At 42.4% G+C, this 71,589-nt stretch overlaps 4 protein-coding genes across 6 annotated transcripts; 2 read left to right on the top strand and 2 right to left on the bottom strand.

The window, feature by feature from the left end:
* Positions 1-15,024: 15,024 nt before the first annotated feature.
* LOC123083060 (uncharacterized) lies at positions 15,025-16,544 on the top strand. Its single transcript, XM_044505204.1, has 3 exons — positions 15,025-15,330; positions 15,787-15,866; positions 16,104-16,544. The coding sequence occupies exons 1-3, from the start codon at positions 15,235-15,237 to the stop codon at positions 16,354-16,356; spliced, it is 429 nt and encodes a 142-aa protein (XP_044361139.1). The 5' UTR covers positions 15,025-15,234; the 3' UTR covers positions 16,357-16,544.
* A 1,778-nt stretch (positions 16,545-18,322) lies between these two features.
* On the bottom strand, positions 18,323-19,558 carry LOC123084254 (uncharacterized protein At3g49055). The gene is made up of 3 exons (XM_044505955.1): positions 18,884-19,558; positions 18,553-18,629; positions 18,323-18,440 (listed from the first exon to the last, which is right to left on the bottom strand). The coding sequence occupies exons 1-3, from the start codon at positions 19,556-19,558 to the stop codon at positions 18,323-18,325; spliced, it is 870 nt and encodes a 289-aa protein (XP_044361890.1).
* A 7,956-nt stretch (positions 19,559-27,514) lies between these two features.
* LOC123083062 (GDSL esterase/lipase APG) lies at positions 27,515-29,298 on the top strand. Its single transcript, XM_044505205.1, has 4 exons — positions 27,515-27,798; positions 27,919-28,049; positions 28,179-28,412; positions 28,495-29,298. Exons 1-4 carry the CDS (start codon positions 27,537-27,539, stop codon positions 28,954-28,956), a joined length of 1,089 nt encoding a protein of 362 aa, XP_044361140.1. The 5' UTR covers positions 27,515-27,536; the 3' UTR covers positions 28,957-29,298.
* A 2,616-nt stretch (positions 29,299-31,914) lies between these two features.
* On the bottom strand, positions 31,915-37,762 carry LOC123088047 (uncharacterized). 3 transcript variants are annotated; one of them, XR_006441651.1, is made up of 7 exons: positions 37,430-37,751; positions 37,158-37,350; positions 36,723-36,918; positions 36,145-36,348; positions 35,272-35,622; positions 34,107-35,180; positions 31,915-33,392 (listed from the first exon to the last, which is right to left on the bottom strand). XR_006441651.1 is itself a non-coding variant. In XM_044510199.1 (6 exons), exons 1-6 carry the CDS (start codon positions 37,655-37,657, stop codon positions 34,223-34,225), a joined length of 2,130 nt encoding a protein of 709 aa, XP_044366134.1. In that variant the 5' UTR covers positions 37,658-37,751; the 3' UTR covers positions 33,884-34,222. The 3 variants fall into 3 exon arrangements, 2 of the variants coding, with proteins under 2 accessions (XP_044366134.1, XP_044366135.1); XM_044510199.1 differs by lacking the exon at positions 31,915-33,392 and having other exon boundaries at positions 33,884-35,180; XM_044510200.1 differs by lacking the exons at positions 31,915-33,392; positions 34,107-35,180 and having other exon boundaries at positions 35,491-35,622; positions 36,121-36,348; positions 37,430-37,762.
* Between the last annotated feature and the right edge of the window lie 33,827 nt (positions 37,763-71,589).

Consider the following 71,589-nt stretch of genomic DNA (forward strand, 5'->3'; position numbering starts at 1 on the left):
TGGCTTTGGGCCATAAATGGGCCCAAATATTGGGCGAAAAATTAATGGCCAGATCTGGCTTCGGGCCGTAAATGGGCCTCTATTAAGCAAGCCGTTATTGGGCTGGCCCACTAGTACCTGATTAAGTACTACGGGCCTTTGACTGGGCTGGCCTTTTTAACCTATATGGGCCTCTGTTGGGCCCAGCCACGTGTCGACGTATCATAGGCATGTCCCCTCCAGTGGATGGGCGACATCTGGCCCACTGACGAGCTAAAAGGTGTTCCCTTTGGCCAATCAGAATTTTACACGTGGAAATTTCCCATTGGTCAGGGCTGTTAACGGGTTATCAGATCCAAAACCCGACCCGATAGCTTAACGGCGGATGCCACGTGTCGGTCACCCTTGACGCAAGCACTTCTATGACGCGTGATTTATCGTCATGGAAGTGGAAACTTCCGTGATGATAATTTTGGTAATGTCATGGAACACTTCTACGACAGCACGGGTATGACTATCTTGATTCTGTCATAAAATCGTCATGGATGTACATGCATGACAGAAAACGTGACCTATTGTGACAAACATGTATCATCACGGAAGTGTATTTTTTTGTAGTGATATCTCGCAAAATTATTTTCATCTCTATTTCAAAATCGAGCAAGCTCTGGCACCTCTGCAAATCCCTGCTTCCCTCTGCGAAGGTGATGACCCACGAGTATAGAGGATATATCGTAGTCCTTTCGATAAGTAAGAGCGTCGAACCAACGAGGAGCATAATGAAATGACAAGCGGTTTTCAGTAAGTTTTTCTCTGCAAGCACTGAAATTGTAGGTAACAGATAGTTTTGTGATAAGATAAATTGTAACAAGTAACAAGCAATGAAAGTAAATAAAGTGCAGCAAGGTGGCCCAATCCTTTTTGTAGCAAAGGACAAGCCTGGACAATTTCTTATAATGAGAAAAGAGCTCCCGAGGACACATGGGAATTATCGTCTAGCTAGTTTTCATCACACTCATATGATTCGCGTTCGGTACTTTGATAATTTGATATGTGGGTGGACCGGTGCTTGGGTACTGCCCTTACTTGGACAAGCATTGGACTTATGATTAACCCCTATTGCAAGCATCCGCAACTACAAAAGAAGTATTAAGGTAAACCTAACCATAGCATGAAACTAATGGATCCAAATCAGCCCCTTACGAAGCAACGCATAAACTAGGGTTTAAGATTTTGTCACTCTAGCAACCCATCATCTACTTATTACTTCCCAATGCCTTCCTCTAGGCCCAAATAATGGTGAAGTGTCATGTAGTCTACGTTCACATAACACCACTAGAGGAAAGACAACATAAATCTCATCAAAATATCGAACGAATACCAAATTCACATGACTACTAATAGCAAGACTTCACCCATGTCCTCAGGAACAAATGTAACTACTCACAAAGCATATTCATGTTCATAATCAGAGGAGTAATAATATGCATTAAGGATATGAACATATGATCTTCCATCAAGTAAACCAATTAGCATCAACTACAAGGAGTAATCCACACTACTAGCAACCCACAGGTACCGATTTGTGGTTTTGATACAAGATTGGATACAAGAGATGAACTAGGGTTTTGAGAGGAGATGGTGTTGGTGAAGATGTTGATGGAGATTGACCCCCTCCCGATGAGAGGATCATTGGTGATGATGATGGTGATGATTTCCCCCTCCCAGAGGGAAGTTTCCCCGGCAGAACAGCTCTGTCGGAGCCCTAGATTGGTTCTGCCAAGGTTCCGCCTCGTGGCAGCGGAGTTTCATCTCGTAAGCTTGCCTACAATTTTTTTTCCCGGGTAAAAGCCTTCATATAGCAGAAGATGGGCACCGGAGGGCCACTAGGGGGCCTAGGAGACAGGGGCCGCACCCAGTAGGGGTGGGCGCGCCCCCCACCCTCCTGGCCAGGGTGTGGGCCCCCTCTGGGGTTTTCTTCGCTCAATAATTCTTATTAATTCCAAAACTGACTTTGGTGGAGTTTCAGGATTTTTGGAGCTGTGCAGAATAGGTTTCCAATATTTGCTCCTTTTCCAGCCAGAATTCCAGCTGCCGGCATTCCCCCTCTTCATAGTAAACCTTGTAAAATAAGAGAGAATAGCCATAAGTACTGAGATATAATGTGTAATAACAGCCCATAATGCAATAAATATTGATATAAAAGCATGATGCAAAATGGACGTATCAGAAGGGCCTATCTTTTACTTTTATGCAAGAGTCAGTAGTATTCCTTCTCATTCCTACCTACTCTTTAGTTGGCAAGCATCGTGTGTTGGGGAAAGATCTAAGCATATATGGCCATGCAAATATATTTGATCATGAATTATTATTGTTGACAATTATCTATATGATAAGTGAGTTCGGAGGCGAAACACTAAGCCCCTATCTTTCTCTGTGTTCGATGGATGCTATTTGTTCAAAGAATATGCTTTGAGTGGTAGCAATCATGGAAGACAATATGATAGTTGAGTATGTGGAGTTTGCTAAATCAAAGCTCTGGCATAGACCCTTCCTGAAAATAAGATGAATTGTAATTGTTTGATGACTGAGAATGAAGTTTGCTAGTTTTCAAGAAAGTTTATGGTCTATGCTTTAACATGTGAATAGCTTGTTACTTGATCTTGAGAAGTTTTATGAGATGAACTTCGGTTATGACATATAATCATGCTAGAAAAGGTGATTGAAATTATCATTGATCAAACTTGTGCACCTGCTAGCATTCACACTTCATAAATTCTTTCTTTTTCTCATTTACCTACTCGAGGACGAGCAGGAATTAAGCTTGGGGATGCTGATACGTCTCCAACGTATCTATAATTTATGAAGCATTCATGCTATTATATTATCTGTTTTGGATGTTTATGGGCTTTACTAAGCACTTTTATATTATTTTTGGGACTAACCTGTTAATCGGAAGCCCAGCCCATATTGTTGTTTTCTTGCCTATTTCAGTGTTTCGAAGAAAAGGAATATCAAACGGAGTCCAAACGGAATGAAACCTTCGGGAAAGTTATTTTTGGAACGGAAGCAATCCAGGGGACTTGAAGTGCACGTAAGGGAAGCTTTGAGGTGTCCACGAGGTAGGGAGGCGCACCCACCTCCCCTGGGCGCGCCCCCCACCCTTGTGGGCTCCTCGTGGCTCCACTGACCAACTTCTTTTGCCTATATATCTCCATATACTCTAAAAACATCGAGGAGCACAATAGATCGGGAGTTCTGCCGACACAAGCCTCTGTAGCCACCAAAAACCTCTCAGAAGCCTGTTCAGACACCCTGCCGGAGGGGGAATCCCTCACCGGTGGCCATCTTCATCATCCCGGCGCTCTCCATGACAAGGAGGAAGTAGTTCACCCTCGGGGCTGAGGGTATGTACCAGTAGCTATGTGTTTGATCTCTCTCTCTCTCGTGTTCTTGACTTTACACGATCTTGATGTATCGCGAGCTTTGCTATTATAGTTGGATCTTATGATGTTTCTCCCCCTCTACTCTCTTGTAATGGATTGAGTTTTCCCTTTGAAGTTATCCTATTGGATTGAGTCTTTAAGGATTTGAGAACACTTGATGTATGTCTTGTCATGCTTATTTGTAGTGACAATGGGATATTCACATGATCTACTTGATGTATGTTTTGGTGATCAACTTGTGGGTTCAATGAACTTATGCATAGGGGTTGTCACACATTTTCGTCTTGACTCTCCGGTAGAAACTTTGAGGCACTCTTTGAATTTATTTGTGTTGGTTGAATAGATGAATATGAGATTGTGTGATGCATATCATGTAATCATGTCCACGGATACTTGAGGTGACAATGGAGTATCTAGGTGACATTAGGGTTTTGGTTGATTTGTGTCTTAAGGTGTTATTCTAGTATGAACTCTATGATAGATCGAATGGAAAGAATAGCTTCATGTTATTTTACTACGGACTCTTGAATAGATAGAACAGAAAGGATAACTTTGAGGTGGTTTCGTACCCTACAATAATCTCTTCATTTGTTCTCCTCTATTAGTGACTTTGAAGTGACTCTTTGTTGCATGTTGACAGATAGTTATATGATCTAGTTATGTTATTATTGTTGAGAGAACTTGCACTAGTGAAATTATGAACCTTAGGCCTTGTTTCCTACCATTGCAATACCGTTTACGCTCACTTTTATCATTAGTTACCTTGCTGTTTTTATATTTTCAGATTACAAATACTCATATCTGCCATCCATATTGCACTTGTATCACCATCTCTTCGCCGAACTAGTGCACCTATACAATTTGCCATTGTATTGGGTGTGTTGGGGACACAAGAGACTCTTTGTTATTTGGTTGCAGGGTTGTTTGAGAGAGACCATCTTTATCCTACGCCTCCCACGGATTGATAAACCTTAGGTCATCCACTTGAGGGAAATTTGCTATTGTCCTACAAACCTCTACACTTGGAGGCCCAACAACGTCTACAAGGAGAAGGTTGCGTAGTAGACATCAGCAACCAGGAGTCGATCGATGTGTGGAGTAATAGTAGTAGATGCAGAATCATTTCGATCTACTTGTTGCGGACGTGATGCCTATATACATGATCATGCCTAGATAATCTCATAACTATGCACTTTTCTATCAATTGCTCGACAGTAATTTGTTCATCCACCGTAAACTTATGCTATCTTGAGAGAAGCCACTAGTGAAACCTATGGCCCCTGGGTCTATCTTTTATCATATAAGGTTTCCTTCTACTTTTATTTGCATCTTTTACTTTCCAATCTATATCATAAAAATACCAAAAATATTTATCTTATCTTATTATCTCTATTAGATCTCACTTTTGCAAGTTTCCGTGAAGGGATTGACAACCCCTTTATCGTGTTGGTTGCGAGGTTCTTGTTTGTTTGTGTAAGTGCGTGGGACTTTTGAGGAGCCTCCTACTGGATTGATAACTTGGTTCTCAAAAACTGAGGGAAATACTTACGCTACTTTGCTGCATCACCCTTTCCTCTTCAAGGGAAAACCAACATAGTGCTCAACAGGTAGCAGCCATCCAAGAAAAAGGATGATGAGGATTTTGAGTGCTTTGCTGGAATGATTAGACCTATCTTTTTGCGTATGCGTTTGACTGATATGCTTAAAGTAAATCCTTATGCTAAATATATGAAAGATATTATTACAAAATAAAAGAAAGATACCGGAAGCTGAAATTTCCACCATGCTTGCTAATTATACTTTTAAAGGTGGAATACCTAAGAAACTTGAAGATCCAGGAGTACCAACTATACCATGCTCCATTAAAAAAACTATGTTAAAATTGCTTTATGTGATATTGGAGCAAGTGTTAGTGTTATGCCTCTCTCTTTATATCGTAGACTTGAATTGAATAAGTTGACACCTACTGAAATATCTTTGCAAATGGTTGATAAATCAACTGCTATACCTGTCGGTATTTGTGAGGATGTGCCTGTTGTGGTTGCAAACGTTACTATTTTAACGGACTTTGTTATTCTTGATATTCCTGAGGTCGATAGTATGTCGATTATCCTTGGTAGACCCTTTTTGAATACTGTATGGGCTGTTATTGATTGCAACAAAGGCAGTGTCACTTTTCATGTTAATGGTAATGAGCATACAGTACACTTTCCGAGGAAACAACCTCAAGTCCACAGTATCAATTCTATTGGAAAAATTCCAACTATCATTATTGGAGGTTTTGAATTTCCTCTTCCTACTGTCAAGAAGAAATATGATATTCTTATTATTGGGGATGTTCATATCCCTGTTGAGGTAACCTAGTGTTATTCGAAATTTCTCCGGTTCCATGTTATTCGGAATGAGTTCGTTAACAAGACTTGATCAACCTTGTTAGTGGATTCCTTTTGATGAGCATGAGATGGATGAAGTTAGAAGGCACAACCTTCTGTACCCTCCTTTTACTTTCTGTTATTTAGATTAAATAAAGTAAGAATAGTATTTTCTGTCTGTTTTCTGAATTATCCATGCAATAAAAAATACCCCAAAAATAAAAGTTCTCCAAATACCCTGCAAATTTAATATGATTTTTTCTGGAATATTTGAGAATATCTGGCACTGAGAACACAGCAGGGGGAGCTGGCACCTGGCCACGAGGGTCCAGGGTGCGCCCACCCCTACAGGGCGCGCCCCCTGCCTCGTGGGCCCACAGTGGCCCCCTCCACTTATTCCTGCACCCACACACTTCTTCTTCCTCCCAAAAAAATCACCATCCAGCTCAAGCACGAGTTCTAGCTCATTTTGCTGCCATTTTCGATCTGCTTGCTCGAAGCTCCATTCACAAAACTGCTTTGGGGGGTTGTTCTTTGGTATGTGACTCCTCCAATGGTCCAATTAGTTTTTGTTCTAGTGCTTTATTCATTGCAAATTTTTGTTGCCTAGGTGACCCTGTTCTTGAGCTTGCATGCCAAATTTATATGGTCCCAAGTAATTTTAATGCATGATATAGGCTCTAGGCACTTGTGGGAGTAGTTGCTATCAATTTTGTTAAGTTTGATTCACTTTTATTTTGAGTTACTAAAAATTTCAGAAAATTTCAGAAAAAGATGAAGAGATTTTTCTTGATGGGCTCTTCTAGCCAAGGCTCTAAGGATAAACAAGCTAAGGAGAATGAAAAGCCCAAGTATAATCTCCCCCGTGTGGCGGAACTACGGCCGTGTGAATGGCCTTGTGTTGATTTTTTGAGAGCAGCCGGGATTCATGATGATTTTTATTCGTTGGCTGATAATGCGGGCCTCATCGACTTCCTCCACGACCAGGCCGAACAGTATCTCTTACTCACCAATACTTTCGTGCAAAATTTCTACTTTTATCCTAAGAAATCACCTCCTTCAGTAGAGTTTCATTTATATGATGTGGCTAGGGAGATGTCGCTATATGAATTTTGCACGGTTTGCAAGATACCTTTCGGGGGCAGCTTAGAGGAACCACATCGTAAAGATGTGGATGGATTTATTGATACAATTACTGTAAGGGAAACAAGGAAGGTTTCCGATGCAAGAATTACTAGCATACATTTTCCTATTTTACGCTACTTTGCAATATTTGCTAGTCAGTGCTTAATTGGTCGCGGAAACTGTGGAAACCTTAGTGTTCCTGATATTATTATTTTGTCCCATGCTTTATTTTGTGATAACTCTGTTAGTATGGGCGCTATTATTGCTAAATGATTAAGCCTGAACCGTACAAAGGGCCCCATCTTTGGAGGTATCTATGCTGCACACCTTGCTAAACATTTCAGGATACCTATTAGGCATTTTGAGACAGAGGAAAAGTTGTTGCCCCTACCTTTCTAGATTATAAGAGCATGGTAGCACATGAGTTTATTGTTAAAAATGATGATAAGATGCTTTTATATAATTTGAGATTTCATAAGAAACACAGTGAGACTATTATCTTGCCTGCGCCCTCTTTGTTTAATTTAACTGCAGGCCCTTACCTTGTCTTGCCGGAGGCCGTCTATGCGCTTTGTGGCCAGACATCAGCTCCAGAGCCCGATCCGGAACCACCACTTGACCCTTATCGTCCATCCTGTTATCAGTGGGATCCGGAGGAGATTGCCAGCTAGTGGCAATATAATGACACTCCTCAGTACACCGGACAGAGTAGCCATGATCCATGGGCATAGACCAACTTAGGCCAAAAGCCTAAGCTTGGGGGAGTATGTATTTCTCACCGACATTACATTCATGTTCACACACTCATTCTAGTTGTCGGTGTTCACACTTTTTCATTGTACTATCCATGCTAGTTTAATTTCTTTTTTTTAGCTTTCTTCTTGTGTGTTTGATAAACCTTAAGAAAACCAAAAAAAATAGTTGTAGCATTTAGCTAGTCTAATTTCCATGCTTGTAGTAGTAATTAAAATAAAACCCGAAAAGATTTCTCGTTCTTCTTTTGCTTGTTGGGAGCTTTCCCGCGTAAATAGTTTTATTTCTTTTCTTTCCTTTGGGGGTCAAGAGGAGAAGACCATAATGAAAATGTTTAGTGGCTATCATATGCATGATTGTTAATTTAACCAAGAGCCCATATTACCTTGTCTTCTCCCTTAAATTGAATGCTTGCAGATTCCAGCTTAGTCCAATGCACGTGCACTATTATTATTATCCACACCGTTTGATCGTGCAAGTGAAAGGCAATAATGACGATATAAGATGGACTGGCTGAGATAAGAAAAGCTGGTATGAACTCGACCTCTCTTGTTTTTGTAAATATGATTAGTTCATCGTTCCTGATTCAGCCTATTATGAATAAACATGTTTGCAATGACAATTAGAGATTATAGTTGCTTATGCCATGCTTAATTAGCTAAGAGCTTATAATGGTTTACCTTGCGTGCCAACATGCTATTAAAATGGTTGTGATGTGGTACTATAGGGTGGTATCCACCTTTGAATGATTCGAGTGACTTGACTTGGCACATGTTCACGCATGTAGTTGAAACAAAATCAACATAGCCTTCACGATATTTATGTTCATGGTGGATTATATCCTACTCATGCTTGCACTCGGTGTTGATTAATTTTAATGCATGTTCATGACTATTGTCGCTCTCTCAGTTGGTCGCTTCCCAGTCTCTTGCTAGCCTTCCCCTGTACTAAGCGGGAATACTGCTTGTGCATCCAAACTCCATAAACCCCAAAGTTATTCCATATGAGTCCACCATACCTTCCTATATGCGGTACCTACCTGCCGTTCCAAGTAAATTTGTATGTGCCAAACTCCAAACCTTCAAATGAAATTCTGTTTTGTATGCTCGAACAGCTCATGTATCAACTAGGGTTGTCTGTATCTTCCATGTTAGGCGGGTTATTCTCAAGAGGAGTGGACTCTGCTCCTCATTCACGAGAAAATGGCTGGTCACCGGGATGCCCAGTCCCATGCTCAAATCAAATCAAAATAATTGCAAACAAAACTCCCCCAGGATTGTTGCTAGTTGGAGGCACCCGTTGTTTCGGGTAAGCCATGGATTGATGTTTGTTGGTGGTGGGGGAGTATAAACTTTACCATTCTGTTTGGGAACCGCTTATAATGTGTATAGTATGGAAGATATCGAGATCTCATAGTTGTTATGTTGACAGTGAAAGTATACCGCTCAAAATGTTATTCATCTCTATTTCAAAATCGAGCTCTGGCACTTCTACAAATCCCTGCTTCCCTCTGTGAAGGGCCTATCTATTTACTTTTATGTCGAGTCATCACCTTCTTATTAAAAAGCACCAGCTGGAGAGCACCGCTGTCATTTGCATGCATTACTATTAGTTTATATTTGGTATGACTATGACTGGATCTCTTTTACCATGAATTACAATGTTTAGTCAGTCCTTGATCTTTAAAGGTGCTCTGCATTTATGTTTTGCGGTCTCAGAAAGGGCTAGCGAGATACCATCTTGTTATACCATATTATGAGTGTTTTGAGAAAGTGTTGTCATCCAAGTTTTATTATTATTGCTCGCTAGTTGATTATGCCATTGATATGAGTAAACATGAGACCTAAGTGTTATTGTGAATATGGTTAGTTCATAATCTTTGCTGAAAACTTGAATGTTGGCTTTACATATTTGCAACAACAAGAGCAAATAGAGTTTGTAAAAGTTTTTCTTTATCACTTTCAGTTTGTCAACTGAATTGCTTGAGGACAAGCAAAGGTTTAAGCTTGGGGGAGTTGATACGTCTCCGTCGTATCTACTTTTCCAAACACTTTTGCCCTTGTTTTGGACTCTAGCTTGCATGATTTGAATGGAACTAACCCGGACTGACGTTGTTTTCAGCAGAACTGCCATGGTGTTAATTTTGTGCAGAAATAAAAGTTCTTGGAATGACCTGAAAATCCACAGAGCAACTTTTCAGAATAAATAAAAAATACTGGTGAAAGAATCAGTGTCAAGGGGCCCACACCCTGTCCACGAGGGTGGGGGCACGCCCCCTCCCCTAGGGCGCGCCCCCTGCCTCGTGGGCCCCCTGGACATCCATCGACCTTAACTCCAACTCCATATATTTGCTTTCGCGGAGAAAAAACCAGAGAGAAAGTTTCATCACGTTTTACAATGCGGAGCCGCCGCCAAGCCCTAATCTCTCTCGGGAGGGCTGACCTGGAGTCCGTTCGGGGCTCCAGAGAGGGGGATTTGTCGCTGTCGTCATCATCAACCATCCTCCATCACCAATTTCATGATGCTCACCACCGCGCGTGAGTAATTCCATCGTAGGCTTGCTGGACGGTGATGGGTTGGATGAGATTTACCATGTAATCAGGTTAGTTTTGTTAGGGTTTGATCCCTATTATCCACTAAGTTCTGAGATTGATGTTGCTATGACTTTGCTATGCTTAATGCTTGTCACTAGGGCCCGAGTGCCATGATTTCAGATCTGAACCTATTATGTTTTCATGAATATATGTGAGTTCTTGATCCTATCTTGCAAGTCTATAGTCACCTATTATGTGTTATGATCCGACAACCCCGAAGTGACAATAATTGGGATTCTTCTCGGTGATGACCATAGTTTGAGGAGTTCATGTATTCACTAAGTGTTAATGCTTTAGTCCGGTACTCTATTAAAAGGAGGCCTTAATATCCCTTAGTTTCCATTAGGACCCTGCTGCAACGGCAGGGTAGGACAAAATATGGCATGCAAGTTCTTTTCCATAAGCACGTATGACTATATTCGGAATACATGCCTACATTACATTGATGAACTGGAGCTAGTTCTGTGTCACCTTATGTTATAAGTATTACATGAGGAATCGCATCTGACATAATTATCCATCACTAATCTAATGCCTATGAGCTTTTCACATATTGTGCTTTGCTTATTTATACCGTTGCCACTGTTACAATTACTACAAAACTGCTACCGTTACTTTTGCCACTGTTACCATTACTTCCATACTACTTTGCTACTAAATACTTTGCTGCAGATACTAAGTTATCCAGGTGTGGTTGAATTGACAACTTATCTGCTAATACTTGAGAATATTCTTTGGCTTCCCTTGTGTCGAATCAATAAATTTGGGTTGAATACTCTACCCTCAAAAACTGTTGTGATCCCCTATACTTGTGGGTTATCAATTACAAGGTGTGAAGTTGAGTCAGACTCAATGCCGGACCACTGCAGAAGATAGAGAGAAAATGAAAGTCATTCCCTATGCTTCAGTCATAGGTTCTATCATGTATGCAATGCTGTGTACTAGACCTGATGTCTGTCTTGCTATAGTAGGGAGGTACCAAAGTAATCCCGGAGTGGAGCACTAGACAGCGGTCAAGAACATCCTGAAATGCCTAAAAAGGACTAAGGATATGTTTCTCGTTTATGGAGGTGAAAAAGAGCTCGTCGTTAACGGTTACGTCGATCCAAGCTTTGACACTAATTTGGATGACTCTAAGTCGCAAACTGGATACGTATTTTTATTGAATGGAGGAGCTGTCAGTTGGTGCAGTTCCAAGCAGAGCGTCGTGGCGGGATCTACGTGTGAAGCGGAGTACATTGTTGCTTCGGAAGCAGTGAATGAAGGAGTTTGGATGAAGGAGTTCATATCCGATCTAGGTAGCATACCTAGTGCATCAGGTCCAATGAAAATCTTTTGTGACAATACTGGTGCAATTGCCTTGGCAAAGGAATCCAGATTTCACAAGAGAACCAAGCACATCAAGAGATGCTTCAATTCCATCCGCCATCAAGTGTCGGAAGGGGACATAGAGATTTGCAAGATACACGCGGATCTGAATGTTGCAGACCCGTTGACTAAGCCTCTTCCATGGGCAAAACATGATCAGCACCAAAGCTCCATGGGTGTTAGAATCATTACAATGTAATCTAGATTATTGACTCTAGTGCAAGTGGAGACTAAAGGAAATATGCCCTAAAGGAAATAATAAAGTTATTATTTATTTCCTTAATTCATGATAAGTGTTTATTATTCATGCTATAATTGTATTAACCGGAAACTTAGTACATGTGTGAATACATAGACAAAACATATAGTCCCTGGTATGCCTCTACTTGACTAGCTCGTTAATCAAAGATGGTTATGTTTCCTAACCATAGACATGTGTTGTCATTTGATGAACGATATCACATAATTGGAAGAATGATGTGATGGACATGACCCATCCGTTAGCTTAGCATTATGATCATGTTAGTTTCAGTGCTACTGCTTTCTTCATGACTTATACAAGTTCCTCAGACTATGAGATTATGCAACTCCCGAATATCGGAGGAACACTGTGTGCTACCAAACGTGACAACGTAAATGGGTGATCATAAAGATGCTCTACAGGTGTCTCTGAAGGTGTTTGTTTGGTTGGCATAGATCGAGATTAGGATTTGTCACTCCGTGTTTCGAAGAGGTATCCCTGGGCCCTCTCGGTAATACTCATCACTATAGGCCTTGCAAGCATTGTGACTATGAGTTAGTTGCGGGATGAAGTATTACGGAACGAGTAAAGAGACTTGCCAGTAACGAGATTGAACTAGGTATGACGATACCGACGATCGAATCTCGGGCAAGTAACATATCGATGACAAAGGGAACAAAGTATGTTGTTATGCATTTTGACAGATAAAGATCTTCGCAGAATATGTAGGAACCAATATGAGCATCCAGGTTCCGCTGTTTGTTATTGACCGGAGACGTGTCTCGGTCATGTCTACATAGTTCTCGAACCTGTAGAGTCCGCACGCTTAACGTTCGATGTCGATTGGTATTTTGAGTTTATGTGACATGATGTACCGAAGATTGTTCGGAGTCCCGGATGTGATCACGGACATGACGAGGAGTCTCAAAATGGTTGAGACATAAAGATTGATATATTGGACGACTATATTCAGACACCGGAAGTGTTCTGGAGAAGTTTCGGATAAAACCGGAGTGTCGGAGGGTTACCGGAACCCCCGAGGGAACTCGTGGGCCTAGATGGGCCTTATTGGGAGAAGAGGAAGGGCCGGGAGGGGCTGGCCGCGTGCCCCCCTTGAGTTTGAATAGGACAAGGGAAGGGGGGCGCCCCCCCCCCCTCCTTCCCTTCCCCCTCTTCCTTCCTCCTTCCCCCTCTCTTCCCTTGTTGGAAACCTACTAGGAATAGGATTCCTAGTAGGAATCCTACTTGGGGCGCTCCCCATGAGGGCCGGCTGGCCTCCCCCCTTGCTCCTTTATATACGGGGCAGGGGGCACCCTAGGACACACAAGTTGACAATTGTTTTAGCCATGTGTGGTGCCCCCCTCCACAGATTTCCATCTCGGTCATATCGTCATAGTGCTAAGGCGAAGCCCTGCGCCGGTAACTTCATCATCACTGTCACCACGCCGTTGTGCTGACGAAACTCTCCCTCGACCTCAACTGGTTCTAGAGTTCATGGGACGCCACCGAGCTGAACGTGTGCAGATCGCGGAGGTACCGTACCTTTGGTGCTAGGATAGGTCGGATCGTGGAGACGTACGGCTACATCAACTGTGCTGTCATAACGCTTCTGCTTTCGGTCTACGAGGGTATGTAGACAACACTCTCCCCTCTCGTTGCTATGCATCACCTAGAGATAGATCTTGCGTGATCGTAGGAATTTTTTGAAATTACTGCGTTCCCCAACATCCGCATAGCCTGCAAGCCGCCGAGCCCCCCCCCCCCATATGTCTATGTACGAGCACATCGGCTGTTGGGATAGAGCTTCTAGCCAGTCTCCATAGGAAGAATTTGATCTTTGGTGGTAGCTTGACCTTCCATAGTGATGACCACGAATTTCTTTCATGTCCAGCCCCTGAGGTTCCCTCCACTTCATCAATCCACGACTCTCTCGCAATCTTGGTGTGCATGATCAGCCTGTACGACGATCTTACTAAACCCCCCCCCCCTTCTTCTCGCCACTCCATGCCCAGAAGTCACTGATGTTTCTTGTACAATTTGGTATGCTGAGAACTGTTTCATCGTCGATTGGAAGGAATACCAACCGGATGAGAGCTTCATTCCATGTGGCAGTTGCGGTGGAGATTAGTTCAGAAACCAGGATCAGCGGGCTTGGAATCCTCGAGGTAATGGGTCTCATCATGCCCTGTCTCGGCAACCAGTTGTGGCTCCAGACGTGTGTAGTTTGCCCGTTCCCAATTCTGCGTATGACCCCCCTGGTCATGTATACCAATAATTTCCGTTTCACGCACAAGTCCAGAATTGCAATCATGTGCACACGCTACTCCTCCCGCGTGTCTTGGGCTAGCCCATTGCGGGGATGGCGGTTTCTTTTTCGTTTTAAGCGATTTTTATTGGTTTTTCTTCTTTTATCTTTTTCTAGGCAAAACCATATCCATTTTTTGTTTTCTTTTGTTTTATATGTGTTTCCTTGCTAGGTTTTTCACACGTTCTTTTTTATTTATTGATTTATTTTCCTATAAATTTATCATGTTTTTCGTGGGGTAAAGGGGGATTTCATTAAGTCAAGGAGGCTTCTCAGCCTTCGAAAGGTTTACAATACAGTCTAAACCCGATCGCAACCAAAAAACAGTGCGCGGGGTACTACGTCCATATGCGGCGAGCGCGTGACTGACTTTATTTTTGTGAACGACTAATATGAACATGTATCATGCGTGCATGGATACATTTTTTCAATCTACAAACTTGTTACAAAATATATGAATATTTTAAAATAGGTGGTAAGCATTTTAAATACATAATGACGATGCACATACATGTAATGAATTTTTTAATACACGATAAACCCTTTTACTTACATGGTGAATATTTTAAAAATGCATGATGCACATTTTCAGATATGAGATGAACATTTATTAAATACACAATAAATATTTTTCAAAATACAGGACAGAGATTTATACACACAAATCTAAATCTATATTTACATCCCTTAATATATTCTTCTCTATTTTAAACTGTTTCAATTTTATTATTCTATTATAATTGAATTAAAAAAGGCGAAAAATATAAAGGAGTAAATTGGGCAGCGGCCCACTGACGCTGGGGTGTGCGTTGCTCTTCGTATCCGGCGCCCTACGCGAGGAATAGGAGGTCCCGGTCGTGGTGGGACGTGGGAGACCCAAATCACTTCCTCGCCCCCAAATCTTGTCGACGGCGCCGCCGCCGCCGCCGCCGCCGGCACCTCCTCCCGAGGCTTGTAGCGCTTCGCGACGGCAGCACGCCTTGTCCCAACTTGTTAGCTCCGACGCCGGTCCTCTTTGGCGCCCCTCGTGTCCAGTCTAGCTCGGCCGGCGATGGCAGCGGAGCCGCGGTCGGAGAAGAAGAATCCGCCGCCGGAGAAGAAGGCCCCGCTCCCGAAGGTGGTCACGCTCAACAAGGCCCTCATTTTGGTGAGCCCCGCATCCCCCGACCCCTCGGTTCCTCCTCCTCCTCCTCCTCCTCCAGTTACCCTCCTAGCTAATAAGATGTATTCGATGCAATCCTCTGCTCGCACCTGGTATGTACGTAGTATATTGTACTCCCTCCGTCCGAAAATACTTGTCATCAAAATGGATAAAAAAAGATGTATCTAGAACTAAAATACATCTAGATACGTTCCTTTTTATCCATTTTGATGACAAGTATTTTCGGACGGAGGGAGTACATAGAACTTGCAGCGCTCTCTGTTATTTCTATCTAGGTGATTGCTGGGTCTCCAAAGCAACCGATGCATGGTTATTGTACATAGAACCATGCCGTATGGGTTTTTGTATTTGTTGAGTGCCTGATAGGATTGTGTATCAGTGTATTTGTCGAGTGCTTGATAGGATTGTGCCATACTCACCCATTTTATATGTCATTCTCAGGCCCAGACATGGGTGGACAAAATGAGCGCGCTGGAGCCAGATGAGCTGAATGATAAGGATTTTGAGGGTCGCCCGTCAGGGTATAAAGTTCATGTATCCTTCTTTCTTACTCCCTCCGTTCCTAAATATTTGTCTTTTTGGGATTTCAAATGGACTACCACATACGGATGTATATAGACACATTTTAGAGCGTAGATTCACTCATTTTGCTCCGTATGTAGTCACTTGTTGAAACCTCTAGAAAGACAAATATTTAGGAACGGAGGGAGTAGTATTCATGGGTAATTGGTTTATGAGGCTGACCAATTTGGTTGTAGGCTTGGCCTTGGTGCTAGAGTGGCGCCAAACGTGAAGCGGGCAGCTCCCACTGATCCGGTGGAGAGGAGGTTGCTCGGAAAGGTGAATGCACATAAGAGGAAGTCAGCGGAGGAGGAGAAAATAAACACTCAGGAGGTGAATGAGGCGAGCAATGATGATAGCGGTGAGCCTCAAGGTAGAACCAGTGCTTGTAGCAAGAAGAGGGAATTGCCTTCAGTTACTTCAATGCCATTAGGCAAGAAGACCAAGTGACAGTTTTCTGAATATTGATGCATGGCTTGATGTTCTAGTCAGATTTTGACAAACCCCTAGGCGATTCTATTTTACCACCTTACACCCTACAGTGGGTATTTGTTGAATGTAAGGGCATAGCTGGGCCGGATATTCTTAATGCTTATTGGCAACTCAATTTGAGCGGTTCCAGTGTTGTCCGTCTGAAATTTCTGCTCCATTTATTCATACTTCATGTTAGACTTGCTCTTACTTTATATCCTAGAATTTTATTTCTATTGACAAAATTTGTTTAGATGTTGCCTTATTGTATAGGGGAAAGAAATAAACCCTTGGTCCCTAAGACCAAATGTTTAAAGGTGCATCCAGTACATTCAGTTAATCCTTCGTTGTTATGACTGTTTAAGGAACATATTTTTTGAGGTGTTTCTTAAAATTGTTTTTCTGCTAGCATATCTCATTTCCTAAAAGGGGAACCCATGTGGAAGTGAAGGATTAATGGTTCCTTCAAAGTGGACACCTCCTACAGGTTAATAGTTTCCGAACCATCTTGATGCAGTATGGCTGGGATGCAGAGGATGCTAGAGAACCCCTACAAGTACATTAGCAGATGGCTATCTTAAGGCTAGCAGTGCAAAGCTTCTGAATGTTTTGAGTTTTGACATAATGTATGAGTGTCAGGCTTCAAATTAACGGATGAGTCCATGCTGCTGCGCCGCACAACGCCAACCCTGTAAGTATCAAAAGTTCCAAATACATACTTTTTGTAAGTATCCCATGATGTTATATTTCCTTGTCCATTTCGTAAGGTGCCCAACATCCTGGTTTCCCTGCACTTTTCCATTAATGCATTTGTTGATTGATTTATTTTAGGGGGGGGGGGGGGGGGGGGGGGGTATTCGCACTCAAAAGAGCTGCAAGTTGAATGACTTCTCTAGATGGTAGTAGCCAGACAAACTAGATTTAGTGAGCAGTGAGAAGACCATATGAATCTATTGCAAAAATCTTAGGTGTATGCTTACATAGAGAAAATAGGGGAACAGGGAGGGATATGTCTAGTCTGGGAAATTGTGAGAACTTAGTCAGATCCTCATTTGAAGTAGTGCTTCTGTCCTTGGTAACAATCTTCCGTTCTGATCAACAAACCATGTCCTAGCCCGAGAGGATGCTGATATGACTCGAAGTCGCTGCCATGGCCAGCAGGCGTATCTTATTCTTCTTCGAGCACTGTCTCTCCCTTTTCTTGCATGTGTATCTTCTTGCTCTATCTGCCTTGTCAACTCTTCTATTCTCTGTTGTAACCCAGCAGATCTACTGTCAGCAAGCTTAAGGCATGCATCTGCAGCAGCTTGTGCTGCCATTGCACTGGCGGCTAATTTCTCTTTTAGCTGTATCTTGCTGTTTGCACCATCTAAATCTGCTTTTACTCTTCGCAGTTCTTCTCTGAGCAAGGTCACCTGAAAAGGTAGCTCGTTAGAACATGTACGGCTCCTCTCACGAATGACTAAATGAGAGTATGATATTGTGCGCACTAGAGATGTTTTCCTACTGCATTTACTACAAAGTGGAAACTCAAGATTTCAAACTTGCGATTTTTTAATTAATAAAAGTTGGACATGCTTATATCTTTCAATTTTGTTCTAATTACTTTGAAAGAGCATCATATATTCATATCAATTCTCTAATGATGTTATCGTCAATTGTCATTTATCAGTCTGAGAAGTGCATTTCTTGACCTCAAGAGGTCCATTTTAATGAATCTTTGGTCAAACTTATTCCTCTTGGGTTACCTCCTGGTTTAGTTCTTTAATGGCAGCTTTTCCAGCTTCCACCTCCAACGCACATGCCTCTTTCCATCGTGCAGCTTCCTGTTCTACTTCCTTTACCCTGACATTGAGTTCTTCCACCTTAGGCATGAAAAAGAGACTTCAGATTCAATTACAGGGCTAGAAAATAAAGAATCTACATAAATAAATAATAGATATTGTTATACACTTTGAAGTAGGAGAATTTCCCGTTCTCTCAGATCCTGTATGTGCGACTCGTGTTTGACTATCTTCTGAGCCTGTTGAGCAGCAAGGAGTTGCAAATGATCGCAGTCTGACCTGTTGGAGCAGTTTAATATTATCAGTTAGCACATAGTATTTCAGGAAGGCCCTTTGGAGGTTCATAAAAAAAAATCCGTAGACATCTTTGGTCGACGACTTGATAGTTTACCTGGACTCGTCTAAGGCCTGTCTGAGGTCATTGATCTCATGATGCAGGTTTTTCAGTGTCTTACCAACTATTGAAGCCTGAAAGGAAACAACTTGAAGTAGTTTATTAGCTGACAAGTTTTCCAGTGCATGATGATTTCGGTGGACAACTTCTAAACATAACAAGATCAATAGTTTCTAGCTGCATTGCATGCATGATCATAGAATAGGGATTAAATGACAATCACTTCACAAATAACAACTATGTACTGTATTTTGTAGTTGGTGCTTGGGGCTATTATCTAAACAACAGAACCATTGCAGCTACCGAGGAGTGATGTAGAAATACTTACCAGACTGTCAACCTCCTGTTTACTTTCGCTTCCATTAGATGCTGCACTGGCACTGGAGCTACTCATCTCATCTCCTTCTGTTTCTCCACTTATCACCTCCATGATGAAGCCAAAGCCAACCTTCTGCAACCCCTTCTCAGCAATCTGCAATATTGAACTTCTTCTCTGATCGACGTCGTCCTTCAACACACGAAGGCTATTCTCCGCCGCCTCCTTCTCGGTCACAGCAACCTCCAACATGCTCCTAATATCCTGGTTCTCCTTCTTTAAGCTTGATATCATACTCTCCATCCTGCATCTCTCCTTCCTTTCCTTCTCCCTGTGCTCCGAGAGCCTGATCTCCACCTCCTTGGCCAGATCATGAATGTTATGAGCCTCCAATTCCAGGAATTCCAGCCCATCCTTGGGATCAAGATTCGATCGGCAAGAAATCATTTCTGCTTTCTCTTCAGAAGCTCTGTCCAAGATCTCATCCGCCGACTGGAGCGACACAACAATCTTCTGCACGGCAAACTTAGTTTGGTGATCCATGGCTGGTATCTGCAGATACTTGGTGCAAGAGAAGAGAAGGGAAAGCTTTTTCTGGTAGGGAAGCAGGACATAGCTGACAGTCAAAAGGAAACCTTGAAGGGTAGTTGGCTGCTCCACTGCCTGTGATTTTGTTCCTTGGCACATGTTCAGGGTTGTGCCATACACGCCCTGAGTATGTGACTCAAACTCTTTGTTTTTCGATTCTCCACACTCCCTGAATTCGCGCAAATTGAACTCTCTTTCTTAACAGCGGAAATGTAAATTATCCAGTTTCCTTGAGCATGCAAGTTCCCAAACATTTAGGAAGATATTTCATATTTCCTACGTACTACCATACTTTGTCACCGTGACTTGATTTTTCAGCTTCATGGTTTGTAACTCCCGTGTATATTTGTACTCTTGTAAAGTGTTCTTTTACATGTCAACCGGGGGGGGGGGGGGGGGATCCCCATGTGAATATGATCTTGATTGAAAGAAAATTATCCAGTTTATGAGACAAACTAGGAACCAGGTCAAAAAAACATAAGAAGTGAAAATGAACCAGGTCAGAAACCAGTTTATGAGAGAATATGATCTCTTGTAAACTACTAATGATCTTCTACGGAGTAACAAACATTGGTAAGTGACATTTCCGTTGAGGAATTAATCATGCTCCCCAACTTGCTGTCATGTGAAATTATGTAACAAAATAAAATTGCCAGAGAGAATTTTAGTGAGATATTTTTGTTCATCAATGAATTAATTATGCTTTTTGTATTTTTAAATTATGCTTTTGACTCAGCTCTTGCTGCTCCTTTGAATGCTTATGTGTGATGCTTATCTAGGAAATGAATGGCTAAAGAGAATTTCGGTAAGATATATATACTGTATTTTATGAGATTTTTTAGGGAAAGATATACTTATGAGTTTGTTATGCTCGCCAACTCTCTGTCATTTCTTTTATAATGATTAGGTCTGATGGTTATCTAGAAAAAAATCTGTATTTCCTCATCACTTTAAGTTGGAAGCGACGTATACAATGCTACTTGGAGTACTACCACTAGCACTGCGTCCAAGTGGATGGCGCCCTTAAATACGTGCAGTCTAACTCTGATGATGATATTATTCCATTTGTCTAGGAAAATATTTCCTATTTCTAAAAAAAATCTCTTACAACATGTTAATTTAGAAAATACGGAGTAAATTTTGAAGTTGCATCCTGTCTAGAATATCTCGTATTTTGCTGCTGCGGTAGTACCCTTTCGGCAGTTCACGGTTGAGTCGCACAAAATCAATATCATTAGATCCATCATAGAATATATTTTCATATTATATTTATTTGATATAGTAAATGTTGATAAATTTTAATATAAATTTGGACAAAGTTCCCAAGGTTTGACTTCTGAAATCTAATATGCGAAGCAAAAAAGGACTGGAGGGAGTATAACGATGATTTTAATGGTATTGGTTTGGTATTGTGAATGTTAATAATTTTTGTATACACTTGATCAATGTTGGAATAGTTCACAGTTGAGTGTCGTTAATTAACTGGGCAGAGCTGCATAATTTATGCACTTCCGTTGCGTCGGCACGGCTCGCACGGCGGGTCATCAATTACGGCCAACTGCGAGCTCCATTCATCATGTCGGAGTATGACACCATCGACAATGCACCCCAGGAGATCTAGACCTCTGTCTACCTGACAATTAATCACAAGAGAGCATTGAAAAGTTTGTGGTGCACAAATTGTAAGATCTCTGAGGTTAATTAATAGTCGCATTCGATACTTGCAAGGAGAGTTTCTCATAAACAATACAGTACCAACCAATGTGAGATAATGCTACGACCTCCCTCCGTCCAAAATTCTTGTCTTAGATTTGTTTACATACGGATGTACAGGGAGTATGTAGTAAAATATAAGATGTTTTTGTTTAGCCTAAAAAACGTCTTATATTTTGATATGGAGGGAGTACAACATCAAAATATTCCGTCATCATGGCCTGGGCTGCCGCTCGAGTTAGGTTAGATGCTTATGTTTAAGTTTCATGTGATGAAACCAGCCCATCAGGGTTCAAATTCCAAACTTGACATTAATGCTCATATTTTTCTGGATTTATTTCACTCTTTTCGTCGATATTCGTTTAGTGGGAAGAAACGTTCCCGTCTGATTACAAGGCGCATGTGATGACTTCGTCAATCTCAAGATCGTTGTGCTAACTTGTTCTCTTGGAAACGCTTATAAGGATAAGGTATACGTGTGTGCATTTATTACGATGAGTATATGGACATATACGCAAGGGACTTGGATTGCAGCGTGTTAAAGAAAAATGAGTATTTGAAGTTGAAGGCGAAGGAAACAAGTAGGCTGTGTAAACTTGTCGGGTGTCACCAATTGCAGTTGGGAGTCAGAGTGAGATCGATGGTACGTGTATTTAACTGGGTGGAGCTACTGGATCATAAACGTGCGTCACGTCGGCACAGCTCGGCCGCATGCATCACACTCCAACGTTTCACGGACGGTCCTAACTAGTAATAAATTGCAGCAAGCTAGCCAGACAGCCGTGAGCAAAGCTGGGCTAGCTGACACCTTCCACTCGATCGGCCGGGGAAGACGAAACACGATAAAATGAGCAGTGTTATTCCTACGTATGCGTAAAGATTTTACAAAATCAAATCTTTACGATATTCCGTCTAATGACGGTTAGCTAAATAGATGGGGTAGTTCCAATCAGAAATAAACTGCTCCCTCCATCCTATAATGTACAAAAAAAAGTCTTATATTATAAGACGAAAGAGGTAGTACATGACGAACCAACATGTGATCCGATAGTTAGAGGAACAGTGGTATTCCCAGCTAACCATCTTCATGGCAATATAATTGCCATAAATAAACATCCGATTTGTCGTGTCCTTGAAAAACACCAGCGCAATAACACTACTGCAATAAAAACACCCAATCCAAAGCAAAGCCATGCACATCAATGCATGCATGTGTATCTGATTCTGACACCCTAGAGTCGGTTGAAAAAAAATACTTTGGATAGCTATACACCTGACAATATGGATAGAGTAGTCAGTGGTCTGGGACAAGTATCGGCCAAATTTTATGGTATTTTGATTTACACCGTCACGCTCACACACGGTCTGCACTTGCATGATAATATTGTACTCATCTTTCTCCCTCCGTGGGACGGATGGAGTATAATATAAGATCATTTTTTTTACGCTAGAAAGTATTATATTTATTTGTGAATGTGCAAAAATCAGAAGAGCAAGTTACGTAACTTATGTTGTAGCTTGACCAGTGATTCTTGCACAGTTTTGTAAGCTAGCGGTCATGTTTATAAGTTTTAAAAATGGCCAACTTGGCCTGGGAAACTTCCAGGTTCGTCTTGATCGTGCATGGGCAAATGATGAATGGAGGGACATGTTTCCGTATGCGAGGGTGCAGCACTTGGTATCCCCTCGTTCAGACCACTGCCCTATTGTACTGCATCTGGATGTGGCGGAGGACCGCCGTCGTCGAGGTTCACCAAAATATGAAATTATGTGGAAAAGGGACAGCAGATTATCAGAGGTGATCTCTAAGGCATGGGCTCGGGTCCGGCCAAAAGGTGATCTGGGTGACGTTGCTACATCCCTGAGATCGGTTATGTCTGATCTAAGGAAATGGAGTAAGGAGCATTTCGGCCAGGTTGAAAAACAGATTGAGGTACTTTGGCAGGAACTTGACACGTTACAAAATTCTATGGCCGATCGATTGCTGATTCGTCAGAAGATGGAGAAGTTGGATGAGCTGCTATATAGAGAAGAAATGATGTGGCTCCAACGCAGTCGCATTGCCTGGTTAAAAGAAGGTGACCGAAACACACATTATTTCCACCGCCAGGCAGTTTGGCGAGCTAGGAGAAATAACATTAGGAGGCTACCGAAAGATGATGGCTCATGGTGTAATGCGCCTACGGAAATGGAGCGTATGGCGGCATCTTATTTTCAGGAAGTGTACACAAAAGACCCAACCTTATCACCTGATTCTGTTCTAGATCAAATTCAGCCCAAAGTTACAGCTGAAATGAATGAGCGTTTGTTGGCTCCCTGTTCAGATAATGAAATTTCCGATGCCCTGTTTCAAATAGGCCCGCTGAAGGTACCCGGGCCAGATGGTTTTCCATCCCGTTTTTATCAGAGAAACTGGGGTTGTTTAAAGGAAGAGATCATAGCAACCGTAAGGAATTTCTTCGTGTCTGGGCGTATGCCGAGTGGGGTAAATGACACGTCCATTGTGTTAATCCCCAAGGTCCAACATCCTGCTTCTCTTAAGGATTGCTGCCCTATTTCTTTATGTAATGTGGTCTACAAGATAGTCTCAAAATGTTAGGTTAATCGACTTCGTCCACTACTTACAGATCTTATTTCTGAGAATCAAAGTGCTTTCATTCCAGGCCGACTAATTTTAGATAATTTCATCATTGCCTTCGAATGTATCCATCATATTCAATCTTCATCCAATGGTGGTAAGTTCTGTGCCTATAAGCTGGATCTTTCGAAGGCCTATGACCGTGTTGATTGGGTGTTCCTGGAACGAGCATTATTGAAGTGGGGCTTTGCACCCCAATGGGTCTCTCAGGTTATGGAATGTGTAAGCTCTGTGAAATATTCGGTAAAGTTTAATGGTCGTCTGTTGGAGCAATTTTCACCCTCCCGTGGATTGCGACAAGGTGACCCCCTATCTCCCTTCTTATTCCTCTTTATCGCTGATGCTATGTTAGCTCTGTTACATAATGCGGTTCAAAGAGGAGGTTTGGAGGCTATCAAAATTTGCAGAAGGGCGCCTGCTATTTCACACTTGCACTGCGTTTGGATGTCTCCATTGGTGGCCTGGAATCTGAATTGGTATTCCTAGATTTCAATTCATATGTTTGGCTGGACACCGAATTGGCAGACTGAAATGAAACGAAAATGCTGGCCGAATTACCTCCCATGCAAAGTGCCCGCCCGCAATACGGAGCCATCCCGCTCCGAATCATGCTGAAATCAGCCTCCCGCAAAACATACCGCTTCGTCGTTCTCTTTCCTCCCCTCACGAATAGAAAAGGACATCGGAGAGAAAACAGAGGCGACGACCAAGGAGCTGGCGGCCACCAGGGACCTGGCCGGCGACCAGAAGGCAGCGTCGCAGGTCCGCCGTCCTCCTCCCCGCTCCCCCCTCCTCCTACCAGGCCACTCCTCCTCCTGGGTCACGGCTCACTTCCCCATCCCCCATCCCCAGATCTCCCCTGCTCACGCATCTCCCCCGTCGTCGGTCAGTCTGACTCCTCCACGGGTGAGCCTCCCTTCCCCATCCCGGCGGCGGTCGCTCCTCCCTTCCTCGTCCCTGATTGCTTCTCTGCGACGGCCGGCGCCCCTCTCTTCCCCGTCTACAGCGTCCCCTCCACCATCCCCTTCCCCTCGTGCTCGCCGGCGTGGCCGTCCTCTGTCTGGATCCCGCGGCCGTTGGAGATTCTCATACACGAGGAGATGCACCTATACGAGCTTGGCCCATCACGCTCGCCGGAGTTGCTCCATCCCGGTCGCGGATGGTCGGCTAACCGTCGGGGAGGACTGCGTCCTATGCTCCTCACGGCTGCTCGGCCGGCTCCGTTCATGGAGCAACTCATGCACACCGTCAATTCCATTGTATGGCATCCAAACGTAGCATTGGTATTGCTAGTTTATCTAATTCCAACCGTCAATATTTTGTACATCCAAACATCTGTATTGGTATTGAAGCCCATTACAATACAAAGGTTGATTTGGTATTGGATCCAATGCAATTCAGAGGTTCTCAATGGAGACATCCAAACGAAGCGTTGTTGTTTGCGTATGACTCTCTACTATTCTTTCGTGCGACTAGTGATCAAGCAGCGATCGTCAAGGATGTTCTGAACACTTATGCTTCAGCGACGGGTCAACTCATTAACCCTTCGAAGTGTTCCATCCTATTTTCCGACGGATGCCCTGGTCTAGTTGTAGATGAGGTCAAACATATTTTGGAGGTTTCGCAACAGGAGTTCGAACCAAAATATCTGGGTCTTCCTGTCGCAGAGGGGAGAATGCATAAAGGGCGGTTCAAATCTTTGCAGTCTAGATTGAGCAAGAGATTGGTAGATTGGAGTGAGAAGTTTTCCTCACATGCTAGTAAGGAGGTGTTAATAAAATCCGTTGCGCAAGCTATTCCAGTTTACGTCATGAGTATCTTTAAGCTCCCATTCTTTGTTTGTGATGACTTAACAAAGATGATGAGACAATATTGGTGGGGTGTGGAGAATGGTAGAAAGAAGATGGCATGGGTGGCTTGGGATAAATTAGTCTTGCCAAAGTCTAAAGGGGGCATTGGCTTTCGGGACATGAGAGCTTACAACCAAGCTTTGCTGGCCAAGCAAGCTTGGAGGCTTTTAACAGCCCCGGAATCACTTTCTACGAGGCTCCTTCGAGCTAAATATTTTCCTAACGGGAACCTCGTGGATACGGTATTCCCAAATAACAGTTCGGCGATATGGAAAGGAATTGAACATGGTCTGGATTTATTAAAGAAGGGTATGCTATGGCGTGTTGGTAATGGTGAAAATATACGGGCCTGGAGGGACCCATGGATACCACGCGGACCGCCATATACTCCTATATTGCCGAAGAGGAACTGTCGTCTTAACAGAGTAGCGGACTTCATGGATGATCGTTGTAATTGGAGTTTGGAGCTTTTGCAACAGCACTTCTGTCAGGCGGATGTCGAGTCAATTCAGCAAATCCGTATATACCCACGGCAGCAGGAGGACTTCATATCCTGGCCGTGGGAAAAGTCTGGAAATTTCTCAGTTAAATCAGCGTATAATTTTGCTATGTCTGATCATAATGTTCAGTTCTGTCCTGGTGCTTCTAGTTCATCACCCCATGATGATAGATCCTTATGGGAGTTAGTTTGGGGCACGTTGGTGCCACCAAAACTGAAACACTTTGCCTGGCAAGTATCATCGGGTTCACTACCTACTGCTGCAGAGAAGTTCAGAAGACACATAGGTACACATGGCTACTGTAAACTGTGTGATCAGGAAAAAGAGTCTTCTTTTCACGCTCTGCTTGTTTGCCCCAATGCTGCTGTTCTTTGGGATACCATGAGGAGGCACTGTCCATTACCAATTAGGGAGGAGATTACTTGTACCGGTGATGAATGGCTGCTCCATCTCCTAGCCGGTTCACAGGAACATTTAAGAAGCATGATCATCATGGTGTTGTGGCGGATCTGGTATCTGCGAAATGAATTTGTGCATGGCAAAACAATCCCTCCTGTAGAGGTGTCTTGTACCTTTTTGATCAGCTACTACAACACTTTCATACAGAACTCAGCATCGGCAGATGAAATAATCAAAGGTAAAGCCCCACTGTGTGGAGTCCCACCTGCCAAAATAGTGCAGCCAGAGCATGTCACTTCCATCAAGCCATGGCCCAAGCCTCATGTGGGATCTGTGGCGTTGGCTACTGATGGGTCTTATAATTCTTCAGATGGCTCAGCTGGTTCTGGAATGATCCTCCGAGATGATAAAGGGGACGTTATCTTTGCAGCTTACCGCAAACTTTTCCATTGTAATGAAGCCCTTGAATCTGAGTTACAAGCAATCTGGGAAGGACTAAAGCTGACGGTTGAACACTCTAGTGCTACGATTTTACTTCAGTTCAGACTGTTCGGTGGCACTTAGAGCACTATCAGATGATTCCCTGGATAGATCGGCGTATGGCCATTTGGTTAGAGATATTAAGAGTTTTTTGAATGATAAGGTTGTTATTCCTGTTAAAATTCTCCGAGAACAGAATAGAGTTGCACATTATTTAGCGAACTTTGGGAGGGTCGGTGATAGTACAGCATGTTGGCTGGGGCAACCACCTCCTTGTGTCAGTGACTTAGTCGCTGAGGATTGTAACTCTGTCATTTTGGAATAATGTCATTTTGGAATAATAAACCCTATGATTCTTTGCAAAAAAAAAAACATAGTACCAGGCTACCAGCAATAGAGATACGGACTTTTCCGCTTATGGCTGGCTCTATATATACGGTGCCATCGGTTCGGTGTTTGGCCACGCGCGCACGGTGCACGTACGGAAATCTAAGAGCATGTCGTCGTCCAGGAGCAGCTCACCGGCGATGCAACAGATGCTTGCGCTGATGGCACTGTTTCTTCTCCTCTCCGGCGGCGTCCATGCGCAGGTGGTGCCAGCGGTGATCTCGTTCGGCGACTCGACCATCGACGTCGGCAACAACAACTACCTCCCCGGCGCCGTCTTCAAGGCCAACTACGCGCCCTACGGGGAGAACTTCCGGCGCCACAGGGCCACCGGCAGGTTCTCCGACGGCAAGATCGTCACCGACATCACCGGTACTACGTCGTTACACTTACATGCACAATCATGCATATATGTCCTGCAACTGACACTCAAAGTAGTATGAACTTGTAGTTATACTCGGTGTGTAACGTGTTTGGAGGTTGTTTCTGCAGCTGAAACACTCGGCTTCGAGGGCTACGCGCCGCCGTACCTCAGCCCACTGGCGTCGGGGAAGAACCTCCTCACCGGCGCCAACTTTGGCTCCGCCGCGTCCAGCTACTCCGACGACACGGCGGCCATGTATGTAAGTACAACGCCTATATCTTCATACAAGCTGCAGGTTGATTTGGACCCTACACGTACGACATGGACTGATGGACATGCTAAGTGTGAAGTGAGAAAAGCATCACATGCTGTGTGTATTTATCTGTAGGATGCAATCACGTTGTCGCAGCAGCTCAAGTACTACAAGGAGTACAGGTCGAAGCTGGCGGCGGTGGCCGGGCGGCGGCAGGCGCGCACCATCCTCGCCGAGGCGCTGTACGTCGTCAGCACCGGCACCGGCGACTTCATCCAGAACTACTACCACAACGCCTCCCTGTCCGCCCGCTACGACGTCGACCGCTACTGCGACCTCCTCGTCGGCATCTTCTCCGGCTTCGCCGACGTCAGTACTCCGACTCACCGGCCCATCATCACAGCATCTCTCTCTGCGCGTACGTGACCTTGTGGGTATGGACATATTGCAGGAGCTGTACAGGCTGGGGGCGCGGCGGATCGGCGTGACGACCATGCCGCCGCTGGGGTGCCTGCCGGCGACGATCAGGCTGTATGGCAAGGGCCGGAGCCGCACCGGGTGCCTGCCGAGGCTCAACCGGGACGCCGAGACCTTCAACCGGAAGCTGAACGCCACCGTGGGGGCGCTGGTGAGGCGGCGCGCGGGCCTCAAGGTGGCCGTCTTCGACGTCTACACGCCGCTCCGGGACCTCTCCGAGCGGCCCGCGGCGCAGGGCTTCGCGGAGGCGAGGAGGACGTGCTGCCGGACGGGGAACGCCGGGACGAGGGTGTACCTCTGCGACCCGGTGACGGCGGCCGGGATGTGCCGGAATGCCAGCAGCTACGTCTACTTCGACGGCGTGCACCCGTCGGAGGCGGCCAACCTGGTCATCGCCGAGTCCCTGGTGTCAGCGGGCATCGACTTGCTCACCTAGTAAGCGTGAGGCGTCAAGGGCGTACGTACTACGTGCAGCTGCAGATCGACGAACTTATCTGCCAACTAGTGTCAATTAATGCTTCCAATATGTCTCCTACTACAAAGTGTGAGCGCTCGTTGCTAGCTATGTAATTTGTCGAAAAGCATAATTTGTGGAAAAATGTATGTTAATTTATTTTTCAACTCAAGTGAAGCTCTCGCTTTCGGCTATATACCACTTTCTCCTTCCTTTATAGTACAATGTGTATTTCTTTCTGATAAAATTCCTTCTAATTTCTTGTAATTCCTTTTTTAGCCCCTCAAGAAGAAAGGAAAAGTATATCTATTCTAATTGTCTGTATCACTATCCCAATTTTCGGTATCCTTCCTTTCCTTGCCTAATTGATTAATTGCCGCCAACCAACGAATTAGCCAAGGATAATTTTGTCCTCATTTCTCTATAATTTTGTGCCCTGATCATCATGCCAAAAAAATACACCTTACATAAAGGAATGGAATGGATAGAGTAGGACAGAGGTAGTAGCTTTTTGTCTGGGAACTAACTGTTTAGCTCTCTTTGCATGGTTGCCTTTTGCTTCCTTGGGGAAAACTAGTATGCGATTTTGGATTTTGAAAGCATATACTGTATCCAGTAAAATCCAACATGTCCCTGTAAGGGATGTGTAGTTGCCATTTTGTCAAACGCACAAGGAGAGCATATCTAGTGCTAGCGTGGTCCAAGCAACGGCAGTATAACCAAAAATCAACAGAAAATTTCCCAAAAAAAACAGTAGTGTGGCTCTTGCACAAGTAATATATATGTTGTTATAAAGTTTCAACTCATCTCATACGCCGAGAAACAAAGGACAAACTTTAGCAAATAGCCCATAATCCGAAACCCATAGTGCTCTTAATTCTTTTCAAAACATTGGTAGGAGTGAAATAACAAAGTTTGGCCGAGGGAAATGTACACTTGGGCTTTGCCTAGGAAAAAGAAAAACGAGCTCAATTAACTGGTAAAAGTACTAGTATGAATCTCAATATGATACTATTCATAGCTGGATTTTTGTTCCTTGTTTCCAACATGTGATCGAAACTGAATCTGCATGATTGATATATATGTTGTGCCAATCTACATGACCTTTTTGAGAGCACCATGACCTGGGGGCACAGTAGCACCTCAAGCCATAAGATCACTAATAGATGTCTTCTCAATTGACACTGAATGGGAAATATAGCTACAAACCATATGCTTCCCAACTGCCAGAGGGAAAGGCACGGTGTGTTGCACAATAAATCTTCCCTAGAAGTCATGTCTCATTGTACTTCTCTTGGTTGTCTGTATATGGCTCAGGAGATAAAATTGGGGTTACTGCTCACATGACGGCGCCATCACATCTCATTTTGTCTTGCCAATTGCCATGCCTAGTAAGGGGCACCAACAAAGGTGAGGTCTCTCCTCTCTAGCTCCGGCCCGGGTTCTAGGCCTGGTCTCCCCACGGCGCCTCATTCCTCTTCAAATAAATGCCTGGGTGCTAGTGTCCTTTGGGTCACATTTCATTGGGTACCTTGGCATATATGTGGGATTTGGCCCTGAGGATACTCACACGTCTTCGAGAACCGATTCATGCTCTTCAAGGTGAAAACCATTGGTTTGGCCATCAATGATGGATTCCGCAACGATATTTTACGTACTTCATTCCCTTCTTGAAATCTACAAGGACATGGCAGTGTCCCATCTACCAGCCCCTAAGCCCCAGGATGAGAAGTCTTGCCAATTTATAAAACCCTTGATTTGTCCCTCTCTTTTTTCCATATATTTTTGCCATCTCCTTGTTGGTGTTTTATTGGAAGATGGTAACATATTCACTCAATGAAGGACATTGTAGGTGTTTTGACTTTACATTCACTCAATGAAGGACATTGCATTTTTTTCCTTCTACAAACCGATTTGTTCGACTTTGATGCATATGTCATATTGTAAAGTTAAATTGAAGGTTGTATCTTTACACTTGTCACGTCCATAGTTCCAATGATTCAACACAATGGACAGCCTAACTTAATTGATAACCCATGGTCCACTAACTGCTTAATCCATAATTCACTCTCATACAACTATGCGCCGGTGCATGAGCCGTACCAGTCCAACTTGTTGGATCGCTATGCCTATGCAGGTAGGTTCCAGGGCGTCTTCAGTGGTGCTATTGTGTGTTAACGATACCCGAACATGCAAGGCTGTACCATTAGTTGATTGGCACAATAAAATTCACTAGATGAACGACCTTGAAGTACGATGTGTGAATCTTATGCTTCAAACATTTATTAAACATCCGACTCCACAATTATTTATATATACTTGATGTGTGAAATTTATATGTAATTTTTCCCACAAAATAACCAATGTAATGCTCCCTCCGTCCGGAAATACTTGGCGTAGAAATGGATACAAATGGATGTATCTAGACCTAACATACATCTAGATACATCCATTTCCTAGGACAAGTATTTCCGGACAAAGGGAGTAGGTTTTAGCAACTGTCTCGTAGCATCATTAATAGGTTTTAGCAAGATATGTACTCCCTCTGTTCCTAAATATAAGTCTTTTTAGAGATTCCAATATGGACTACATACGGAGCAAAATGACTGAATCTATACTCTAAAGTACGTATATACATCCGTATGTAGTCCCAATTGAAATCTCTAAAAAGAGTTACATTTAGAAACGGAGGGAGTAATTTCTACTGCAAGACCATAACAAACAAAACAACCCGTGATCTAATTTGATAAATCTATCATACTATACATTCAAACTGAAGGTCATGTATTTACACAAGTCAGAACCATTCCAATGGTTCGACATATGGCTGTCTTAATTCACTGCTTAATCGTATACTCCCTCCGTTCAGAATTACTTGTCGCGAAAATGGATGTATCTAGATGTATTTTAGTTCTAGATACATCCATTTCCGAGACAAGTAATTCCGAACGGAGGGAGTGGTTCCCTTGTTTAATTGCCACCCGTCCAGCTTGTTGCATCGCTATGCAGGTAGGCTCCAGGGCGTCTTCAGTGGTGCTATTGTGTACTAATGATGCCCTAATTACCTACCTGCAAGGCTGTGCCACACTAACTGACTAAAAACAAGATGAACTTGGAGTAGAATTTATTAGATCGGCTACACACCAAGCATGGAATTTTAGAAGTACTTTTGGTAAAAGAAATTAAAACTTTGACAACAACTTTTCAAAAATGCTTCGAACAAACAAGCAAAAAATAATGTTTGTTTTCGACCAGTCAATCCATAAAAATAAAAAAGAAGAGTTTCATTGGGTTTGAGAAATTGTTTTGCAATATAAACATATGTTCAAGATGTGGGTGTCTTTTTCTTAAGACTGCCCAAAGTAAGTGCATGCTTGAATGGCCGTCATCCATGTGTCGACGTCACTGATTAATACGGGGTGAACCTTAACCATGGGATATACAGAGTACAGTTAATGGTTCCTAGTCTTTCGGACACGATCGATGTGATGCAGCAGCTGCCCAGATATGAACGGTTACAAGTGGCACCGGTCGCTGCGTACATTAATGTGCAACTTGTGCAGCCAGGCACTGCTCCACAAACATATTTGGCACTGCGGTTGCACATGCATTTTTCCTTAACAAGCAAAATCAAGCAGCTACTATAATTGTGATTTTGATGTATTGCTGAATGGCATTTCGGCCACATAATATGTGCAACTTGGTCAGAATAGCTACTATTCTAAAAATTGATATGTATCCGAATGTTGACTAACAATAAAAGATCGCCTAACTCAAAAAAGCAGATCGGCTAGGGCTTTCAAAGCATGCAAGTACGAGCTACATAATAACCCCAGTTGTGTGACATTTAGATAAAAAGAGCAGTTAGATCTTAAATCCAAAGTTAATGGACTGTACTTTCCAAGAATTGTAAAGTAGAGGAGGATGCAAACTTTTGAAATGTTGTATTCTCTCTGCATACATATAAGTATAAAAGTATTACAGAAAAACTATGCCCTACAAAATAAACATATTATTATATCTTTGTCCATCATATCCAGATACCTTAATAATAGGATCGAGAGGTAAGTATTGTCATTCATAAGTTTTTCTACTGTACTTACGTAACAAGAGAAGCATACATAAAAAAGGTTCTTCGGTGTGGTCACAAGCTCTACTAAATAGGCTGTGCAAACATATCAATATCTTAGTTGACCATATCCAATTGCTGAGTAACAAAGTTGAAATATATAATCAAGAGGAAACATTAACTCAAGAAAACTAAATTCAGAAATAAATTACCTGGAACTGCTGTATGGCACAAATAGCACTAACAAACCAAATCAAACTGTGATTCCATTTTTTGCGTCTGATATAATATATGAAGTTTCCTTAATTTATTTATTTATTGGACTTTTTCCTTCTTGGTGGTCTGCAATCTGCACAGCAAAGAAAATGATGAAGTTTACCTATGAGGTTACAAATTGCTTTATAAGACCATAAAAAAGGCAGGCGAGAAGAATGTATATTGAGGTCATTTCTATCTATTACAAAAGCAGTTTGATCACCCAAGCTGCCAAGCAGCTCAAAGCTGCAATAATGCAACACCAAATGTTTGCACTGGAACTGGTACAGTGAAGTAGTTAGTGCACATCAAGAATAGTTGTCTCAGTAACAGCAGTGCAGCAGCAAGAGATGCAGAGTAACATGTGCATGTCATGTAAAATATACATCAGTGGCTGAGTCTAGATAGATATAGCTAATATCTCTTGCAGACCGGTAGGAAATTGATAGTAACTGATGATAGCTTTACTAAACATAAACTGGTGACTACAACCATTTAATTTCTATAATTCAAACACAAGAATCTATATTTGGCCATGACAGAAGAAATGCAGTGGAAACATCCAGAATGGAGTCGACAGCTAAATTTGCACATGAATGCAGTATTACTACTTTGACTGGCCCAATTTATGTTTCGCAGATGCTACTTTACACTATCAAGACCTGACAAATGTTACTTTACAATATCTAAACCTGACAGATGCTACTTTACAACATTATCTACACAGGTAGAACTGATCAGAATTGCTTGTACAACTGCACTGCTTGAATAGCTAGGACTTCTTGAACAGAATTCTGATAAGACTGACCAAGAGCTGAATGGATATGTTCTAACTCCACAGTTCACGTCCAGCAGTACAGTAACCAAAAGGAGACCAGGAACCCATCCGGACCAATCACAGTTACATAAAATCCCTGATCACTGCTATGAAGAGGGCTGAATTTTTGCGTTCATTTGAACGATAACGTCTTTGAATGCCTCACAACCATCAAAACGCTGCCCTTTATTAGTCCAGTTTAACAATCTGTTGCGAAGATCGATTACAAAATCTTTATCATGACCCGCCTCATTCAGCAATAAATTTACACACTTCAGCACGTATGGGCCTGTCTTGGTTCTGAGTTGACTGACAAAATGACGACATGTATCTTCACATTCAAAGATCACTGCAGACATATCCTCAATAATGTCAAGCCAGCCAAAGATGAGACATGCACCACTTAAAGCCCGTCTTTCAGTAGAACCTCCACGACTAGATGAAAAAACATCATTGCCAGCCTGATCTTTCCTTTTTGTCTGCCCTTCCTTTGACTCCATAACCAGACCAGTGCTTGCGTAGTGCAGAAGCACGTTACAGTCTTGCTCACTAATACAAGCAGAGGACACAAGCAACATCCCTAAAGGAACCCGTAAATGCAGAAAATTAGGGCATGAGAGAGGGATATCTAATTGTTCTGCACCTTGCACCGGACTGACAGCACTTATGCGACACAACTTCACACAGCGATCATCAAAATCTTTGATAAGGGAACTGACAGGGTTGGTTGACACATTATCCCCAACTGTGGGTACTCGCAGTTTCCTCCTGTGATTTACTGTACTGGCATGGTGTGCATAACTTGGGCGTCTTTTGTTGTTCCTGGCCCAAGAATGTGATAACTCGACCATATTTTTAGCTAGCAACTGGCATTCATCAACATTAGAAGGGCATAATACCCACGAAAGGTAAAATGCTGCCCTCTGAGCAACACTGATATCGCTTATTGATTCAGCAGTTTTCTCCTCAGATAATACTTCTGATAAATAACCTTGTGAACCTTCCTGGTGAAATAGTAGAGCAGTGGCAAAATTGAACCAGATAGGGAAGTTCGTAATTGTCAACCTGCAGCACCACAGAGCAGGAGCAATTAGCTTTGAGTTGAACAGCATGCTAAAATATCTGGATACTATTGTTAGCATGTTAATAAGCATACCAAGCAGAACTGTATTTGAATTTGACCAATCCTTTTGATGGTTGTTTCTTGCCAAAGTGTGGCCCTTTTGGTGGTTGTGATTGTATGTTTTTCCATGAAGAGTTGTCGCTGCTTGTTTTACCCAAGAAAACCATAGCTTCTATGTAAGAAACAAGATCCAAAAATCGTCTGCATGATATGGGTCCAGTTAGTATGGCAAGCAAATCCCTTTGTTGGCTTGGGAAATAAGCATGTGTAAAGGGAAATTTCTGTCCCAGTTCCATGGATATTCCCCATCCCATAGGCTCGAGAAGAAGATCTATTACTGATGATACCACTGCTGTGCAAAGTCCTAGCACAGAACCCATACCCCTGCAATCAGAAATAATATACACGAATAAGTAAAAATTGTAAAAGAAATCTCCACAAACAAGAAGCCCAGAATGTGTAATGCATTAAGACAAGATGCAGAACCGTGTGGATCCCTAATAGTGCTGTGGGTATACCATTTAGAACAGGAGGAAGGAATGCTACAGAAGATTAAACAATTAACTCTCTGGTTAATAAAGTTTCCATTTACAGAAGATTAAATAACTAACAGATGATGAATTTTAAAATGATACAGAACATGAATCTGTTAATTCAGTTTTGAGGTAGTTTAAATCCAAGCTTTGAAGAGTTTACTTGGCCATGCACGTTACCCTATTTTCTAATAATGAATTTCAACTTTGCTAGTTGCAGGCTCAAGACATAACACTTTTAATTGTGCTGTGTGCAAGTTTAATTGCGAGTGTGAAAATGGTTCGAGATGCCAACTGACATAAACACAACAAACTCAGAGTCACAAACAAAAAATAGAGAAGCTAGTACAAGTATTATGAGGTGTGAAGTTACGTCGCAAGAAACCATATATGGAATAATGACCGCATCTCCAAGAACGCTGGTGGGGAGCAAACTAAGCATATTACAATCACACGCCATGCTACCCGATCATGTAATTCTTTTCTCAGACAAAGCAAAGGCCTTGTGATTGCTTCTCGTAGCATCTCTGAAAGATCATGTTTCAGAATTGATGGGTCGTAATGCCACAAAAGGGCCCTGCCACACACAAACGAAAAATGCAAAACAAATCAGTAAAATATGTAAAGGAATGGCAGGATTTTTTTTTTGTCAAATCAGGCAACAGGATAAATGACCACCTAATGTAATCACAGATAAGGTAAAAAAAATGCCAATAACTCAACATTGCACTACTCACAAAACAGTACGATTTTTCTGATAAGAGAGGGTTAAGATCGGTGTACATTTCTGGGATTCCAGTTGGACTTTAGCATATATTGCCTTATTATTCTATATCATGTTCGCAGCCAAATCACTACTAGAAGACAGCTCAACACAGACGAATATCACACAACATCCTTGAATCTAATGCTAGTACTATGTTGGTCCATGTATAACTGTCCCAAGCATACCTCGGCGGGATTGAGCCATCACTGGGAAGCACTTGATAAGATGGATGAGTTGTTACATCCAGAGAAATGGTACCCATCTCGCAACTGCTTTCTCCATCTTCTCTGTAATATGGCGAAGGAAAGAGACACTGGTAACGAGGGGATAACAGCGCCGTTTTCACAGCAGCATGCAACAGATCATAGGAATGCCCCGTAACTGCACAAAAGAAAGTCACAATACATGAACATCAACACAAACAAGTAACATAGTGTTAGCCTACAGCCTGAGGAAGTGAGGGGGCGAACACAAAATTTCATGAAGTGAGCACTGAATTGCAAGGAATGTAGATCTGAATGATTAACTATACAGCAGCCTCCTAAAGTTCGTTTGGAAGTGGCAGCATTGCAGTCTACTGCAAGCTATTCGGGGGGGACAAAGGAGGGGGGAAATCTCACCATCACGGCCACCCAATTTCTCGACGAGGGCGGCGCAGGAGCGGACCAGCTCGCGGCAGTCCCGGGGCGAGACGGAGCTCCCGACGCAGAGCATCTCGGCGCGGTCGTCGGTCCGGGCCACTCGGCACGTGGCCGGGCCGGAGAGCGCGGAGACGGCGGTGCGGACGAGGCAGTCCAGGCGAGCCCTATCCACCTGCAATGCAAATGCTCGCGGGGAGGGTCAGGGACTGCAGCGGTCGAAAACGGAGCGAGGTTAGAGGGGGATTGTTTACCTCCTGTGGGTCGAAGCACATGAGGGAGAGCGCGGCGTCGAGGACCCTGGTTCCGGAGGAGGCAGGGGCGGCGGCGCGGGGGTTGAGGGCCGCCGCGAGGGAGGATACGTTGGCGGAGAGCGCGTCGCCGGCCGCGGAGGAGGGGCCCGCGCCGCCGGGAGGGCGGGAGAGGTGGGAGGCCACCTCGGCGAGCAGGTGCGTGAGGTCGTCTAGGGGAGGAGGCGCCATTTTTGGGGGTTTGCCGCCGCGACGGCGACGGCGATGGCGTCCAAAGGTAGAGGGAAAATCCGAAGCCGAGGAAGGGAGAAGGGACAAGTGGGCTTTTGTGCTTCGGTTCAGCTGGAAATGGGCTTGGATTCGAAAATCTGTATGTCCTCGTCTTAAACTTGTGCCTTTGCAAGTTGTGGTAATAGTGTAGCAAGACATGAATTTTGTATTAAGACATAAACTCAGTTTTGCTGATCTGGGTGTATTATAGCTTAGTATAGAAAAAATATACAATCATGCCAACTAAATAATTAATTAAGATGGAGTTTTAGAAGTTTCACATTTGATAACTACTTTAGTAAGTTTGCTTGCATGCTTCTCATGATATTTGCAGGAGAACAAACCCACAAGTTCAAACCAAGATTTGCATGCAAGTTCAAGTCTCTTTGTTGGATTAAAAGATTTGTTTCTGAGGCCGCACTTGCAAAGTACATCGAATTGGTTGCTAAACTTGGTGGTCATGTTCAAATAGGGTGCATTTGTCATCCCTTCTAAATATTATGTAAATTGTAGTAACAGTAATAAAAATGAAGTTAGAATATTCTTGTCATATAATAATATGCTTACAAAAATAACTTACTTTTAAAACAAGTTAATGTAACTTTTAAAAATATTCACATGTTACTTAAAAAGTCATGCAATAAAAATAATATTGATGTATTTAAAAAATGTATATAGAAATTTAAAAAGTGTTCATTTGAGGATCCATAGCCTTGGGGTACAGTAGGCTATTAATTATTTTTTTCACACATTTTTTTCCCATTTAAGTTTATTCAAAAACCAAATTGACAGGTTGATCCAAGAACCAAGTGAGGCTAATTTTGTGGGATCTTCGAAATTAATCAAGATTTTTTGGGGTGGAGAGCTAGTAACACAAGGGGGTGGAAACACATGTCAAATCCATGCCAACCATGATCTTCGATACCATCTAATGCAAGGTTCCCGATCTTTACGATTCAACTAGTGGTATGAGGATGAACACGAGGGAAGCAAGTGTTAAACGAAGGGAAAAACTCAAATAAAGCATGATAAAGGGCCTGTTTGGGACTGCTCCGCCTCACCAAAATCAGTTTCACTCCACTAAATTCACTTTGGAGCAGTTTCATTCAGAAGTTGTAGCACTAGCAAAGGGAATGTTTGGCTTCCATCTAGCTCCAACTTCAAGAATGGGAAATTTGGTGGACAGGATCTATTTGATTGGTTGAGGGGGGAGAAACGAAGGGGTATCCACTTACTAGTGGCAGTGGTGGATAATTTCCACCCAACTCCAGCTTCTAGAGTTTTTTGGAGCACCCCCTGAAGAGCTTCATAAAAAACTGGAAGGTGTACCTGAGATTCTATTTTTTTTTTGCGGAGCGGCATATCGTGGAGCTACCCCGTTTGGCTTGTGTTTTCTGGAGCGAGCTGAATTTTAAGGAGCAGAGCAGTCCCAAACAAGCTCAAAGATAACTAGAAGAGCTTGAATGGCTCAAGTCCAATAAAACACACCCCAATATATATGTAGCCTTGAATCTTGGAAACCAAACCCACTCAACTCTTAATGAAACTAAAATCTCTTATGGTCGGTCCACCGATCCAATAGAACCCAATGAAGAGAAGATTGACAAGAAGAGGTCATGATGTCACTCTAACTAGATCCACTAGGGGATAGGTCTTGGGCACCCCACAAGGGGAGTATCTCAACTCTACATAAGGAGTGGAAAGAGCAATGCTCAATTATCTTGATTAAATTCTAGTTTAACCCTAGATTTGAGGAGGGAAGAGGTATATACAGTCTAAGGTGGAAAAGGGCATAAGGAGTAAGCTACAAGGGCTTTGCCCATATTCACATATAGGTGGACCCTAATACGTCTCTGTCGTATCTATAATTTTTGATTGTTCCATGCCAATATTATTGAACTTTCATATACTTTTGGCAACTTTTTATACTATTTTTTGGGACTAACATATTGATCCAGTGCCCAGTGTTAGTTTCTATTTGTTGCATGTTTTATGTTTCGCAGAAACCCAATAGCAAACAGAGTCCAAACGGGATAAAAACGGACGGAGAATTATTTTGGAATATTTGTGATTTTTGGGAGGAAGAATCAACGCGAGACGGTGCTCGAGGTGGCCACGAGGGTGGCCCATGCCACCACTCCAGGTGGGCGCGCCCCCCACCCTCGTGGGGCCCTCGTAAGGCGTTGATGCTCTACTTTGGCCTCAAGAAAGCTAATTTTTGGAAAAATATCTGAGCGAAGGTTTCAATCCAATCGGAGTTACGGATCTCCAGATATAAAAGAAACGGTGCCAGGGCAGAATCCAAGAATGTGGAAACAGAGAGAGACAGAGAGATAGATCCAATATCGGAGGGGCTCTCGCCCCTCCCACGCCATGGGAGCCAAGGACCAGAGGGGAAAACCCTTCTCCCATCTAGGGAGGAGGTCAAGGAAGAAGAAGAAGAAGGGGGGCTCTCTCTCCCTTGCTTCCGGTGGCGTCGGAGCACTGCCGGGGGCCATCATCATCACCGCGATCTACACCAACACCTCCATCATCTTCACCAACATCTCCATCACCTTCCCCATTCTATATTCAGCGGTCCACTCTCCCGCAACCCGTTGTAACCTCTACTTGAACATGGTGCTTTATGCTCCATATTATTATCCAATGATGTGTTGCCATCCTATGATGTCTGAGTAGATTTTTGTTGTTCTACCGGTGATTGATGAATTTCTATGATTGGTTTAATTTGCTTGTGGTTATGTTGTTGTCCTATTGTGCCCTCCGTGTCGTGCAAGCGTGAGGGATTCCCGCTATAGGGTGTTGCAATACGTTCATGATTCGCTTATAGTGGGTTGCTTGAGTGACAGGAGCATAAACCCGAGTAAGGGGGTTGTGGCGTATGGGATAAAGGGGACTTGATGCTTTAATGCTATGGTTGGGTTTTACCTTAATGATCTTTAGTAGTTGCAGATGCTTGCTAGAGTTCCAATCATAAGTGCATATGATCCAAGAAGAGAAAGTATGTTAGCTTATGCCTCTCCCACATAAAACTTGCTATAGGTCTAGTAAAGTGGTCAATTTTTTAGGGACAATTTCACAACTTCTACCACCAATTTTCCACACTCGCTATATTTACTTTATTGCTTCTTTATCTAAACAGCCCTTAGTTTATATTTACATGCTCTTTATTATCTTGCAAACTTATCCAACAACACCTACAAAGTACTTCTAGTTTCATATTTGTTCTAGGTAAAGCGAACACTAAGCGTGCGTAGAGTCGTATCAGTGGCAGATAGGACTTGAGAGAATACTTGTTCTACTTTTAGCTCCTCGTTGGGTTCGACACTCTTACTTATCGAAAGAGGCTACAATTATCCCCTACACTTGTGGGTTATCAATACCTTTTTCTGGCGCGTTACCGGGGAGTCATAGCGTGGGGTGAATATTCTCGTGTGTGCTTGTTTGCTTTATCACTAAGTAATTTTTATTTGTTGTTCTAAGTTGTTCTGTATCTTTAGTTATGGATATGGAACACGAAATACAAAAAAAAATTAGATGTAGTTGCTACTCCTAGAGATGGGGAACCTCCTAAAACCCTCGATGCTCATTATGTGAAAGGTATTATGCACTACTTTGATAATCCTGAGAAAACCCCATAATTATGTTATGGGAGACACGTTGGATCAACGTGAATACTTTAGGGATTATCGCTTGACACAAAAAGGGAAACTATTATGAGATCAAATTTATATGTTGCGTTGGTATGCTCGGGATCTATGCTTGAGACATGATTATATATACTTGTTGCTCTAGGATGAAGGTCCCACACCTTCCCTTTTCATGCAAATTCAATGATGATAAAACCTTGGCTTCTTATGCTAATGGTATATATGATTACTATGATGTGGAACAAATAGAAGAATTCGTTGCTTTTATGGGTGCTTATGAGATTGAATCTATGTTTAAAGAGTTTGAAGATTTTGATGATTCAGTTTATAGACCTAATTTTTTTGCTATACATAGATATTGCTATGAGAATTATGAATATAATCCAAAATATTGATGCATTTATTGAGGAAGTCTCCGCTGTCCAAGAAGAGACTAATATTTTGCAGGAGTCTATGGAAGAAGAAATTGATGAAACTGTGAGCTCATTGGATGAAAAAGATGATGAGAAGAGCGAAGAACAAAAGGAGGAAGAGCGGATTAGCTACCCGTGCCCACCTTCTAGTGAGAGTAACTCTTCAACTCATACATTGTTTAATTTCCCTTCGTGCTTACCGAAGGATGATTGCTATATGATTTTTATGATCACGTTGATTCTCTTGAGATATCCCTTTTTGATGATGCTTGCTATGCTTGTGGCCAAGATGCCAATATGGATTATGCTTATGAAGATGAACTTGCTATAATTCCTTATGTTAAACATGAAATTGTTGCTATTGCACCCATGCATGATAGTCCTATTATCTTTTTGAATTCTCCCTACCACACTATATCGGAGAAGTTTGTGCTTATTAAGGATTATATTGATGGGTTGTGTTTTACCACTACACATGATGATTTTGATAGATATAATATGCATGTGCTTGCTGCTCCTACTTGCAATTATTATGAGAGAGGAACTATATCTCCGCCTCTTTATGTCTCCAATATGATAAAATTGCAACAAACTGCTTATAATATGCATTGTCCTTTACTATGTGTGCATGAATAGTTCTTTTATGACATGCCGATGCATAGGTAGAGAATTAGACTTCATTGTTGCATGATATATGTTGCTTTGTGCTCACTACTAAATGCCAAATCATTGTTAATTAAAATTGGCTTTGATATACCTTGGGATGCGAGTGGATCCATTACTTGAGCACTATATGCTTAGCTTAATGGCTTTAAAGAAAGCGCTGCCAGGGAGACAACCCGGAAGTTTTAGAGAGTCATTTATTTTCTGTTGAGTGCTTTTATAAAGTTTAAAAACGAAAAAAATAAAGAGGGGAACCCAAAACTTTTCAAAAAGGAAAGTGAAAGTGAGAGAGACAAGCATTGTTGAAGTGGGAGAGCTCCTTGAACTTTGTTCATGCTCACGGAAACTTTGTGAATCTTAATTACAGAATTTTTTTATCAAAAATAATTATCCTCTTGTACAATTCCATTGTATTATAAAAATAATGTGCTAATGTTTGCCTTTAGGATGTTTACAATGCTTGCTGGTTTGTACGGTGTAGGACAGAAACTTTGGCTATAGTGCGCGATTTTACGTTGTTTACTGGAACGTCAAATAGTTCTGATTCCTTTTGAACTGTCTTTATATACAAATTGTTTATTTTTCCTAATTTTGGTAGAAATTTTGGGGTACCATAAGTACGGTGAATGTTCAGATTTCTACAGACTGTTCTGTTGTTGACAGATTCTGTTTTTGATGCGTAGTTTGCTTGTTTTGATGAATCTATCAATTTATATCAGTGGATTAAGCCATGGAAAAGTTATATTACAGTAGACACAATGCAAAAACAAAATATGAATTGGCTTGGAATAGTACTTAAAGTAGTGATTTGCTTTATTATACTAACGGATCTTACCGAGTTTTCTGTTGAAGTTTTGTGTGGATGAAGTGTTTGATCGAGGAGGTCTCGATATGAGGAAAAGGAAGAGAGGCAAGAGCTAAAGCTTGGGGATGCCCAAGGAACCCCAAGTAAATATTCAAGGAGACTCAAGCGTCTAAGCTTGGGGATGCTCTAGAAGGCATCCCCTCTCTCTTCAACAAGTATCGGTATGTTTTCGTATTCGTTTCGTTCATGCGATACATGCAAGTCTTGGAGCGTCTTTTGCATTTAGTTTTCACTTTTTTTATGCACCATGCTGGTATGAGATAGTCCTTGGTTGATTTATAGAATGCTCATTACATTTACACCTCACTTATATCTTTTGAGTATGGCTTTATAGAATGCTTCATGTGCTTCACTTATATCTTTTGAAGTTCGGATTGCCTGTTTCTCTTTACATAGAAAACCGCCATTTGTAGAATGCTCTTTAGCTTCACTTAAATTTTTTAGAGCGCGGGCATATCTTTTATAGAAAGAACTAAACTCTCTTGCTTCACTTATATCTATTTAGAGAGATGACAGGAATTGGTCATTCACATGGTTAGTCATAAAATCCTACATAAAACTTGTAGATCACTGAATATGATATGTTTGATTTCTTGCAATAGTTTTGCGATATAAAGGTGGTGATATTAGAGTCGTGCTAGTTGAGTAATTGTGAAATTGAGAAATACCTGTGTTGAGGTTTGCAAGTCCTGTAGCATGCACGTATGATAGCCATTGTGTGACAAATTTGAAGCATGGGGTGTTTCTTTGATTGTCTTCCTTATGAGTGGTAGTCGGGGACGAGCGATGGTCTTTTCCTACCAATCTATCCCTCTAGGGGCATGCGTAGTACTACTTTGCTTCGAGGGCAAGTAGACTTTTGCAATAAGTATGTGAGTTCTTTATGACTAATGTGAGTCCATAGATATACGCACACTCACCCTTCCACTTTGCTAGCCTTTATTATGCCGCGCAACCTTCGCCGGTATCATGCACCCATTATTTACCTTTCTCAAAATGGCCACCATACCTACCTATTATGGCATTTCCATAGCCATTCTGAGATATACTGTCATGCAACTTTCCACCGTTCCGTTTATTATGACACGCTCCATCATTGTCATATTGCTCTTTGCATGATCACGTAGTTGACATCGTATTTGTGGCAAGGCCACCTTCATAATTTTTCATACATGTCACTCTTGATTCATTGCATATCCCGGTAGACCGCCGAAGGCATTCATATAGAGTCATATCATTGTTTCAGTATCGAGTTGTAATATTGAGTTGTAAGTAAATAAAAGTGTTATGATCATCATTATTAGAGCATTGCCCCAGTGAGGAAAGGATGATGGAGACTATGATCCCCCCACAAGTCGGGATAAGACTCCGGACTTTATGAAAAATAAAAGAGGCCAAAGAAGCCCAAACAAAAAAAAGAGGCCAAAGAAGCCCACCAAAAAAATGAGAGAAAAAGAGAGAAGGGGCAATGTTACTATCCTTTTACCACACTTGTGCTTCAAATAGCACCATGTTCTTCATATAGAGAGTCTCTTGAGTTATCACTTTCATATACTAGTGGGAATTTTCATTATAGAACTTGGCTTGTATATTCCAATGATGGGCTTCCTCAAATGCCCGAGGTCTTCATGAGCAAGCAACTTGGATGCACACCCACTTAGTTTCCAGTTTGAGCTTTCATATATTTATAGCTCTAGTGCATCCGTTGCATGGCAATCCCTACTTACTCACATTGATATCTATTAATGGGCATCTCCATAGCCCGTTGATACACCTAGTTGATGTGAGACTATCTTCTCCCTTTTTGCCTTCACAACCACCACCACATACCACCTATACTGCTATGTCCATGGCTTGCACTCATGTATTGCGTAAGAGTTGAAAAAGCTGAATCGCGTTAAAAAGTATGAACCAATTGCTTGGCTCGTCATCGAGGTTGTGCATGATGGGAGCATTTTGTGTGACGAAAACGAAGCATGGCCAAACTATATAATTTTGTAGGGATAAGCTTTCTTTGGCTATGCTATTTGATAAGACATAATTGCTTGGTTGGTATGCTTGAAGTATTATTGCTTATATGTCAAATGATAGACCATTGCTTTGAATCACTCGTGTCTTAATATTCATGTCATGATTAGATATATGATCAAGATTATGCTAGGTAGCATTCCACATCAAAAATTATCTTTTTTATCATTTACCTACTCAAGGACGAGCAGGAATTAAGCTTGGGCATGCTGATACGTCTCTGTCGTATCTATAATTTTTGATTGTTCCATGCTAATATTATTCAACTTTCATATACTTTTGGCAACTTTTTATACTATTTTTTGGGACTAACATATTGATCGAGTGCCCAATGCCAGTTCCTGTTTGTTGCATGTTTTATGTTTCGCAGAAACCCAATATCAAACGGAGTCCAAATGGGATAAGAACAGACGGAGAATTATTTTGGAATATTTGTGATTTTTGGGAGGAAGAATCAACGCGAGACGGTGCGCGAGGTGGCCACGAGGGTGGCCCATGCCACCACTCTAGGTGGGCGCGCCCCCCACCCTCATGGGCCCCTCGTAAGGCGGTTGATGCTCTACTTTGGTCGCAAGAAAGCTAATTTTTGGAAAAATATCTGGGCGAAGGTTTCAATCCAATCGGAGTTACGGATCTCCAGATATAAAAGAAACGGTGCCAGGGCAGAATCCAAGAACGCAGAAACAGAGAGAGACAGAGAGATATATCCAATCTCGGAGGGGCTCTCACCCCTCCCACGCCATGGGAGCCAAGGACCAGAGGGGAAACCCTTCTCCCATCTAGGAAGGAGGTCAAGGAAGAAGAAGAAGAAGGGGGGCTCTCTCCCCCTTGCTTCCGGTGGCGCCGGAGCGCTGCCGGGGGCCATCATCATCACCGCGATCTACACCAACACCTCCATCATCTTCACCAACATCTCCATCACCTTCCCCCTTTTATATTCAGCGGTCCACTCTCCCGCAACCCACTGTACCCTCTACTTAAACATGTTGCTTTATGCTTCATATTATTATACAATGATGTGTTGCCATCCTATGATGTCTGAGTAGATTTTTGTTGTCCTACCGGTGATTGATGAATTGCTATGATTGGTTTAATTTGCTTGTGGTTATGTTGCTGTCCTATTATGCCCTCCGCGTCACGCAAGCGTGAGGGATTCCCGCTGTAGGGTGTTGCAATACGTTCATGATTCGCTTATAGTGGGTTGCTTGAGTGACAGAAGCATAAACCCGAGTAAGGGAGTTGTGGCGTATGGGATAAAGGGGGCTTGATGCTTTAATGCTATGGTTGGGTTTTACCTTAATGATCTTTAGTAGTTGCGGATGCTTGCTAGAGTTTCAATCATAAGTGCATATGATCCAAGAAGAGAAAGTATGTTAGCTTATGCCTCTCCCACATAAAACTTGCTATCGGTCTAGTAAAGTGGTCAATTGCTTAGGGACAATTTCACAACTCCTACCACCAATTTTCAACACTCGCTATATTTACTTTGTTGCTTCTTTATCTAAACAACCCCTAGTTTATATTTACATGCTCTTTATTATCTTGCAAACCTATCCAACAACACCTACAAAATACTTCTAGTTTCATATTTGTTCTAGGTAAAGCGAACACTAAGCGTGCGTAGAGTCGTATCAGTGGCAGATAGGAGTTGAGAGAATACTTGTTCTACCTTTAGCTTCTCGTTGGGTTTGACACTCTTACTTATCGAAGGAGGCTACAATTATCCCCTACACTTGTGGGTTATCAAACCCTGAAAGGGGGTAAGTGGAAAAGTCCCTCAGGCGTGACTGCAGACAGTTCACGGTTTCTGGCTTGTCTGTGCGCATACTGGAGGTGGTGTAGACATGTCCATGTTTTTCCACGAGCATGATGGAGGTCGCGCGGATAGTCTATGCTTTGTTCGCGATGCCTGCAGTGACTCTTCCATCCTTTTTATTTGGGCTTATCTTCTCCTCCCCCAATTTCGGCCTCCGCCGTCACCTGTAGTTGTTCTTGTGGATACCTGAGTATACTATGTATCCACTTGAGTTAACAAGCCATTCATACATGGTGAAAAGTCACACATGTTCAGGAATAGAGTGCTTGGGCTCTCGTAATGGGGCCAATGGACGTCATTGAAGTAGTCGGTGGAGTAGTTAGACTTGAGGAGGTGACGTCCGAGGGCTACAGGGGTGTCACATCATGACCTTGACTTAGATCCATATGATTTTTTTGTAATCAACTTCTCAAGATCTTGATCCTTCATATCTTAACATATAAGCTAGAGCATGCTTCATTTGAGTTCCACATAAGAACTCCATCTTCTACACTTTCTCCTGTTTCAACCTTGAAACTAGCACATGGTCTTCAAGTATTGCATATGAGAAATCCTTTAAATAAGTCAATAAAAATAGTATTTCATAAAAATTATCATTAATCATCAAAACCACACATGGGGCTCCATGCACTTTCTTGATCACAGTTGCGCAAAGCACCAACTTGTCTGTGCGTGAGATGGTCCTCAAGCTCAAAATGCATGCCCAGTCCACTGTGGTCAAACGTACACGCCTAAAGATCTCCTTCAAGTTCTTTGGACCTTTCAAGATTACAGAGCGTATCAATGTAATCACTTACAGGTTGGAGTTGCCACCAGACTGGCATGTGGACCAATCTTCCATGTGACGTAGATCAAGTCGTTCACCGCTAAGCTATAGACGAGTCTTCTTTGAGCTGCAGCAACCCGATGGCCTTACAATGGTGCCTCTGTTCCCCGCTTATACTGGACGGCTACCTAAAAAAAGGTTAACAATGTGGTGGTGCAGATCTAGGTACAATTGTGGTCTCTACCACATGACACTGCGATGTGGGAGGATTACAAAGTGCTACACTATCGCTTTTTATTGACGCCAATCCGGTAGGGATAATCGTTTCAAGGAGGAGAGGATATCACACTTGTGCCTACGATTGATGATGTTCTCGCGAACTAGAAGGAAGGAGAGTGGGACCCACGTGTAAGTGATAAGAAGGTGTTGACATGTGTGTGTGTGTGTGTGTGTGTGGCCCCAGTCACAATGCGTAGATGATATAACCCAGCCAACGTACTGAATGAGTGATGAGAAAGTAAAATCTTGCTTCCCATAGTGGATATTTCTAACTCGCGAGCTCCAGTGGTCTCTCTATTTGATTTTTTAAAATCACATTTTCAAGTTTTTAGAAATGTGTGGAAAAAAATCTTGCATGCTATCACCGGCGTATCCCACAAACACGCAAAATATCAATTTGAAATAATTTATATTCGAAGCTACACAAAAATGAAAGACGTGTGGATTTGAATATACGCACTTTCAAGTCTTCAAAATATACAAATTTTGTCTTTTCTTTTGTAGCCCATAATAAAAGAATTTCACATCATGGTATTTCATATTTGTGACATGCATCATTGAATCCATCCACTGAGTTTTTAAAAACTTGTAAAATGTGGTTCTTTTTCTTTTTTTGAATAACGGGCTCACTAGAGCTCAGGAGTCAAAAGTAGCTTTTCGAACCTCCCATCCACTGCCCTTATCTCACCCACCTTCTCCATTGCTTAAAAGAAAAGGAGTAAAATGCACTGGTGGTACTTGAACTTGCAAAGAAAGTACACTTTGGTCACTGTACTTCAAAATATGGCCAGTACGGTCACTCAATATGTCTACACGTGATTCTATGGTCACTGCTCACCGTACGCCACTCGTCGCCTCTCCATTTGACCACTTGTTGACCAATCCGGGGCGACAGGTGGCGCCCGCGGGGGGTTCCGCAACATTTTTACAAGAAAACCCTTGGCTGGCTCCGTAATTCCTCCGCACCCTTGTCTATTCGGTTTCGATCACAACGAAAGGGGAGGTAGTGAACGGGGAGGAGAGAAGGGCGATCGTCGGCGGCACCGCACCACCACCACCGGAGTCGTCGCACAAGGGGGAGAGGTGTCGCGCAGCCGCCGCACATCTCATCGCTGGAGCCTGTTCGTCCGGATGTCGCCTATTCGTCGCCCCGATGGTTCACCGCCGCCCACCTACAATAAGCCCTCAACTCGCCCCGCCATGGTTCTTGCGCTGTAAGCTGTAGAGTAGAAATTTAGAGGTGGGCATTGTGGATGGTTTGCTTGTTAGTCATATATGCCCATCTATACTTTGAAGATTTGCCTAGGGTTTTCGACCGCGATTTGGGGGTTTTCGACCGCGAATTGGGGGTTTTGGGTTTGGAGAAGGTGGTTGTTTGTAGGTTATTTGGTGATGAAAGGTGCTATCTTTTGCTGCATGTTGAAGATGCTGGTTGTGTAGGTGATTTTGATACTCAAAGGTGGTTGCTTGCATCTATTTCTTGCAGATTATGTAGAACAGAAATTTTGAAACTCTGTTCTGCTCTGTTTTGATGTATGCAGATAAGCGCAGCAGGAAGTTTTTGATAACCCACAAGTGTAGGGGATCGCAACAGTTTTCGATGAGTAAGAGTGTCGAACCCAACGAGGAGCTAAAGGTAGAATAAATATTCCCTCAAGTTCTATCGATCACCGATACAACTCTACGCACGCTTGACGTACGCTTTACCTAGAACAAGTATGAAACTAGAAGTACTTTATAGGTGTTGTTGGATAGGTTTGCAAGATACTAAAGAGCACATAAATAAAAGCTAGGGGCTGTTTAGATAAAGATGCAATAAAGTAAATATAGCGAGTGTGGAAAAGTGGTGGTAGGAGTGGTGAAATTGCCCCTAAGCAACTGACTATGTTACTAGACCGGTAATCACTATTGCAATTCTATTTGAGGGAGAGACATAAGCTAACATACTTTCTCTTCTTGGATCATATGCACTTATGATTGGAACTCTAGCAAGCATCCACAACTACTAAAGATTCATTAAGGTAAAACCCAACCATAGCATTAAAGCATCAAGTCCTCTTTATCCCATACGCAACAACCTACTTACTCGGGTTTGTGTTTCAGTCACTCACGCAACCCACTATCAGCGAATCATAAACATATTGCAACACCCCACAGTGGGAATCCCTCACGCTTGCGCGACACGGAGGGCACCATAGGACAACACCAATAATAAAACATGCAACTCAAACCAATCATAGCAATTCATCAATCACCGATAGGACAACATAAATCTACTCAGACATTATAGGATGGCAACACATCATTGGATAATAATATGAAGCATAAAGCACCATGTTCAAGTAGAGGGTACAGCGGGATGCGGGAGAGTGGACCGCTGAATATAGAAGGGGGAAGGTGATGGAGATGTTGGTGAAGATGACAGCGGTGTTGGTGAAGATCGCGGTGATGATGATGTGAAAGTGCGTTATATCGACTAGAGGGCGGGTGAATAGGCGATTTTTATGAATTCTTCACTGAGGAATTTGCCGGTGAGGAAATTCCTTAGCGAAGGACTATTTGCAGCGGAATAAGTACTCAGAAGTAAGCATAACAGGATACAGACATAGTCATCATGATGAAATGAAGACAAGCTCAGAGTACAGAAAGCGTAAGCACAGGATAACACAAGATGAAGACAAACAGACTAAAGAAATTGAACTGAGGAAATTGAGAAAGTCTTCAGTCAAAGTCTTCAAACACAGATATGAACAATCACACAACACAATAATGAGGAAATGAAAGAGTTGAGGAAATAGAACCAGTTAGGTTGGTGAAGACAATGATTTGGTAGACCAGTTCCAACTGCTGTCTCAGTTGTACGTCTGGTTGGAGCGGCTGAGTATTTAAACTCGAGGACACACAGTCCCGGACACCCAGTCCCTGAGCACGCAGCTCGGGACACAAAGTCCTCACCATATTCTCCTTGAACTAAGGTCACACAGACCTCGTCCAATTACTCGTGGTAAGTCTTCAGGCGACTTCCAAACCTTCACAGACTTGGTCACTCGGCGATCCACAATTCCTCTTGGATACTCTAGACCATGACGCCTAACCGTCTGGAAGAAGCACAATCTTCAAAGGTAACAAGCGTCGGATCCACGCAGGATCAATCTCTTCAGTGATGCTCAATAACTTTGGGGTTTGTAGGTGTTTGGGTTTGGGATTTTCCTCACTCAATGATTTTCGCTCAAAGTCCTTGGAGGATGGGTTGCTCTCAAATGATAAGTGTCAGTTTCTCTCGGAGCAGCCAACCAGCTAGTGGTTGTAGGGGGTGCCTATTTATAGCCTAGGGAGCAGCCCGACATGATAAGACATAAATGCCCTTTAATGATTATGACCGTTAGGTGGATAAGATATTTTGGGACAGCTGGCACGCAGCACAGCAACGGTCAGAAATTTGACTCTCAAATTCCTCAGGGCTATCATGTTTCTCATTGTGCAGGCAATCCGCACTGGCGAATTCCTAACTCCTCAGTCAAAACAAATTCCTCAGCGACCAGAAGAACTTCGTCTCTGTCACTGAAGAAAGTGACTGAACTGTATGAGATTTCCAAAGGCTTCACTCGAAGGGTTTGGTAGGTGTAGGATTTTGAGTTGAGGATCACATGGAAATTTTTCCTTAGTATTTCCTCGAACCCTTTAACAGTACGTTGTTTCCTATGACTCAAGAAAGAGAAAAACAAAACTATGAAAACGAAAGTCTTCAAGCTTCATATTCCTCGCATGAATATCAACTCTTCATGGACACACCAATTTCTTCACTTTCAAAGTCTTCATGGAAGTCTTCAGGAATACCAAAATCTTCAGTCGGAGATATTCATTTTTAGGGGTCGACTTTCTCTATAAATATCAAACTCCTCATAGACTTTTAGACCTGTGTACACTCACAAATGCATTAGTCCCTTAACCTATAAGTCTTCAATACACCAAAATCACTAAGGGGCACTAGATGCACTTACATGATGGCCCCCGGCAGCGCTCCGGCGCCACCGGAAGCAAGGGGGAGAGAGGCCCCCTTCTTCTTATTCTTTCTTAACCTCCTCCCTAGATGGGAGAAGGGTTTTCCCTCTGGTCCTTGGCTCCCATGGCTTGGGAGGGGCGAGAGCCCCTCCGAGATTGGATCTATCTCTCTGTGTATGCGTTCCCAGATTCTACCCCTTCACAGTTTCTTTAATATCCGGAGATCCGTAACTCCGATTGGGGTGAATCTTTCGCCCAGATTTTTCTCATAAAATTAGCTTTCTTGCGGCAAAATAAGGGCATCAACTGCCTTATGGGTGGCCCATGAGAGGGTCAGGCGCTCCCGGGGGGTGGGCGCGCCCCCTGTCTCGTGGCGACCTCGGACACCATTTCACGTTGATTCTTCCTCCGGAAAATCCCAAATATTCCAAAATAATTCTCCGTCCGTTTTTATCCCATTTGGACTCCGTTTGATATTGGTTTTCTGTGAAACATAAAACATGCAACAAACAGGAACTGACACTGGGCACTGGATCAATATGTTAGTGCTAAAAAATAGTATAAAAAGTTGCCAAAAGTATATGAAAGTTGAATAATATTAGCATAGAACAATCAAAAATCTATTATATAATTAAAACAAGAGCCAAACAAGCCATCACGTTCATCCACACAGTTATAATTATCTCGACCGTAAAGATTTAGATATAAACGGCCAAGATTTAAAGATATAGCATTACATACAATGTGTACAAACATATATGCACATCCAAAATCTGCCACGGTCCCCTCAATAAAAAAAAACTGCCACGGTCATTGTATCTACGAAGGAAAAGTGCATGCGTGCATGAGAAGGACACCTTCAGAGTTACGTATACTATATTAATTTAAGGGGCAATTGCTACAACCTATCACGTGTATAATATTGTGAAAAGAGAAAGTAACTTTCCTGGACACAACGACATAGCCGGCAGTTTTTTATCAGACCGAGACGTTTCTTTAGTCCACATTCAGAGTGCCAAACGGATTGTTTTTTTGAAGGAGTGCAAAACGGATTCTAAAGTTTTTCATCAGTTTTTTAAAAAAAAGACAAAAGTCAATATTTGAACCTGCAAAAAGAGAAGTCCATATTTGTCCAAAAAAAAGACGTGTAAGCTGTGGACTCCAAAAAAAAGGAAATTACCCCAAGAAAAAACAAAGCAAATGTAAGAAATCATGTACAACAAAAAAAGACGTGCCAAGTAAAAAACGGACACACATGCAGTTTTAGATTTGGGTCACCCTCCTTAGTACGGCAGTTGCAAATTTGTACGAGCTACGTCTTTATTTTTATATACATTTTTTCTATATATGAACAACTTATAAATTTTGGTTGAGAAAATAAAATGAGATGCATACCAACCACGCATGCTATTGTTTAGGGAAAATATGTGGATTAACAACATGGTCCTATTATTTTGAGTGAGATGATGACAGCTCATACAACTTATAGTTTGAACGAAATGCATCATTTAAATAAGAGGAAATTTAACAAAAAAATTACTATGTGACCCGTGACAACAACTATAGAGTTGTCCCGTAGTGACAACTAACACTGAGATGTATCCTTCAGGAGTTCAGGGAGGATAATCATAGCCTGCTAGCTAAATACTAGGAAGAGTGAAGAGGAAACACGATGATCGTAGATTTATCAAAACAAAGAGGTGAGCCTGATGAGCGAGCATAGAAAATATTGTCATAGAGCCTGGTGGGGTTTGCACAACCAGTCAAGTGGTGGAATAGAAAAAAACTAGCCGCACCCAGATTTAAAGTTGATGCAAAGGGGCAAATTACAAACAAGTAATTATTGATGTGAACTGCTATAAAAAACAAATACAAGTGATAGAATCCAAAAATTAACAATGTATATATGTTATGCTAGTCTAACTACAAAGGCAAACAATAACATATTTTTCAAACATGTCTTAATTGTAAAACATGTTTTCAAACAATATAAGCAATAATAACATTGCCGGTAAATACACGTGACACCAGCTAACAATTTTGTTCTCTAATGAAGTAAAAATATTAATTCTAAATAGTATACATTTTGTATTCGGAATATTGAATGAATATAAATTAGCGGTTTAAATCTTATGAAAAATATGTAATGGCATGTCTGTGTATCAAGTCTAATATAATATACATGAATAAACATAACAAAAAGAATGAAAAATCTAAGACGTGCAGATGCACGGGTCACCCAACTAATTATTTTAGAAAATCTATGTCCACTCGGTACATTTTAGTTTACAAGAAAATAATTCAAAGATGTAAATTAGTTCTTTTGGAAAAGGTTGATCAAATGGATCATCGCCATTAAGCCCAAGGTTAAACCTCTATCTATTGAAATTTATAAATAGTTGCTTTCAGAATACAGAAGTAAAAAAGTGTCAGGAAAAGGTATAAATTATTTCTGTTGAAAATGTTTGATCAACGGCATCTCCACCATTGGGGCGAGGTTCCAACTTCACAGCCGACAATTATGAATAGTCATTTCTCAAATATAGATGTAAATAACAGTAATGTCCATTCAGCTAGCACAAGATATTAACATATTGGTTCACTAGAAAAGGAGGAAAGGCTTATGCTTCTTATTTTGTTAGGACTAAACTATGTATATTACATATACAATATGTCCAACTCAGAAAACAAATGTACAATATGCTATTTTTTTGTGAAGATGCTCTTATTAAAAAGAGAATACATATCGCACACAAAACAAATAGTAATCTGTTGTCTAATATTTCTTAAATCTCAGTCACTTTTGTAGACATGGATACCTTTATCTATATAATAAAAATTGCTTTTCCTAAATTCAAACACTAAATATTGGCCTACTTTTCCATTTAGGTGATGGAGACCTAATAACCTTAATGCAATCGAGAATTAGAAGGAAAAAAAATCTGAAATTGCATTACCACTGAGCTGACACAACAACTACTCTAGCCGCGCAATTGCGCAAGCAGGCATGCTTTATATCACAGTAATAAAGAAGGAGGAAAGAAATAACAAGAAAGAGATGAGAAAGAAAAGAGAAAAAGAAAAGAGATAATCAGAAAGCAGGTCACCTTGGATGCTCTTCTCTCATCCAGTCAGAAGTGGAACTCAAGATTCGGATCGCGGCAAATAAACTTAAAGGCGAGAGTGGAGGTTGGCGGGTCTCAGATCTAGTGGGAACATTAGAGGTATCTTCTTCTAGAAATATGAAGGAGATCACACGTAGTACTGACCGCAACCAGCAGATCACACTACTGCTTGTTGATTCAATCTATCACGCAAACCATGAAACCGGCCAAAAAATAGTATAAAATGTTGCCAAAAGTATATGAAAGTTGAATAATATTGGCATAGAACAATCAAAAATTATAGATACGACGGAGACGTATCAACATCCCCAAGCTTAATTCCTGCTCGTCCTCGAGTAGGTAAATGGTAAAAAAAGATAATTTTTGATGTGGAATGCTACCTAGCATAATCTTGATCATATATCTAATCATGGCATGAATATTAAGATACGAGTGATTCAAAGCAATAGTCTATCATTTGACATAAAAAATGATAATACTTCGAGCGTACCAATAAAGCAATCATATCTTTTCAAAACAACAAGGCCAAAGCAAGCTTATCCCTACAAAATCATACAGTTTGGCCATGCTTCATCTTCGTCACACAAAATTTTCCCATCATGCACAACCCCGATGACGAGCCAAGCAATTGGTTCATACTTCTTAACGCAATTCAGCTTTTTCAACCCTCACGCAATACATGAGCGCAAGCTAGCCATGGATATAACACTATAGGTGGAATAGAATATGATGATGGTATATGGAGAAGACAAAAAGGGAGAAAGTCTCACATCGACGCGGCTAATCAACGGGCTATGGAGATGCCCATCAATTGATGTCAATGCGAGGAGTAGGGATTGCCATGCAACGGATGCACTAAGAGCTATAACTGTATGAAAGCTCAAACTGAAAACTAAGTGGGTGTGCATCCAACTTGCTTCCTCATGAAGACCTAGGGCATTTGAGGAAGCCCATCGTTGGAATATACAAGCCAAGTTCTATAATGAAAAATTCCCACTAGTATATGAGAGTGACAACATAAGAGACTCTCTATATGAAGAACATGGTGCTACTTTGAAGCACAGGTGTGGAAAAAGGATAGTAACATTGCCCCTTTTATTTTTATTTTTATTTTCTTTTTTTCTTTTTTCTTCTTTTTGGGTGGGCTTATTTGGCCCCCTTTTTTATTTAGGCTTCTTTGGCCTTTCCCTCTTTTTTTCCTTTTTTCTTTTTTATGGGGCAATGCTCTATAATGATGATCATCACACTTTTATTTACTTACAACTCGATATTACAACTCGATATTACAACTCGATACTAGAACAAAGATATGACTCTATATGAATGCCTCCGGCGGTGTGCCGGGATGTGCAATGATCTAGCGTAGCAATGACATCAAAAAACGGACAAGCCATGAAAACATCATACTAGCTATCTTACGATCATGAAAGGCAATATGCCAATGAATGCTCAAGTCATGTATATGATGATGATGGAAGTTGCATGGCAATATATCTCGGAATGGCTATGGAAATGCCATGATAGGTAGGTATGGTGGCTGTTTTGAGGAAGATATAATGAGGCTTATGTGTGATAGAGAGTATCATATCACGGGGTTTGGATGCACCGGCGAAGTTTGCACCAACTCTCGAGGTGAGAAAGGGCAATGCACGGTACTGAAGAGGCTAGCAATGATGGAAAGGTAAAAGTGCGTGTAATCCATGGACTCACATTAGTCATAAAGAACTCATATACTTATTGCAAAAGTTTATTAGCCCTCAAAGCAAAGTACTACTACGCATGCCCCTAGGGGGATAGATTGGTAGGAAAAGACCATCGCTCGTCCCCGACTGCCACTCATAAGGAAGACAATCAAAGAAACACCCCATGCTTCAAATTTGTCACACAACGGTTACCATACATGCATGCTACGGGACTTGCAAACCTCAACACAAGTGTCTCTACAATCCACAACCACCCACTAGCATGACTCTAATATCACCACCTTTATATCGCAAAACTATTGCAAGGAATCAAACATATCATATTCATCGATCTACAAGTTTATGTAGGATTTTATGACTAACCATGTGAATGACCAATTCCTGTCATCTCTCTAAATTGATATAAGTGAAGCAAGAGAGTTTAATTCTTTCTACAAAAGATATGCCCACGCTCTAACAATTATAAGTGAAGCAAAAGAGCATTCTACAAATGGCGGTTTTCTATGTGAAGATAAACACGCAATCCAAACTTCAAATGATATAAGTGAAGCACATGAAGCATTCTATAAAGCCATACTCAAAAGATTTAAGTGAAGTGCAATGAGCATTCTATAAATCAACCAAGGACTATCTCATACCAGCATGGTGCATAAAAGAAAAATGAAAACTAAATGCAAAAGACGCTCCAAGACTTGCACATAATGCACGAACAAAATGAATCCGAAAACATACCGATACTTGTTGAAGAAAGAGGGGATGCCTTCCGGGGCATCCCCAAGCTTAGATGCTTGATTCTCCTTGAATATTTACTTGGGGTGCCTTGGGCATCCCCAAGCTTGATCTCTTGCCTCTCTTCCTTTTCCTCATATCGAAACCTCCTCGATTAGACACTTCATCCACACAAAACTTCAACAGAGAAATCGGTAAGATCCGTTAGTATAATTAAGCAAATCACTACTCTAAATACTGTAGAAAACCAATTCATATTTTGTTTTTGCATTGTGTCTACTGTAATATAGCTTTTCCATGGCTTAATCCACTGATATAAATTGATAGGTTCATCAAAACAAGCAAACTATGCATCAAAAACAGAATCTGTCAAAAACAGAACAGTCTATAGCAATCTGAACATTCACCATACTTATGTTACTCCAAAACTTCTACAAAAATTAGGAAAAATAAACAAGTTGTACATAAAGATAGTTCAAAAGGAATCAGAACCATTTGACGTTCCAGTTAAAAATGTAAAATCGAGCACTACAGCCAAAGTTTCTGTCCTGCACCGCACAAACCAGCAAGCATTGTAAACATCCTAAAGGCAAACCTTGGCACATTATTTTTATAATACAATGGAATTATACAAGGGTATAATTATTTTTTATGAAAAGTTTCTGTAATCAAGATTCACAAAGTTTCCGTGAGCATGAACAAAGTTCAAGGAGCTCTCCCACTTCAACAATGATTGTCTCTCTTACTTTCACTTTCCTTTTTGAAAAGTTTTTGGTTCCCCTCTTTATTTTTTTGCTTTTTAAACTATATAAAATCACTCAACAGAAATAAATGACTCTCTAAAACTTCCGGGTTGTCTCCCTGGCAGCGCTTTCTTTAAAGCCATTAAGCTAGGCATATAGTGCTCAAGTGATGGATCCACCCGGATCCCAAGGTATATCAAAGCCAATTTTAATTAACAATGATTTGTAATTTAGTAGCGAGCACAAAGTAACATATATCATGCAACAACGAAGTCTAACTCTCTTCCTATGCATCGGCATTTCATAAAAGAACAATTCATGCACACCAAGTAAAGGCCAATGCATAGTATAAGCAGTTTCTCGCGATTCCATCGTGTTGGAAACATAAAGAGGTGGAGATGTAGTTCCTCTCTCATAATAATTGCAAGTAGCAGCAGCAAGCACATGCATATTATATCTATCAAAATCATCATGTGCAACGGTAGAAGGCAACCCATCAATATAATCCTTAGTAAGCACAAACTTCTCCGATATAGTGTAGTAGGGAGAATTCAAAAAGATAATAGAACTATCATGCGTGGGTGCAATAGCAACAATTTCATGTTTAACATAAGGAATTATAGCAAGTTCATCTCCATAAGCATAATTCATATTGGCATCTTGGCCACAAGCATAGCAAGCATCATCAAAAAGGGATATTTCAAACAAATTCAAGGGATCATAGCAATCATCCTTCGATAAGCATGAAGGGGAATTAAACAATGTATGAGTTGAAGAGTTACTCTCATTAGAAGGTGGGCACGGGTAGCTAATCCGCTCTTCCTCCTTTTATTCTTCGCTCTCCTCATCATCTTTTTCATCCAATGAGCTCACAGTTTCATCAATTTCGTCTTCCATAGCTTCCTGCAAAGTATTAGTCTCTTCTTGGAGAACAGAGACTTTCTCAATAAATGAATTAATATAGTAATTGTATTCATAATTTTCATAGCAATATCTAAGTATAGCAAGAGTTTCTGGTCTATAAACTGAATCATCAAAATCATCAAATGCTTTAAACATAGATATAATCTCATAAGCACCCATAAAAGCAACAAATTCTTCTATTTGTTCCCCATCATAGTAATCATAGATACCATTAGCATAAGAAGCTAAGGTTTCATTATCATTAAATTCGCATGAAAAGGGAAGGTGTGGAGCCTTCATCCTAGAGCAACAAGTATAATCATATCTCAAGCATAGTTGCCTAGCATACCAATACAACATAGAAATTTGATCCCATAATAGTTTCCCTTTTTGTGTCAAGCGATAATCCCTAAAGTATTCACGTTGATCAAACATTACACCCATAACATAGTTGAATGGGGTTTTCTCAGGATTATTAAAGTAGTACATAATGTCTTTCACATAACAAGCATCGAGGGTTTTAGGAGGTTCCCCATCTCCATGAGCAGCAAGTACACCTAATTTTTTTGGTATTTTGTGTTCCATATCCATAACTAAAGATAGAGAACAACTAAGAACTGCAAATAAGAATTACTTAATGATAAAGCAAACAAGCACACACGAGAATATTCACCCCACGCTATGACTCCCCGGCAACAGCGCCAGAAAAAGGTCTTGATAACCCACAAGTGTAGGGGATCGCAACAGTTTTTGATAAGTAAGAGTGTCGAACCCAACGAGGAGCTAAAGGTAGAATAAATATTCCCTCAAGTTCTATCGACCACCGATACATCTCTACGCACGCTTGACGTTCGCTTTACCTAAAACAAGTATGTAACTAAAATTACTTTGTAGGTGTTGTTGGATAGGTTTGCAAGATAATAAAGAGCACGTAAATAAAAGCTAGGGGCTGTTTAGATAAAGATGCAATAAAGTAAATATAGCGAGTGTGGAAAAGTGGTGGTAGGAGTGGTGAAATTGCCCCTAAGCAATTGACTATGTTACTAGACCGGTAATCACTATTGCAATTCTATTTGAGGGAGAGGCATAAGCTAACATACTTTCTCTTCTTGGATCATATGCACTTATGATTGGAACTCTAGCAAGCATCCGCAACTACTAAAGATTCATTAAGGTAAAACCCAACCATAGCATTAAAGCATCAAGTCCTCTTTATCCCATACGCAACAACCTACTTACTCGGGTTTGTGTTTCAGTCACTCACGCAACCCACTATAAGCGAATCATAAACATATTGCAACATCCTACAGCGGGAATCCCTCACGCTTGCGTGACACGGAGGGCACCATAGGACAGCACCAATAATAAAACATGCAACTCAAACCAATCATAGCAATTCATCAATCACCGATAGGACAACAGAAATCTACTCAGACATCATAGGATGGCAACACATCATTGGATAATAATATGAAGCATAAAGCACCATGTTCAAGTAGAGGGTACAGCAGGATGCGGGAGAGTGGACCGCTGAATATAGAAGGGGGAAGGTGATGGATATGTTGGTGAAGATGACGTCGGTGTTGGTGAAGATCGCGGTGATGATGATGGCCCCCGGCAGCGCTCCGGCGCCACCGGAAGCAAGGGGGAGAGAGGCCCCCTTCTTCTTATTCTTCCTTGACCTCCTCCCTAGATGGGAGAAGGGTTTCCCCTCTGGTCCTTGGCTCCCATGGCTTGGGAGGGGCGAGAGCCCCTCCAAGATTGGATCTATCTCTCTGTTTCTGCGTTCCCAGATTCTACCCCTTCACCATTTCTTTAATATCCGGAGATCCGTAACTCCGATTGGGGTGAATCTCTCGCCCAGATTTTTCTCATAAAATTAGCTTTCTTGCGGCAAAAGAAGGGCATCAACTGCCTTATGGGTGGCCCACAAGAGGGTCAGGCGTGCCGGGGGGGGGGCTGTCTTGTGGCCACCTCGGGCTCCGTTTCACGTTGATTCTTCCTCCGGAAAATCCCAAATATTCCAAAATAATTCTCCGTCCGTTTTTATCCCGTTCGGACTCCGTTTGATATTGGTTTTCTGCGAAACATAAAACATGCAACAAACAGGAACTGGCACTGGATCAATATGTTAGTCCCAAAAAATAGTGTAAAAAGTTGCCAAAAGTATATGAAAGTTGAATAATATTGACATGGAACAATCAAAAATTATAGATACGGCGGAGACGTATCAGTTTTTAGTTAAGTTTAACCATGGTGGTTATTTCCTTGGGCAAGGTAGCAATCGTTCCTATGTGAATGGTCATGAACTGTGGTATGATGAAGTAGATGCAGATACTTGGTCTCCAATCACGGTTGAAAACTTAGTTGAAGAGATAGGATGGAAGATGGCAGGCAGGATGAAGGTGTATTACTGCATTCCCATTCTGTCAATCAACAGGAATGGGTTGAGAGAAATTAGAGGAGATAGGGACACAAATCAGATGCTAACATTTGTGTCACTAGGGCATTACTCATTTAGTTTGTACCATGATCATGATGACAGTTTGAATGCAAACTTGATAGAGGATGATGTGGTCAATTTCCCAATAAGGCAGCTACCTGAAGTGCTTAGTCCTAGCAAGAGTAAACCAAATGAGCCACAAATTGCATATATTGATGTTGAGCCTGAAGATGCAAATGTGCCTCACCCAATTCCTATACAGGTAGTTTATCCTCCAGAGCATGCATAAGATGATGGTGTAAGCAACTTTGTGTTTGCAAAAAGGAAAGCATCTTATGTGAGTGAAGATGTAAGTGTGGAGGAGCCAGGTGTGATTCAGCCTACACCAAATGGTGGTGATGATGATGTTGAAGCTGAAGGTGAAGGTGGTAGAGGAAGATACTGCAAAATAAAAAACAGACAATGCAACTCATCTGGAGGAGCAAGTAATGAAATGGAAACAAATGAGAGTGATTCAGATGACTTTGACTTTGATCCTGGGGCCATAGTGGACTCTGATTATGATATTAGTGATGGTGATGATGATCTGCATGCTGATAATGTGGATATGGATGAGCCTGAAGACATAAAGTTGAAAGAGAAGCAGAAGCAACAATAAAAGAAAGTGCCTGTTAAAGCAAATGAGAAAGAAGCACATGAGCCAGTAGCACATGATCCTGAAGATGAGTTGTATGAGTCAGAAGGAGATGATCTATGGGCCCCTGATTCAGATGATGAATAAATTTACATGAAGTTCAAGGCATTTAGAGCTGAGGACCTGCACTGCCCCAAATTTCATGTTGGGCAAGTTTTCCAGACAGTTGGGTTACTCAGGAAAGCACTCAAGGAATACAGTTGCAAGAACAGAGTTAATGTGAAGATCCCTGTAAATGATAAGAAAAGGGTGAAGGCAACTTGTGATGAGGATTGTACTTGGTACCTTTGGGCCTCTTATGATAATAGGACAAAGTGTTTCATGGTGAAGAAATATGTGCATGAACACACATGTACCAAGAAGTGGAAGATCAAGGCTTTCACTGCTCCTTTCTTAGCACATAAGTACCTTGAGAGCAGACCAAGATATGAATCTGAGGAACTTTTCAAGAGTAGTTCAGAAGGAATGGCATATGATACCATCTTTTCAAGAGCAGCAGCAAGAAAAAGAGCAGACAGGGTTGCTGCTGCTGAGGCTAGGAAGGAGGAATTGAGGCTAATAGGTATTGCTCTAGGCAAGAGGCCTGCAGGTGCACAACTTGATTCAGATGATGATCTTGTGCTTCCCAGCAAGACCAAAAGCACTTCTATGTTTGACATCTTCAGATGATGTACCTACTGTGTAGCATCCTTTACTTCCTAAGCATGATGTAGTAGTATGTGACTGATGAGAAATGTTTTAATTGATCCATACTGATGTGTACACATGAGTATGTATCAATTGTTGATCATTTTGTAACTGAATGCACTTGTTGGTACTTCCCAGATATGGATTGTTGGTTATGCTTATGGTTTTCTCCCTGAATGCACTTGTACACAGATGGTCAAATGGTCAAATGTACAGCAAGATGATAACAACATCAAATAGCATAAAAATGATATGACAACAACATGATATGATGATCTCTACATATGGAGCCAAATTTAAAACAATACAGAGGCCAGCCAACTCGCTTGTAGAATGCTCCCTCGATTGGTTCCTTTGCTAGCCGTTCAATCATGGTTGACCAATTCTTTTTTTGCGTCCTGCCCGTCGGATCATCGCGTCTTGCATCACGTCTCGTTTTGACCGGCCGATGAAAACAATGGGGCGAATGACTTGTGGGCTCATGGCGAAGGGCGATAGGCTGGGTCAAACATTTCTGGGTGTTCGCGCGGCCTCTCCTCATGCGCCGCGTGCGCGCGTCGTGCGCTCCCGCTTTTGCCGTTCGCTCTTTGGCTGGTTGGCACCCGACTTATGCACCCAATTTCTGCACCCGCAGCTATGCTGTACCGGTGACGGGTGGGCATGTGTTGCCCTTTGTCCCGCTCATCGGCTGCACTAGCTGCATGTCACATGGTGTGGTTTAGTTTCTGCAGGTCAACCATTTTTGGTGGGTCATTCCCCATGTCGTGGGTTGCGGGGATAGAGCGGAGGGGTCAGCCGGTGCGTGTGCACCCGGCTTCTGCACCTGCGGATTCTTTCCTCCGTATGACTTGTGGGCCAGGTTCGTCTGTGGTTCTGCACGTCGGCGAGTGGTGTTCGTTCGGTCCGTGTCCAGTCGCTTCGTCCGGGTTGGAAGGAGTTGTTGGGCTGCACTGTGGGCTGCATGGTGCCTAGCTGATTCCCTCCGCTGGGTCATGTCTCATCCTGTGGTGTACCCATTGGCCATTGTCATTCTCTCCGGTCTTTCGTCACCATTTTTTTGCCGCACGCCGCTGCTCAAGGGCCAGTGTAGACGGACGGTCCCATTTGTCTGTTGGATGGGTGTATGTTGCGTGTGTCTGCCCCTCCCTCGCTGCCAGCGTACTGTGGTTGATGCACGGCTCGACCACACCGACGTGCGAGCGCCACAGCATGGTCGCGCGCGATAGGGCCCCTGAGGATGAGGCATGCACATCCATGATCCTGGTGACGGCTGGAGGGTAGCCCCGGGAGCTGCAGTTCGTGCTGGTGGCGGAGCGGTGGATGGTGGTGGCCTTGGTAGGGGGCACCGTGGGATGAGGATGAACGCGATGGCCGGTGGGGGCACCGCCGGGGGCAGATTGGGGCGGCGAGCGAGCGGGAGAACACACTCCTGTCCTTTGGCCGCGCCGCCGACCACGTGGCGGTCGCCATCGTTGAGTTCGACGTCCAGGTATATAGAGACATAAATGAAGCTAGACTCCGCTTGAATTTCCCATCATTAGTTCGCAATTGATACGCTACTAGCTTGTTTAAGCTTGGACTCTCGTCGGCTCGTCTCGCTTCCTTCGACTATACTCTGCTGCGATCTATTGTGATGACCCTTGTTTGCTCGATGGGCGACGTTGGTTGAGGTTCATCCTGCTCGTATTCTTGTGTTTTTCACCTTACCTCTCTCTTTGCTTCGCCTACTAATCTCGCATGCTTGGGCTCATTTTGTCCATGCGTAGTTTTTTTTGACTTGCCGTTGTCACCTACGTCGACGCGTGTGTCTTTCTGTCCTTCGCGTTCAGGTTTGGGCATGCCACTTCTGCTCGCCTATAACCTGTTCGATGAAATGCGTTTGTGGTAACATTTGTTCTTCGGTTTAGTCTGTTTTTTCGTTTTCTTCCTTCCTAGCTCTGGTAAATAGGTTGTTCTTTTCCTTTCCTAAACCGCGAGTGTTTCCTGCTTCCATCTGCATCTTTGCATGCCGTGGTTGTTTTCTGATCGATTCTTTTCTATATTTCGCAGGTTGTACGATCTCGCCCGTTGCTGTGTCAATGTTCTGCTGGTTGCTTCGTCTCTGTTTTACTCATCAAGGTTTGCTGATATCCCCTTTGTCTACCTTCCTATTTTGCTTTCTTTATGTACGATCATGTTGGCTATCCTACTGGTTGTTTCTGTATGTATTATCATGTTATCTTAGCCTACTAACCGTTTGAATATATTTAGTTGTCTTTCTAACAATAGCCCATCAAGCTAGCAATATTTCATAAGCAACACTTATTATACTAGAGATTGATGAGTATGATATAAATAGCGTAATTAAATAGCTGCTGTGATATGGAAAATTCATGTATTTTCTGTTGCTGTTCAAGAGTATGCTTGTTAAGAGTTTCAGTTGCCATGGTTCCCTGAACAAGATTCAGTTTTACATGGATTATTCTGGATAAATTCAAGTTATTTGTGTTGGGACACCTAAGCTAACCTTCATACCTTTCTATTTAGGAGATGGCAGCAGTATATACAAAATATATCATAGTTATTTGTAGAGTCCATTCTTGATAGGAACAGAACCGTTATAGCTGATGTCAACACGTCAAGGTGAGTTTCAGCCAATCCTTCTTCACTCCTCTCCCCCTCTCTCCCTAACTCTGCAACTCTGCAAGCTTATGTAGTGTGCTCTGCTCCAATGATTTTTAATTGTTGTAAATAAATATCTCCCTTTTCATTTTCTATGCTGAAAGGAATGGTAATGCTTATGTTTTACTATTTGTAAAATTAACATATGCCAGTTGGCTTCTTCAGGTGGCTTATTGTTGATTTTATTTTCTTGTCCGCCTCTATGAAATTTTTGAAGGACTTGTTAATCCAATGGATTCTGATGCACGATGTTGAATTAGATATGGCTGCCAGTATGCAGGCCATCTTGAGTGTCTCACCTAGATCAATGGGAACAAGAAAGTACACATATTAGGAAACTGAAATGTGACAACACTTATTTTCATCTAGATGACTGCCAGTATGCAGGATGTTGAATCTTTGTCAGAATAGCGTACCTAAACAGTTGCTTGTTCGTCTAGAGTAAACACCCAGCTATAAGAATGGGTTGACAACACTGATTGACTCTATTGGCGCTTCAATGTTATCCAGATTCATCATTTTTTGCCATTGATTTTCCACATGGTATTTCAGAGGCTTCTTATTAGTGACTTCCAATTAGTGACTCCAACTTCCATACAAAGCATGAGTGAAATTCTTGTTTCAAATATTGATATGTTGATTACGGACACTAATTAACACTGTGACCTTGATGTTTGATAGAATTGCATCAATGAATTTCTTGTTTTCTTGTTACTTGCTTTGCTCAATGTATATCTTGGTCTGTTATTGCGTGACTTTCCAAATGTAAAACTGAGGCTTTTTGGCCTTGGTAATTTTGATTCTTGTCATGTTCAGGATTCAGACGGTTTTGAAACCACATTTATAGTTTTTCTTGGTATTTAGGTTTGAGTTCTACAATAACAAAATCGATGATTGTTTACTTATGGATGGTAATATATTTATTTTCATTGGTTTTGAAGTTATAAGAAGGTCACCATGACAACTGGTGTTAAGGTTTAGTAGTTCTACTCATTTTTATTCTTTGAGATACTCCTCCAATGCAATTTATTTTCATTGGTTTTGAAGTTATAAGAAGGTCACCATAACAACTGATATTAAGGTTTAGTAGTTCTACTCATTTTTTATTCTTTGAGATACTCCTCCAATGCAATTTTGATGCAACATTGGATATTTTCACAACTTTAACCAATGCTTTTGTCTTGTTTCAGTGTGTTTATTTGCCATCTTTATGTGCTCAGGGCCAAAAGAATTGTGAATCTTGCAGTTTAATAGACGTACATGCTACAACATGGTAAAAAATAAGGGGAGCTTTTAGACGGCCTCTAGGTTATCAGATGAAATCCGGTTAAACATAGCCTCTAGGTTATCTCCCTTTTTTGTATAAATTTGGCTCCACAATTGCCTTGACAATAGCTAGATTCTAGAACAAGCCTGCTATGAATAATTGCATTGTTACTTCAATGAAAAGTTCCTGGGCATTCTATGTGTCCCTCTGAACTTGGTTGAAAGTATTCCTTTTGTTATCCAGTTTCTCACTAAGCATGTTACCTTTGTTCCTGAATTTTGCCTACAGTTTATGTATATTAGACTCACATGATTACTTGATGGTTGATGTTGATTCTACAACTTGGAAAACACACCTAGGATATTCAAGTTGTGTGTGGCGCCCAGGAGAAAGCTTTCTAATCCATTCAACCACTTACGTGAGAATACAGCGCCGCAGGTGACTCATTCACGCAAGAACTATTGTTAAGTTTTCCCTTTTCTCCTTTGATTCTACAAGTCGCAAAGGAGTGAAGGGTAGAAAATATTTCCATTCTCGTTGAATTAGTGGGATTGTCACCAAGTAAGTGGTCTAGATGTTTCTATTTTAGAGCAAGAAGCCAAATCAGCTTGTTCATTGTAAATCTTAAAAAACTTGTTGTTTATTGTCACTTCCATATTGTTATAAACTTTTGCTGCTGGTATGGTACTTTTCAATCTTGGTCTGCCCTTCCATTGCAGCAATGTCCTTGTTTCTTCACTTGATTTCTCGTTTCATGTTTGCACCTCTATTGAAGTAGAAAACACACGTCATAAACATTGTTTGTTCAGTTCCCTTCATAAAAGAAGAGATGGCTATAGAGAGTGGCTCCATCACTGAGAGATGACAAACGTTGTGCAAGGCATTGTTTGTTCAGCTACTTTAAAAAATGAAGGAATTATAGTGTATCTGACCTATAAAGGGGTTGTGTAGGATAAAATGCTATGGTTCCAGACAAGTGGAAGGGGAGAGACAAAGTGTGACTTGGATTCCTAAGTTCCAGCAAATGTAGCAAAATTGTAGAGAATGTCCGCATTCTGAAAACTTGATCACATAGTTTGAGGCTATGTTTCTTTCAAATTTTATTATTAAGAGGATCCTCATTATTGTCAAATTGTCAAGCATTTATTTTCGAATAACTCTTGGTTTGAAATGGGACCTTGCGCCATGCAACAAGTAATGTTATTATACATCTTAATGTAGACAACAAACCTCCATTCTAAACCAACAATAGAAACATTGAATAAACAAGAATAACGCTAAGTTAATGTGTCAGCGTGCTAACCATATTTTCAATTAAAACAATGTTTCCTTAACTGTTACACAAATATGACTTTTTTCAAGAATAGACTTGTTACACAAATATGATTTTTTTCTCAACCTCATATTTCCCAGCATGATAAACATATTTTCAATATAGCATGATTTAACGCATGGGATTTCTACTACCAATATTGAATATGTCCTTGCAAAATAAAATTATTTTCATCGACAACATGTCATTAGGGGGTCTCTGCGCCATTTGGCGCAACGGGTCAACTAGTATACACAGAAGCCAAATATGATGTACATATGACAACAACATGATAACTTGCACAATATTAACTTCCATTTGATATCAAATATGTCGCAGGACGGCTCGATGGAGGCTTGGTGGCTGGCCTATTTGGTCTCGGCGCTGGGAGAGGCCAGGGGTGCGAAAGGCGGATCCTTTCCACTCGTTTCTGCGGTTGGGTTAGTGGTGGGGCTTGGGGGGCTTGGTGTCAAGGTCTTGGTCTCCGGGGCGGCGGCCCTGGTGGTGGTGGCGTGGTGCTCATGGGCAGAGCTCGTGCCTCGGTGCTGCCCGGCTGCCACGGCCGTGTGAGCGGCGTGGTAGCCGGGGTGTGGCGTTCAGTGGCGGTGAGTATTGGCCGGGGTGAAAACCTACTCTATCTTCGGATGAACTGGCGACGACAAAGATCGCTCCCTTCTTGAAGGCATCATTGCGGCTATCATTGCCCGCCGTGTTGCTCCAGGGGAAACTCTGATCCTTGATCGGGCGGTGGCGGCGCTCCAGTATCGTATCCTTCTTGAAGGCGCCGCCTTGGAGCCCACGGTTCGTCATATGCGGCTTCACTTCTTCGCGGTGTTCACGGCCGAAGCCCCCGGCGGCTCTTGTAGTGCTAGGGAGTGTGTTGCTGTGCTCAACGCCTATGTATCCAGCCTTGGGTGTGTGTGTGTGTGTGTGTGCGTGTGTGGTGGGTGAGTGCGGTTGTATCAGGCACTGTTGGTCTATGCTTTATATATAAAGCGGGGCGAAAGCCTTTTTCGGCAATGTACACAGAATCAACTGGCACAAAAATGATATCTTCATATGACAGCATCAATAGCTTCAACATACCAAATTAACTTCCATTTGCATTAAAAGATTGTCACTTGCTTACATATTGCAAAAGCATTACTTAGAATGCAAAAGATTGTCACTCCAGACTAACAACACTACATCAACTCCAGCTGCAAACTGGAAACTACATAAACTTCAGACTTACAATGCAAAAGCATCACTTCATACTACCAGTTCATCTGCAAACAAACTACATACTGCATCAACTCCATCACTTCATACTACCAGTTCAACTGCATCAACTACACACTGCATCAACTCCATCACTTCTTCACCAGAGACATAGCTAAAAGCACTGCAAGTACAATGAGTGTTGCCACCAATGCCTTCAGCATCACCAAGATTTGATTGGCTAACCCTACGAGTGCCTCTGCTTGATGATTGCTCATTTGAGCTGCAACTCTTCCATCTTCAGAGCCTGGAAGATCAACTGCATATCTTCGATTCCTTGCTCGCATCAGCTCTTCCCTCCTTTCCTCTGCAACTCCTAATGCATGTACGACTTCATTGCCAACCAGAAACTGATTATCCAGCAAGTAGGCAACGTATTCCAACTCCCAATGCCAGAAATGGTCCTGAAGATCAAAAGAAACGAACACACACCAAAAATCACCATCGCAAGATCCACAAAAATCTACCAAAATCAACAAACGCCAATGGATGCAGTCCACTTACACCAACAGGACACCTGTAGAAGACCCAACCCCCGTGCTTCTCCGTGTCCGAGAGGTAGAACTTCACACGAGTGCCGCAAGAAGGGCATCTTATCAGCGGCAGCACCGCCGAACGACCGCCGACCGATGATCAGACTGAGCTTGTCGACATGGCGGAGCGGTGAAGATGGTGGCGGCGGCGGCAAGCTGCAGGAAGAGGGTGGCGACAAGCAGCAGGGGAGGGCGGCGGCAAGCAGCAGTGGGAGGGCATCGGCCTCGGCGGCAAGGAGTGGGGAATTAGGGATTTGGCATGGTGGTGGATGGAATAACCCCCCACGAGCTAATTTACAAAAAAAAACTTGCCTCGGATTGGTCAACAAGTGGTCAAATGGAGAGGCGAGGAGTGGCGTACGGTGAACAATGACCGTAGAATCACATGTAGACGTATTGAGTGACCGTATTGACCGTATTTTGAAGTACAGTGACCAAAGTGTGCTTTTTTTACAAATTCAAGTACCATTGGTGCATTTTACTCAAAGAAAAACTTTTTTTCTTCTTACCTCCTCCTCAAGTAAGCTCCCCGAACTGGGCCTTCGTCCAGAGCCGCAATCCACGGCCCCTTCACATACTACCCCCGAGCCCGACCACTGCACCGCTTTCTCCTTCCGCTTGCTTCGTGTCGCGGAGCCGCAAAGGAAGAACCACGGGCACGGCGCGACTCCTGCCGCCAGCGAGCATCGGCGGCGGCTGCTGCGTCGGAGGTCAGTCCCGTCCAGCTCGTGCCCTCCCCCTCCCCCCGCTCCTCGCTCGCGCTCGCTAACGTCTCGCCATGTCGCTCGGGCGCACGCAGGCAGGCAGGCAGCCGCGGATGCGCCCATTCCGCCCTCCGCTCCAGCGACGTTGAAGGGGTCGACGGCGCGTGCTTCGCTCACCACCCGCTTCTCCTCCGCCTCCCCGCCCGCGTGGGTAAGTGCACTGTCCTCTCCTCCCCCTCTCGCCCCCTCCCTCGGCCGAGACGCGCGTGTGCCCGCCAACCGGAGCACGGCTGGCAGATGGATGATCGATTTTGAGCACGGCTGGCAGTTTCCCTTGGAAGGAGCCGGTACACTGAGCTACGACACAAACTAGGGGTGATTCAGTGTGTAGCAGATTAGGGGGTGATTTGTTGGATAATCTACACACACACACACACTCAAGTTTCAGTTTACAGCACTTGGAATAAACACTGACCGTCAGCGTGTGCTTGTGCACGTACGGGTTCAGAAGTTTCCGTTAGGTGTTTCTCTGTCAGTAGTTTCAGTTAGTTTGTTAGCTAGAAATGCTCGCCTCACCGGGTCATGGGATGGCATGATCGTAGCGGTCTGTGCGGGCAATAGTGGCTTGATCTCAGCTTGGCGTCGTG

This window comes from Triticum aestivum, chromosome 4A, assembly GCF_018294505.1.
Source record: "Triticum aestivum cultivar Chinese Spring chromosome 4A, IWGSC CS RefSeq v2.1, whole genome shotgun sequence".
In the NCBI taxonomy this organism is placed as follows: Eukaryota; Viridiplantae; Streptophyta; class Magnoliopsida; order Poales; family Poaceae; genus Triticum; species Triticum aestivum.

What these genes read in the sequence shown, in the direction of transcription:
- LOC123083060 (XM_044505204.1), top strand. Translation starts at nt 15,235, where the DNA reads ATGGCAGCGGAGCCGCGGTCGGAGAAGAAGAATCCGCCGCCGGAGAAG. An exon ending in TCAACAAGGCCCTCATTTTG is followed by an intron (nt 15,331 to 15,786) that starts GTGAGCCCCGCA and finishes TGTCATTCTCAG; the next exon opens with GCCCAGACATGGGTGGACAA. An exon ending in TTTGAGGGTCGCCCGTCAGG is followed by an intron (nt 15,867 to 16,103) that starts GTATAAAGTTCA and finishes ATTTGGTTGTAG; the next exon opens with GCTTGGCCTTGGTGCTAGAG.
- LOC123084254 (XM_044505955.1), bottom strand. Translation starts at nt 19,558, where the DNA reads ATGTGCCAAGGAACAAAATCACAGGCAGTGGAGCAGCCAACTACCCTT. An exon ending in AACAGGAGGTTGACAGTCTG is followed by an intron (nt 18,630 to 18,883) that starts GTAAGTATTTCT and finishes GTTTCCTTTCAG; the next exon opens with GCTTCAATAGTTGGTAAGAC. An exon ending in CAGGCCTTAGACGAGTCCAG is followed by an intron (nt 18,441 to 18,552) that starts GTAAACTATCAA and finishes CTGCTCCAACAG; the next exon opens with GTCAGACTGCGATCATTTGC.
- LOC123083062 (XM_044505205.1), top strand. Translation starts at nt 27,537, where the DNA reads ATGTCGTCGTCCAGGAGCAGCTCACCGGCGATGCAACAGATGCTTGCG. An exon ending in ACGACACGGCGGCCATGTAT is followed by an intron (nt 28,050 to 28,178) that starts GTAAGTACAACG and finishes ATTTATCTGTAG; the next exon opens with GATGCAATCACGTTGTCGCA. An exon ending in TCTTCTCCGGCTTCGCCGAC is followed by an intron (nt 28,413 to 28,494) that starts GTCAGTACTCCG and finishes GACATATTGCAG; the next exon opens with GAGCTGTACAGGCTGGGGGC.
- LOC123088047 (XM_044510199.1), bottom strand. Translation starts at nt 37,657, where the DNA reads ATGGCGCCTCCTCCCCTAGACGACCTCACGCACCTGCTCGCCGAGGTG. An exon ending in GAAATTGGGTGGCCGTGATG is followed by an intron (nt 36,919 to 37,157) that starts GTGAGATTTCCC and finishes TCTTTTGTGCAG; the next exon opens with TTACGGGGCATTCCTATGAT. An exon ending in TTCAAATACAGTTCTGCTTG is followed by an intron (nt 35,181 to 35,271) that starts GTATGCTTATTA and finishes GTGGTGCTGCAG; the next exon opens with GTTGACAATTACGAACTTCC.